Source organism: Camellia sinensis, chromosome 10 (assembly GCF_055761805.1).
Source record: "Camellia sinensis isolate YWXY chromosome 10, ASM5576180v1, whole genome shotgun sequence".
Lineage (NCBI taxonomy): Eukaryota > Viridiplantae > Streptophyta > Magnoliopsida > Ericales > Theaceae > Camellia > Camellia sinensis.
This window is the reverse complement of record NC_138970.1, coordinates 37125519-37197607: the sequence shown is the minus strand read 5'-3', so window position 1 is coordinate 37197607 and position 72089 is coordinate 37125519. Positions and strand designations below refer to the sequence as shown.

Here is a 72089-nt window from a genome sequence, read left to right as displayed (position 1 = left end):
TTAGGCAAACTGGAACAAAAAACACGGATGAGGCCATCGTGCCCCTCATTCTCCATAGTTTCAGCGTATGAACTTCGTATATAGGATGAACAGGACAAGTTCTGGGTAGAACCGAACAAAATCCCACGTTTAGATCCAAAAATGCCATTGGGCTGAGCTAAACGAGTTTGTGGTTCTACCAAAGGGCGATGACCGCACTAGAAACTTGTAGGATCATTTAGCCGAAATGAGCGTCCAGAGATTAGGATGAAGGCCCAAAACCGACCTAACATCTTAGGCTCCAACACTAAGCTGAAATTTGAACCGAGTTGAGACTAGAATGTGGCAAAACTTTTGCAGTCGAGTTAGGTGCATTTTGATAGCCACGCACTTGATACCGTGCTAATACTTGCATTCATTTTTTTAATAATGCAGAATTAGGACAGACCAGGCACACATCGACATCACCATCAGTGAGGCTCAAAGACTGAGCAAATAATCACTTAAGCCGTTTAATTTTGACCGAGCTACTATCAAATTGACTATATAAAATAAAATCGAGATAAATGGGAAAATACCGCTTTATGGTCAGCTCGCCTGGGACAATGGCTGAGTTCTATAGAGAATACAACATTCTAGACGACATCCATCTGGCGCTAGCCAAGAAATAAGACACTCCCTGGGCCGAATTGGACAAATGCCCCTTCACGGTCATGTCTATTGTGGAAGGTGACTTGCGCTTCTCGGTCCAACCCCTGGTTTGCGAATTTTTGAGGTAGAGTAGGCTATGCCCCACCCAAGACTCCAATAACACATACAAAATAATAAACGGCGTAGCTGCGCTGAATCAGATATTCGATCTGAATCTCGGCCTTGCTGAGATATTCCATCAATACACACTTAGTAAGAATAAATGTGGTTTTTACTGGTACCTGAAGGTTAGAAAGGACCGAGCAAAGCTTGTAGAGGGTAACCCAGATAAAGAGATGAACGATGACAACTTTTTGTGGGTGTCTAGAAATTACGAAGACACCGAAGCTCCCATACCAAGCTGGTACATAAGTAAAAATTTTGGGAGTGCAGAGCGTCATAGCACGGTTTAATTTTTTGAATTTGAGTTTTCTTTGCCGATCTAATCCTTTCTTCATTTTTGTAGATTACAAACTCTTGGTGGACGATTGCTCCAACGCTAACCAAAAGGCAATAAGGGTTGCTCTGCGTCACCCGGGCAAGGAACGTAAGGCGCAAAAACTACTCAGCTTCCAACCGAGTTACCGACATATTGCGCTACACAAGAGCAGGGTCACCGATTTCTTTCGTGCTCCCTCTTTAGAGCCAAATCCAAATCTCCCGCCGATCAGACTAGTTCCCTTAACCGCCGAGTAGGAGATGGCCAAGATCCGCGCTATCAAATAAATGACTATTGGCGACCTGAACGACTCTCAGCCGGTAGAAACAGCTGGGACATAATCCTTTATGCTAGCCATGCAAGACAAAAGACCAGTGCTGGCTTTCGCCAGCGAGCAAGCTGCTAGTCAGTTGAAGAAGAGGTCGAGAAGAAATCAGACCAAACAACATTTGGTAGATGAAGACTCCATTGAGCTCCCATCCGCTGACTAGGGGAAGCAGACAACCACTTGTCGAGCAATCCGCCCGCTTCACTGCCCTTCTAGTCTGGTCGCCTGAGATGAAGTACAAAGGCTGAGCAGTGACCACCGCTGACTCGCTCTATGGTGACAAGGATTATTCACTTGGCTTTAACATGACCAAGGGATTATTCCTCCCAGCGGACATAAAGAAATACGAAGAATTGTCCGATCTGAAAGTCCTTCGCTCGGCAACAAAGTCAATTATTTTGGTAAGTAAACAAGCCCCTCTGTTGTCAACCTATTGCTCGATTTTGATGTGCTGACGTCTACTTTGTTGTAGGCCGTGCAGAAGAACTATTTGGCCCACGAACGTATGATCGCCGTGCGGCAAAGTCTACGGGAGGCCATCACTGACAATAAGGCCAAGACCTTCGAGCTGGAGAAACTCAAGTCCTCTCAGGAGGCAATGCTGGCCGAGAGGTTGGCCACGGAAGATAAAGACAAACAAAAAGCCTTGTAAGCAACCAAGGCCAGATACATTGCCGAGTTGCGTAAACTCCATGAAGCCCACAAAGCCGAGCTGGAGAAGAAAATCGATGATGTTGAGGATTGAGGCTACACCAAGGGCGAAAAAACATATGAACGGCAGGTCGAAGCGACGAATGACACATTTTTCTAGTGCGGTTAGAAAGCTGTTGCGGAAAAACTTGGCCTCGTGCAAGACTCTGATTTGTTCAATAGTCTGCCAGTTGCATTAATCCCAGCCTATATGCAAGCTTATGCCAACGTCGTGCAGCAGGAGCTCATTTAAGATGTAAAACTCACAGCGGTGGCCAACCCATTTGCCGCTCAACTAGCTGACCAGAGTCTGTTGCCGGTGGGGTCCGAAGAGAGAATCAACCCAATTGCGGAGGATCCTTATGTAGACGTCCCCCGAACGCCCCGGGAGAGGAACGAGTCCACCCGTTCCGTTCGATATTGGGGTCACTACAGCTCAGGACTCTCAAATTGTCACGATTCTAAGTCTGAACCAAAGAGTCCAAATCCGGCAAATCGTTTTGAGAAAACAGATTTTTTTAGAAAAGAAGTGCCAAACATGGACTGCTTTGCCAGATACAGAGTCGCCACCTAAATGTTTTATTTTGGGAAATTTAGGAAACCCTGACTCGTTACCTAAGGCCACGTGTCCGTCATCACCAAAGTTGCCTCGGTTCGGGAACTTGGGTACGATTGGGGAAGGTCACTTCGTGAGCACCCCCGCTCGCCCGATCAAAGATCGGCCTCTACTAACCATGATATCTAGTTTTGAAAACATTGCGTGTTCTTATTCCGGTTATTAGCCTAGATTTACTATGTGATGCGCACAGCATACAAGTATAGACCGGGTCGCCTGAATTGGAACAAAACATTTCGTGTTTGTCTTTGAAAGATGGTTTGCTACTCGCAAGTAGGCTTAAAATGCAGATTTTGCCACCCTCGGGTGGGCTTAGAAAAGATGATTTTGCCACTATCTAGTGGGCTTAAAACTCACAGTTTGATGATTTGTTCCAATCCAAGTAACCCAACCTTCACCTACAAGTATTCAGGCAGTTATATCACATAAGCATTTAGCCTCATGGTAAGCATGCTATTCATGGCAGTCACTCACACGCATGCAAGGATGCTAAAGCATAAAACTCACCGAGTACTCCAAGCCAAAACAAAAGCTAATTAGAAATCCATGCATGATCCTAATTATGCAGAAATACCTAATGCAACACATGCAAAATGCAACTATAGCAGGCTCGGCTATTCTAAACATGGCATATGAGATGCAACAGCTAACAAGTATTCAACTTTGAAATTGGAATACAAGTGCAGTTAGTATGATGCGCCGAGCCCGGTGCATGCAAAACAGATGAATGATGCAAACATGCTGTCATACTGTATGCTAATTGAAATATGCCCTAATCTAACCATCATAAGCGGGTAAATAAAAGGGAGAAAGACGTGGGGTTGGAAGACATACATCATACGCACGCACACTTATTACAATTACGCCCTCGCGCAGAGGGTCCGAATAAATAATATACAGTCCAAATAATACAGTCCAAATATATACAAATTCCTAATTAATTTACAAATTAACTAAGAAAAATAATAAACTGGCATGCAAGCCAGGGACTGCCTTGACTCTTCTTCAGATGATGAATGATGCATGTCTGGGCTGCCTTGCACGGAAATCCATTGGGATGCCCCAATTAGCCTCTGTTTTACAATTATTCTTGGAAAGCGCGCCAAGCTCCGGAAGGTTGCTAATTCTTGATTTGCTGTAACAGAGAGCAGGAAAGGGGCATAGCAATGTATTTTCACAAATGTATGCATGCCTCGATCCTCGTGCCACCAATCACGTATATCGATGCATGATGGCCGAGGAATCGATTTGTATTACTCAATATAGAATGAATGCACATGAAAACTCAACTAAAACCTAACTCCATCATGGATAATCCGGAGTGTCGGTGACTGGGGAATTGAGACACGTTCCGTCACTCGGAGTACGAAACGTACCTCGTTTCCCGTGTTCGGGCTAACTCCTATCCCAAACACAATGCAATATGCATGACATGCATGAATGCAACTAATATACAACCTAGCATACACAATGCTATGAAATGGCATACACGATGCACGAGATAACATGGCATACACAATGCGCTAACATACAACCTAGCAAACGCAATGCTATGAAATGAAATGGCATACACAATGCAATATGGGCTTACACCAACATGAGTGGACCTCAGCCACACTCACATAGGAGGCCATGAGATGAAAATGAGACAACTCGAAATGCGTGCACACATGCACGCAAACCGAGGACCGATCTTAAGGCACAAAATGCCACTCTAACGAGACATGGCAAGGCATGGAATATGGCATACAAGCATGCAAATTTCAGTGCTAAAATATGACCCGAAATAGTCTCGAATCATGGAAACATGGCTCCCGATGCATGAAATGAAACCGAAATACAAAACTAGGCCTATGTATTGGCCTATAGCTATACAAAGCATGCGCTATTTGAACATGGAATATAAAGACAGAGTCAAGACAGCCCAAAAATAAGCACATTCACAGTTCTAAGCAAGGTCAAACAATAAACACAAATAGGGAAAAACTAGCATGCAAAAATGGCCCTAAATGTGAGATAAAGAAGCAAGTCACAGCTTCTGGCCTCAAACATGAGAGGGCCCTTCAACAATGTTGAAGAGGGACCCAAAACATGGCATTTTACAGTTGGTGGCCAGACCCAAAACAGTGTACAAGAATGCTCAAAATGCTATGTAAAATAAGGCCAAAAAGAGAGTTATAACACAAAATCTAGAAAGGATGCCTCAAACAGTGAAAGACCCTTAATGAAACATGAAGAGGGGTTCAAAATAAGGTCATTTATAGTTCGGACCAGAGCCCAAAAACAGAAGCATAAGAGGCTAACAAATCATGCAAAAATGGAGCCAAAAGAGAGATATAAAGGCAAGTGGAAGATAGAAGCCTCAAACAGTGATGAGCCCTTCAACAATATTGAATAAGGGCTCAAAATAAGAAACTTTAAAGTTTATGACATGCCTCAAAACAATTTATACATAGGCCAAAAATACTGCACAAGAAAATGGCATACAAGAGAGGCAATGAAGCAAGTGCAACAAGGAGGCCTCAAACAGTGAGAGACCCTTAAACAAACATGAAAAATAGCTCAAAATAAGCATAGTTCCAGTTAGGGTCGGAGCCCAAGACAGCAAGCAAGTGTGGCTAATGTATTGAACAAAATAAAGCACAAAAAAGGATAATAGAGACTCACCCTTGAAGACTAGTCTTTGGCACCCTTTTGGACCAAGATGCAGCACTCCTAGGCTCTGAAGAACAACCTCCAGCTGCTAGAATGGAGGATGGAAGGGTGGGGGTATGGGTTGGTGAAGAAATGGGTGTAGGACTTGAGAGTTTGGAGGGTTGAAGTGTAGAGAGAGGGAGATGCAATGCAAGGGGCTTAAGGCAAAATTTTGTAACCCTAATAACAGAACTGGAGCTGCTGTTATATAGACAAAAGAGAGGGGAAAAATGGGGGAAAAAATGGAGGGAAAACAATCCAAGTTTCCCTCCAAAAATGCACTCCCCGGATACACAATCTGGGGGGAAAAGAGATGCACATTTGGAATGTGCCTGCAGCAAGGAGCATGGCCGGCCGGTTATTGAGGTTGCAGGTGGCCGGCCGGCTACCTCCCATGGCCGGCCGGCCAAGGGTCAAAAGGTTCAAGTATGATTAGTGGCCAGCCACCACAGAAAGAGGGCCTCCCATGTGTGCACAACACAACCCTGTGGTAAAAAACTGGAGATAGTGAACCAGGAGAGAGAACAACCCACTTTTCAAAAGGGTTCAAAAGGTTCAAAAGCAATTACTGGCCGGCCACCAAATATTGGTGGCCTCCCAGATGTGTACATCACAAATATGGGGTTTAGGGTGCAAGAAAATGGCCCAATGGTGGTCAACATTGGCTTTGAAGTAAGGAAAAACGGGCGACGGAGGGCGATGAAGGGATAAAGTTGGCTGTCTGAACAATTACTGGCCTCCCGCCTTTCTACGACCTTCTTACCAATGAAACAGAGGTCCCTGCCAAAAATGAACCCAAACCGATGCAGAATGAAGGTTCGGGGGCCGAAACGCGCAGCCCGAGGCCCCGAAAACCGGCTGTTAGGCACCGGGAGTGGTGTTCGACCACGAAGTTGGTCTCTCAGACCCCAGTGTCCCTCAAAAGGGAGCAAATGAGATGCGTGCCGAAAAACCGGAGCAAACGGAGAAGGTTAAGCGGTCCCGAACCGAGGCACACGGCCAACGGCTCCGAAAAATCAGAAACTGGACTCCAAACGGGCAAAATGGCCTACGACCACGAAACGTAGCCTACGGCCACTGAGAGATGGTCTACGAGACCTCTCCCTCCCTTCGGGAAGAGAAACAGAGAAAATCGAGCCTGGTTCGCAAACCGAGGCAAGGTATGAAAGAGTCCGGAAGTCCGGAGGCAAGGCTCGCAGCCGAGACTCTGAAACTTCTGAACGAGCACAATATGCAACATCACCGAGCGCTCAATCGGTGACGTCTGAGTCTTAAGGACGGTCAAAAATGGGGTGTCTACACCTTAGGGGGAAGGTAATGTCGCGCTCGGCACTAGAGAGGAGGCCGAGGAAGAATTTACCGAGGAAACCAACACTATGCACTTGGACTAAGCTCCGTTTTGTTTGTGTTTTTTTTTTTTTTTGGATGTAACCGAGCTACGAACCCCATTTTTGTAACTGAACTTCTGCAGTAGTGAAAATCACCATCTTTTTGCTCGTCAAGTGCATGTCTCTTCATTTTGTTCGAATGATTGTAATTGTTGCTTTCAATGCGGACAAGATAAGTATTGCTCGGTTTAACCTGATCAAGCTAAATTTCTATGCAGCAAAGATGAAAATCTACTCACAGTGCTCCAAGATGTAATGATCTTTGTTACGCCGAGTTGATTTCTTTTCAAATGCGCATAAAGGTAAAGTTCCTTTTCAAAATTGTAGAAGCCCCGATCAAAAATTCAGCTCGATCTAAGGTAAAATTAATCCATCAGTTGCTCAAAGTGCAAACTATCTAGAAGGCGAGCAAAAACCAACTCGGAATAACGAGCGAATTCGGCTCGGTATCACCTCAAAAGTCATTCACAATACCAATTTTCTCCCAGGCGAGCAAAATCCACTCGGGGTAACGAGCAATGTCAGCTCGGTTTCCAATCTTAAGTTGGACAAAACACCAACTGTTTGAGCGGGTGAGCAAAGTCAGCTCAGAACAAGCAGTTACAGTTGAGGAAAACACCAACTGTTTGAACGGCTGCCAAAACTAGCCTGGATTGAACTAAGTCAGTTCGGTCTCAAATTGTGAATTAGCCAAAGCACCGACTGACATTGAAGCGAGCAAAATCAGCTCGTTTCACATGGAGAAACTGGGGATATCACCAGTTTTTCGTCACAGCGAGCAAAAATCAGCTCGACTGGGGTAGAGCTAAGTTAGGTTAGTCTCATGCCTCAGGCATTCTTCTATATAGCGAGCCGTTGAAATTGAAGGTGAAATGCCCTTAGTATCTAGTAGCTCAAATACAACACTAATCTATGGAGAAAAATGATACACAGACATAGACAAATCACAAGATTCTTTCCATTGCGCATTAAACATTACTTACAATGCCAATAGCCAAATTTGAATACACAGGAATAAATATTACATGTCAGAAGTAAAATAGCTTGAGATTGGCCGCATTCCATGGTCTTGAGATAACTTTGTCGTCCACGTCCTCTAGATGATATGCCCCTTTACCGGCAAGGCCGGTTATCTTATATGGCCCTTCCCAATTTACTCCCAACTTGCCTTTTCCAGGAACCAGTATGTTGCCCATCACCTTCCTCAAGACCCAGTCCCCAACTTTGAACAGTTGTAGATACACGGTCTTGTTGTATTTCTTGGAGAGCTCCTGTTAGTATGTCGCAATGTGGATTACTGCTCACTCCCTTCTTTCTTCAGCTAGGTCCAACTCCAAGGCAATAGCTTTACCATTCAAATCAGGCTCAAAGTTGGTATGCTGATCTCCAAGGGTATGACTGCCTCTATGCCATATACTGAGCGAACAGAGTCTCCTCGGTCGAGCGTCTCGGGGTAGTTCGGTATGCCCATAGCACGTTGGGGAGCTCTTCAACCCACCTCCCTTTGGCCTTCTCCAGCCGTTTCTTCAACTCATCCAAGATAGTCTTGTTTGAAGCCTCGGCTTGACCATTCGACTGAGGGTAGGCCGGCGTGGAATTGTAGAACTCAATCTTCAACTCTTTGCAAAATCTGCGAAAGATCTTTCCATCAAATTACATGTTGTTATCCGAGATACGGGCCTTTGGGACGCCAAACCGAATGATGACATTCTGCCAAACGAACTTCTTTACATCTTTCTCCTTGATGGTGGCTAACGGTTCAACTTCCACTCATTTGGTGAAGTAATCAGTAGCGGTGATGAAGAACTTGTAGTTGCCCGGAGTCATTGGGAGCGGTACCACAATGTCCAGACCCCAAAACGCAAATAGCCATGGGCTAGTCAGGGGGAGCAACTCTTTGGCCAGGTGGTGTATCTGGTGAGCGAACTTTTGGCATTCTCGCATTTGCGAACATATTTCTGAGCGTTAACCTGCATGCACGGCCACCAATAGCCTTGAGAAATGGCTCGGTATGCCAGCGATCTGCCCCCAATGTGGCTACCGCATATTCCTTCATGAATTTCAAAGAGGAAACCTTCAACCTTACTGGGGTGGACACATTTTAGGTATGGTCTAGTGAAGGACTTCTTGTACAAGGCGCCGGATGGAGAGAGCCAGAACCGCTCAAATTTGGCCCTTATCTTGTTGGATTCCTTCTTCTCAGTGGGCAGGACTCGATCTTTCAGGAAGGTGATGATTAGATCCATCCAAGATGGTCCCAAGTCGGTGCAGAGTACCTCGAGCTCCTCTGGTTCTTCAATGCTCAGTCGGGGCAAGAAATCCATCATCAAAGGGTTTGGAAAGGTGGTTTGTATAGACACCAGGCCAGCCAATTCGTCGGCCTGACTGTTCTCTTCGCGGTTGATTTGTTCCATTCTTATAGCGATAAATTTTTTGACCTCAGCGCGTACCAACGCTTGATACTTGGCCATCCTTTCATCCTTAGCCTCGTACTCCCCAAAGACCTGATTGATGACCAGTTTGGAGTTACTAAATACCATGAGCTGTGATGCGTTAATCCATAGAGCGCTTTTTAGGCCGGCAATGAGGGCTTCATATTCTGCCTCATTGTTAGATGCTAGAAATCCGAGCATGATAGCATGCTCAATGGTTAGACCATCTGGCAAGGTTAACACCACTCTCATCTCGGTGCCATGTCTATTGGAGGCCTTATCGACAAATAGTTTCCATATCTTACCGATGAACAATTTTTAGTAGTCGGAGGGGTTTTGGGAGTTTCTCAAATCCAAGGCATTGGTCGATTTTGTGCGCAGCTTACCTACATGGGCGTTCGTTTGGTCGGTTGGTAAATCGGTCTTCTTTTGCTCTGCTAACCCGATTGATAGGTCAGTTGGTAAGTCGGCATTCTCTTGCTCTACTAGCTTGATTAGTAGATCGGTTGGTAAGCCGGCCTGTTCTTGCTCTGCTAGCTCGATGTTGTTGTGTCGTTCTATTGCTTATTTCTTACTCCTTTCTTGTGTAAACGAAATTATGGCTTGTGCCAAGTCTGCGCTAGCCAAATCAACAAGATAAGCAGGGTGAGTGCCAGGGGCAAACTCCGTCACAAAGTCAGCGAGGGCTTGAGCTTTGATAGCTGTGCGCGACTGGAACTTGATGTCGTACTGCCCCAGCTCTACAGCCCACTTCAAAATTCTGCCAGTAAAATTCCCCTTCTCAAAGAGCATGTAACGCCCCAAAAATTTCGGCAGGGTATATTTATTTATGCTACAAAACCCACCTAATAGACAAATACATATGTATAGCTAACTATTCCATACATCCATTTCCATTAAATCTCAAATGCCGAATACATGCTATTCACATCTCAATGCCCCAGTTCCAATCCCAAGCATACATTTTACAACAAGTATAAAATGGAAGCCAACCAGATAATAAGTGCCCTACATGCTTACAAATTTATCCAAGAACATTCTTGGTTACACAAAATGGAGTTTCAACTCAACGCAATTACAGCCCTGAGCTTACATTCAACAAATAACAATAAAACAAAAATAAAGCCTCAGCTCCGAGTCCTCCCAAGTCAATGCCTTAGCGGAGGCATAGCACTTGTACCTAAAATGATTTCCCTTATAGGGTGAGCCACAGCCTAGTAGAGATATACTACACAACTTATGAACCATGACAAGACTAAAGAGGAGTATGCTCATGATAAAACAATTTATCTCTCTTTTTATAAAGCATGCAATGCTGAAATGCAACAACAGATATAAAACCATTTCCATTTTAAACCATATCTGTTACATGAATATAGGCTCTGTGAATCTCTAGGTAAGTGTCTGCAAGTAGGCCCTAATGCACTACCACTGTCATTTTTACCAGTAAACTAGAAGGCTCGACACCTAACCGTGCGGTTCTACACCCCCTACCCAGATTCACCAAGTATTCATCTTTTCACAAACAAATACATTTCCAAACATTTCTAAAAAACAGACACATTTCCAATGAAATGAATGTAATGCAATATCCAATGCAACAAATGAGGAATGTGGTTCAATTTACCTAAGTCTCATGCATTTCTACAACAATCCTGGTTATCCTTCACCGATAGCCCAAAACAGATATTTCTAAACGGGTATTTAAACAATTAAATTTCAAAAAAATTTCGATAAATACAATCTATTCCACATCTCATCAAATATGAACAACTATACTAGTTTTCATATCACAATCACGTCCGATAACCTCTCAAGGTCCATTTCTAACCGTGTTGGTTTTATTCCAATAGATACATTAAACAAAATAATACCGTTAATGCCTAAGAAAACATCATTTTCTTTCCAAACTCCTCCTCCAAGCATTATTCAACCATGACATCCTATTTTGATCAAAAGCCCCAAAAGTAAAATGTAATTCCTTTGTTTTATTTAAAAATGCTCTTTTGGTCACAAACCGGTAAAAATTTCAAAACCAATTGAGTCGAAGTCCTTTTTTGTTCAAATTTAAAACATTGCTCTTTCATAACCTTACAAACATATTCCAAGTTTACACTTTCACAATTTGGGCATCAACTCTTTATTTTTCTCAAAATTTCCCTTTTAAGCAAATAAATCACAAATTTTTCAAAAATTCTAATTAAATTATATACAACTCTAAACTCCATATAATCAAGTAAAAGTGCGTGAAGAAGTGTAGGAAAAATCCCTACCTCGATCCAAGAGCTTCCAAGAAAATAAAAATTTCCGGCAACAAAATTTCAATTCGTTTAGATTAAATCGGAGCCCTTGAAACCCTCTACAATTTGATCTATGGAACTAGGGTCTAAAACCTGACCCTAACTTCTCCTTTAAACTGCCCTGAACATAGCAGAACCTCAGCACACAGATTGAGATTGAGAAGCAGCCATCCAACGACTGTAGCTATTGGTAGCAGCCTCAGCACTTCCATCCAGGCTGGATGGGAATAGGTGATCGTCTACCATAACTATGATGGTTGTTGTATACCTATTCTTAATATCGTGGATCGCTCTTACCAATGCTTCCTTTAACATTTTAATGTAGGAACCATCAAAATTATCACCCTCCAGCCTATCAAATAGAAAATACATGTGTAGGAAGAAGTATTCCTCAATGTACTTCCAAGCTGTCTCATTCGCTTCATTGCTATAATAGCCATAAAAAATAGCTACAATACCCAATGTAGCTTCTTTCTAGAGATGGTGGAGAGGAACCTAATATCAACGTCGCAAAAGAAGTGATTGTGAGTGAATCTCGCCCAAGAGCATCGAGAATAGCCTCTGAGCAGTAGATGTGTCAGTCAAACGTCCCCGTGAGAGTGAGTGACCCCAACGAGGACATTCTAGAGAACGAATTACCGCCATTGCACTGCCTTCGCGATAAACCTTGCGACAAGCCTCGGTCTCTGCGGCTGATCTTAGTAGTGAACAGACACAAAAGACTAACACCACAACAGAAATCCAGAACAATCTCATCATCGAGTCCATCTTTATCATCTTCTTGAGGAATGATATCACTAATTTCACCTCCTCTTTTCTTTTAGTAGACCACACCACCTTTTCTCTACAAACTCTCTCTCTCTCTCTCTCTCTCTCTCTCTCTCTCTCTCTCTCTCTCTCTCTCTCTTTTATTTTTTATTATGGACCACCCGTCCCTTTTTTTTTTTATAATCATTTTCCCACCGAAAGTAAGCAAGCCCCAACTGGAATGTAACCACTCTCCTAATGTGAGAGAGAGAGAGATATTATAAAAACCCTTCCCACTCAAATTTTTCTTAGCCTCTCTCTTAAATAATTTTTCACTACCCCAAAAACATTATCCTCATGCTGACCATACACGCCAAACAATCACCACCATATTTTTTTTTTCTCTTTCGGGTCATTATAACCTTAAGCGGGAATTTAGTTAGCACTATTATTGTGTGAACGTGGAAATAGTGCGCCAATTTTCAAGAGGCAATCATGATAGCGAGGGCCAAATTTTCAAGTAACAGATATCTTGCTTCGACTGGGAACAGTGTCTTGCTGACGTAAAAGATAGGGAGGTGCTAAATCCTCTCAGCTCGGATGAGGACCGCACTTACCGCATGCTGAGAAACTGCCAAATATAGATAGTGCTCTTCACCTTGTCGTGGGGTAACCAAGATTGGGGCGGAAGAGAGATATGTCTTTAGGTCTGCCAAAGCGCGGTCACACTCTGCATCCCAGAAAAACTTGGCTTTCAAAGTCTTGAAAAAGGGCCTGCTACGATCTGATGACCGCCTGATAAATCTATTTAGTGCAGCTGCCATTCTGGCGAGATGTTACACGTCCTTTGTGGAGTTTGGTCATTCCAGCTCTTGGATTGCCCCGATCTGTGAAGGGTCGGCCTCAATTCCTCGGTTGGTAACCAGAAAACCCAAAAATTTTCCAATTCCTACTCCGAAAGCACATTTAGATGCATTCAGTCGCAACTTGTGGCATTTGAGGATGACAAACATTTCAGCTAGGTCGGTGAGGTGTTGAGACTTGTCTTTGCTCTTCACCTCCATATCATCAATATAGGCCTCCATAGTGCAGCCAAGAAGAGGAGCGAACATTTTTGTCATCATCCTTTGGAAAGTTGCCCGGCATTTTTAAGACCAAATGGCATGACCTTATAGCAGTACAAGCCTCTTGGAGTGGTGAATAAAGTGATCTCTCTGTCCGGCTCATGCTTGGCTATTTGGTGGTAGCTGCGGTATGCATCTAAAAAGCTGAACCTTTGGTGACTAGCGTTAAGGTCCACTAGTTGGTTGATTCTTGGGAGCAGAATGCTATCCTTTGGATAGGCACGGTTGACTGTCTTGTAATCGACGCATACCCGCCACTTCCCATTTTTCTTCGGCACTATAACCGTATTAGAGATTCATCTAGGGTATTGCACTTCTTCTATTGCCCCAGCTTCCAATAAATTTTTGACCTCCTCGGCTACCACCTTGGTATGGTGCAGGGCCAAGCGCCGTGCCCTCTGTATGACTAGCCGTGCGTTAGGAAAAACATTTAACTGGCAACAGATGAAGCTAAGGTCGATGCTAGGCATATCGTAAGGCGTCCACACAAAGACTTCAATGTTGGTGACCAGGAAGTTGACATAGTCCATCCACTCGGCGCTGGACAATGATGAGCCCAAGAGAAAGAATTTGCTCTGATCGTTCTCATCAATCCGAACCTCCACCAAGTCTTCAACTGATTTCTCTTCGGCTTTTCTTCCCACATCTTCCAGGACTTCCCTTCCTTCTGGCCCTTCTATCATTTGGACAAAGCCTTTGGCAGCCTGGTTGCCATTTACTGCGACGAAACATTGCTTTGCCATCACTTGGTCCCCCCAAACCTCTTCGATTTGCCTGGCCGGAGCAGGAAAACGCATGACTTGGTGGTAAGTCGACGATACTGCTTGCATGGCGTACACCAGCCCCTCCTCAAGATTAGGTTATAGGTCAATGAGACTTTCAGCACCCAAAACTCCACTTGTTTTGTGACTCACTCAGCTTTGACCGGCAATATGATCTTTCCGATCGGCCATTCCGGTTGAAAGTTGAAGTCGACCAAAGGAGGTGTCGCTGGAGCCAGGTTTTTGTCCTCCAACTTCATTTGCTTGAATACATCGTAGTACATGATCGCATCGTAGTACATGATCTTGACCGAACTCCCCTGGTAAGAGAAGTCCTTGGCGCGAAGAGTCACAACTAAGGCGTCATTGTGAGACATTTGAATTCTTTCCAAGTCCTTGCTTGAAAATGTCAAGATGTTTTTTATCTCGGTCTTCCCCTTCCTCACGGTGGGCCGAACAGAGAGCACTTCCCTCATGTACTCGGCTTTCTTGATCATCTCTTTCAGCTCGCAAACTTGCACTGGCTCGATGATGCCGTGAATAATATTGATTACTCCTTAGGGTGCTGCATCTAGGATGACAAGGGCATTTGGCTTAACTTGTCCTTGTAGAGCGGCCCTCATATCCCCGTCTATGTATTGATCCAAGTGCCCAGCCATAACCAGCTCCTCCAAGTGTTATTTTAGTGGTATGCAGTTCTCAATTCGGTGCCCCTTTTCTTCATGGAAGGTGCAACGGTACCTTGAGTTAAAGCCCCTCTATGTATCTCCTAATTTTGCCGACCAACGGACGTATGGCTCACCTCGAATTTCACTAAGGATGCGATAGATTGAGATCTTAAAGACTGTGGTGATATCAGTTCATGCCTTCAATTTTCTCTTGGCATCTTCCTCTTCGTTGTGAGGAGCGTTAGCTCGGTCATTCCCGTGGTATTTGTTTTTGTCGTTGTGGTTTGAACCGTGATGTTGTCCTCTAGCTCGGTTATTAGGGCGGTTATCCTTCTATCCCACAGAGTGAACCTTCCCAGCCACACGTCTGTCTGCCGTAACCGGATTTGCCTTCTCGGTTGTGGTGGCGGTGGCGACATCATCTTCAACTCGGATGTACTCATTGATCCTCTACATTAAAGACTCCATGTTTGTGGGCTGATGCATCGTGAGTGAGTCTCACATCCTATGCCCGACTAGTAGACCTCGCTTGTATTGGGCAAACGCCAAATTGGTGGGGCAATTGAGGATCTCATTGTAGGTCTCTCAATACTTGGCATTGTATGCCTTCAAAGAACTGCCCGCCTCCATCTTGATACTCAGGAGGTGGTCGACCTCTTTCGGTGTTCGAGTATTGGTCTTGAACCTGGTGACAAAGGCCTCCGCTAGTTGTTGCCACCCCTTGATACTTCCCTTCGGGAGCCTTTCGAACCACTTCAAGCCCAGTTCTCCCAAACTTGCTAGGAATATGAGACACATGGCGTCATTGTGCCGGTGGTCAGCCATTACTTGCTTATAATGACTAACGTGCATGTACAGATCCATCTTGCCATCATACAGCGTGAACTTAGGTTGGTGGAATCCGACAGGGAGTGGTGTGCTCTCTATTTCTGGAGGTAATGGGGTAGCGGTAAGTCTTGCCAGCTCTCTATCCATCGGTGCTGGAACCATCACTCTAGGTGTCGGCATGGTCACCTCCTCGCTGCAACGGATTCGAGGGCTCAGCCTTTGTAATGTTGGCACTCTTTGGGCCTCCCTGTGGCATGCCCGCTCCTCCAACACATCCCTCAGGTCCCCTGAATGGGTAGAGTATCAGCATCTCGACGTCGTCAATGGACGTGAGGGACAGTAGCTGCTGTCACGCGTGTAAGACCTCTCCACTAGCGGGTTGGAATCGCCAACTCCGTAGCTTCTGGTGATGGAGAGCGAGGGTGTCCCCCATTGGTGACGACTGTCGGAGCGACAGGACTGGGTGTGCTCACTATGGTCGCCCACTCCAGCAACACCTTTCCCTTTGATTTGTCGCTTCAACGTCTACATCTCAACCGCAATCTTCTGAATGAGGGCATCATGGTCCCTGAGTTTGTGCTCCAAGCGCTGAGTATGTGATTCTTCTCATCGTCGGTGGCCTTCAGGACTCCTCGAATGGTCAGTGCTCCACGCGCATTTGTCCCGCGTGTTTCTAGGCTGCCCTCTAAAGGAGGTCTTCAGGCTCGCCATGGTCGGAATAGCAGGAGGGCCATCTCTCCTTCAGACCGACTCTGGTGTGACGCCGTCAACGACGAACAACGGTGTTTCGTCGTTGTTTAGAAAAAAGTTGAAAAAGCTTAGAGAGCAAACGGTGCCAATTGTGCGGAGGAAAAATATTCGCCTCACTCCGTACCTCTTTGCTACCAAGCTCGCTTTACTCCGTCGGAACTCCGTAACACTGTGAACAGAACAAAAATGAGCTACCCGACAGGTGGGTTTACCGGAAAACCCCTCCGACGGTCAAGTTAGCTTTTTGGGAGAAGAGAGGAGGCAGAAAGCACTGTAAGGAAAGAGAAAGTTCGAAAATCTTTCTAGTTGTTTACCTCTAACATCTGCACGTTCCTCATTTTCAAGGTTGGCCATGCAGCCTCAGAGATTGTGGACGCACTACCTCTGTTGTCCTTCACTAGGTAGGTGGCGGTGCTCCCTTCTATATTTCTTACATGTGTAGAGACCAAAACCTCCAAATAGTGTTTGTCGCACCGCCAAACGGTATTGACGCATACCAGGAGTGGATTTCCCTCTTCTCGTCATTGGACCACGTGGAATGTCGAATCGAGCTATTACTTGGTGAGCCAGAGACTACGTTGGACAACTCAATGCTAAGCTTAACCAGACCGGTCTATCAGAACCGACTGAAGGTGAGCATGCCGCACTGCAACTCGGCTACCGACCGTGATCTTATGTATCATCTCTAGCCCCACTATTGGGGACCGAACTATATATAGCTCGGTCGTCAGTGGTTCAGCTACCTAGAATCCCAATGCCGAGGCAGCTCTGTCCATCAACACCAACTCGGCTAGGTCTGGCAAGGCGTATCATTCAGTATGGGTCCAGCTCGGCCCAATACCAGATACCGCGGGGATCTAGCTCGGCTCAATGCATCTCAAGTAACCTCAGTCCGGTTTGGCAATACATTCAGTGCAAACCTGGTTCGACCAAACAGTGCGCTCCAGGTTCCCCTTACGCGGCTCAACACCACATTCTGTGCCGGTGCAGCCCGACCCACTGTTCGGCGTAATCTCTCTCTCAATTATGTAAAACGATACTACCATTACATTTAATATTTAATAGTTATTTATTATTTTGATCATTATCACATCACTTTGAACCATTGTAATCTACTCTTTTTTTTTTCAACAAAAAAAAAAAAAAAAGAAGAAGAAAAGAAAAAAGAAATGAAACTACATTTTAGCCCCTTAACCAAAAATGGGAGCACAATTTAATCTCCAAGCATTAATTATTTTTTAGCTATGATCTTTCTTTTAAGAGTAGCCCTATCACAGGGTTTAGTGAAATGATAATACAAGCCTTTGATTAAAATTATTTAAGTTGTGTTTAAATTTTAAATTTATAAAAAAATTTGTGGAGAGTTAAAAAAATAATAGGAAAGGAGAAAATGTACAACATATAAGGTAAATATTTTTATTAATTCACGTAAAATTTGTTCCCTCAATAGGGCCACATTTCTTTTTAACTCCATGTGAATCCATAATTATTGATAAGCTATAGGAGTATTTTCTTTTTAATCAATGGAAGTTTGGGGAAGAAAAGTGTTAATTTTATGATAATGAAGTATGATTTATACCAAATTTTTAAAAGGTCAATAAGTAACCATCCATATTAAGAATTACGTAAAAATTTCAGTAATATTAAAAACATAAAACTTAAACATAGATGTTTCACAATGTGTGAGACTTACCCTTTATAAAGCATCGGTGTCTTATATGTATTTACCCTCTCTACACTTAGATTTGTGGTAAAAATTACATGTGCGTATATGATGGGTTTGAGACAATCAACCCAATGTTGGAAAAAATAGGCTTGTATATTATGGTATATATAAAAAGAGACGTGGTTGAGACCCCCTCAATCACCAATCCCCACCACTCCCCACATACACGTGGGGTTGGTGATTGGAGGAGGAGAAAAAAAAAACAAATCATCTGGCCAATCAATCCAAGAGGGAGTCGTGGGGTGGGGGAAAAGGGGGGTCTGGGTCATTTTTGTAGGAAAATGCTTTGGACCACCAGTGGGGGTGTTGGGGTCGGCTGTGATTGGCCCAAAAAAATTGTTTTTTTTTTTTTTGTTTTCAGCCAATGAGAGGCTGACACGTCACTGGGGGTGCCACTGGAGGTCAAAAGCATTGTTGATTTTTGTATATAAAAATCGGAGTAAATTATTTATGTTAGGTTGATGCCATGAAGTCAAATTGCTTACCTATTTGAATATATTATTAGTATTATCTCTCTCTAACATTAGATTAAGAAATTTCATCAGTCATGTTTAGGGCCAATGAGTCTAATCATTAAACCTAACTAATCATTAATCATCTAGTAAAAGTCATAAATCACCATTCAAAAAATAGCCTCTTCTATTTCTTCTTCTTTTATTTATTTATTATTTTATATATTTTTTAATTTTTTAATTTCTTTTGAGAATGACCATTGAGAAAATAGTTAGAGAAATCGAATACTTCCATTTTTTAGAATAGTAATTTTTTTATTTATAAATTTTCATATTTCAATTACATATGCTTCATGCATGAAAAAAGAAAAAGGGGTCCCAGAAAAAAAAAAAAAACAAAAAACAAAAAACAAAAAACAAAAACAAAAAAGTGAGGGAGAAAATTCTTCGATTTTAATTTGTAGTGGGGGATTTATGAAAAAGCAAATGCAGGGAAAGAAAAAGTTCTAACTCCAACTTTATTTAACTTTTGTTTATTTTTCTTTAAATTTAAAATCTCAACACAATCTTAACAAGTTTGTAAGAGGGGCTAATTTGAGCCCACTAAATTATTTAGGCCCAATAGCCCAAGATTAGTGGGCCCGAATTTATCGCAAGTCCAAGAATCGGTGGGCCCAGATTTATCGCCATCAAACGGATTGAATCGCTCTAAGCCTCGAAAGGGTTCGGATCCACGAACCTAGAGACTTACTCAAGTCCGGACTCGAAAGGGTATTAAGAACGCCTAGAGATCCGAGGCACTCGGACTCGAAAGGGTTCGGATCCACGAACCTAGAGGTCCGAAACACTTGGCTTCGAACGGATTCAGACGCAATCCAGAAGTCGCTCCGTTAATGAGTCCCAGAACACTTGCGGGCTCGGAGCTTTCCGGGATCTACGCACCAGAACCATGGGCGTAATGGAGTTCGAACAAAGGACCCGATCCCGAGGACGGTGAGTGGAGACAAATTCACTCTTCGGTTAAACTAGCCTATACCCGGGTCGAGGTGGCACGACCCCGGGGGGTCTATGAGACTCGGCAATATTTTGCGGCAGGCCGTCCTCTGGGACTACCCCTGACCCTTTGGGATGATTGGGGATCATTGGTTAGGTGTGGCTAAGAAGAAGGGTTCGCCGAGGGATTGATCTCCTCTTCGGGGTTTTCTCATCCTCGGAGAAGTCACCTCCTCGGAGAGGTCACCTCCTCGGAGAAGTCACTTCCTCGGAGAGGTCACCTCCTCGGAGAAGTCACCTCCTCGGAGAAGTCACCTCCTCGGAGAGGTCACCCCCTCGGACAAGGTGGTTAGAGAAAATATCCCCCATGTGCCTTGCACATGGGCTCCATCCTACATCATGAGGTGCCTATAAATAGCACCCACCCATAGCTTTACAAGGGATGGATTTTGGAGATTTTTTAACTCTTGGGAAAGAACTAATTTCCCTTCTCCATTATCAACCTTGAGAGTGAAAATGGGAGATCAATGGGAGAGCCTTGCCATTATTCTATTCTCTAACCATTTTGCCTTCTTCTTCACCCAATCTCTTATCTCCATCATCTCCTTTGTTGTTGTGTTCCTAAGTTGAGATTATTGAAGAATCTAAGCCTCTCATCATATTCTAGAGAATTTGAAGTTGTTCTTCAAGGATCTTTGAAGATCTTCGAATTTTCCAATTCCTTTCTTGAACCCTTGTGTTCCTAAGTTGAGATTATTGAAGAATCTAAGCCTCTCATCATATTCTAGAGAATTTGAAGTTGTTCTTCAAGGATCTTTGAAGATCTTCGAATTTTCCAATTCCTTTCTTGAACCCTCTCCTACATTTTGGCGACTCTGCTGGGGAGGCGGATTGGTTAATGGTCTCAACGAGATCTGGAATCCACACAACTCCAACAAGGATGGCGGGAGAAGATGAAGTTCACCAACAAGGATCCTCTAATGGTGGTGATGACAGAACCATGGCTCCAGATCAACCACTTTTGCTTGAAGCCATTCAAGGACTTCAGAATACTCAGCAAGAGATTCTTACCACTCTTCAGAATCTCACTCACACCATGTTGGTGATGAGTTCTAACTTTGCACTGGCGCCAAACGGAAATCAAACTGGTGGTGGAGTTATTCCCGCCGGAGCGCAAAATCAAATCCAAGGAGAAGTAGGCCCCAATCAGCCTATGGCTCATGGCAACACGGCCACAGTAACACATGCTCAAACCACAGTAGGCGGCAGTAGTTTGCCCATACCCGGGCTCCATGGCGTGCCAAGCCAAGATCCAATGGTGACTAGGGGAGTTTCTGGTGTAATGAATGGTGCTCCGGTGACTGTTGGTGTCCAGGAAAGCATAAGGAGCATGATGGCGCAAAAGGGAGCTCTGCCCGTACCTAATCTTGTCACGCCACCAGTAAATGTTACCCAAGCACCAAGCGGGCCTCCTGTGGTGGCGACAACAAATCTGCAAGCACAACCCGGTATAGCGGTGCCGTGCGGTGGACTCTATGGGCCTCAATTCAATATCCCATCACCAACTGGCTTGTCTATAGGCGCTGATGGCCAATATCGTCAAATGTCCTCACCAATGATGAATTCACAGCACCAGAATGGCCAAGACGCCCCTAGCTCAGTCTTCGGGTATATAAGCCAAGTCCCGGGAATACCACCATCAAACTCTCTCCCTCAACAGTTTCTCACTCTCGCCGATGTGCAGGCCATGTTCGATCTCGAACGGGGCAAGAGGACCTTACCCTCTTTGCCTGATCCAGACGTCAAGCCGCCTTACCCCATTGAGATGCTGAGTTATCCATACCCTGAGGGGTATACAGTGCCGAAGTTCATCAAGTTCGACGGCAAACAAGGAAATGCCCGAGAACATGTTGTGCGATTCATCGAGACTCTAGGTATTCATGGTTCAAACCACGTCCTCCGACTGAGAGAATTCTCTAAGTCCCTCACCGACCGAGCATATAGTTGGTATGTTAATTTGGCCCCAAACTCTGTCCGAAGTTGGGAAGAAATGGTTAACAAATTCCACTCCAAGTTCTTCCAAGTGGCGGAGAAGGTGACCACACTTACATTGTGTAAAGAGAAGCAACAAGAAAGTGAAGACATCATTGACTACGTTAAAAGGTTTCAGGACAAGGCCGTGGATTGTCATGAAGCAGTTGAGGAGAGTTATCTGGTTCAAATTTGTCTAGAAGGGGCATTGAGCAGGTACAAAATGTTTCTAGTTAATCACAAGCTACCCACCTTCTCGGCATTAATAGAAGCAGCTCGGAACATTAGCATTCCTCAGGCTCAAGAGTCCGGATTTAAGGCCAATTACAAGACTAGTTTCAAATCGTCTCGTGGACCTATTGTTGCTGCTGTCTCTGCCCCAGATACCCGAAATTCACAAAGAGGAGGTCATACAGGCCAGAAGAGAAAGCAATATAATGGTGAAAAGGGGAATGTTTCTTATCCATGTGGAATCGAGGAAGTGAAAGCTCTAGTTAAGGAGTGGGTGGCCGACGGAGAGCTAAAATTGCCTTATGTCGAAGAAATGCCATCAAAAAAGGACCGCGAGAGCCCTGAATTTTGTGTCTACCATCGTACATTGAAACATCCGACAGAGAAGTGTTGGACTCTCAGGAAAATCTTCAGAGATAAAGTCGAGGCAGACGAATTGAGGTTCAAAAAGCGAGGGACTCAAGACATCCGAGAACAACCATATCCTCAACACCGAGACAAGGGCAAGAATGTTGCTATGATAGCTTATGAAGGCCCAATGATCGAGGCTATCGCTAATCTCGATGACGATGACTGTTATCTGGACGACATCCTCGAGCCAGAGGGTGAGCAAGTTTACTATGGAAGTGCTCTCGATCCAGAGGGCAGAACATTTATGACTCATGGCGAAGATCCCTTTGATCCAGAAGGAGGAGCAGAGTACTACGGAAGAGGAGGACACCATGTTTATGTGGCATCTTATTTTGAAAAGACCGAGGAGATGGTTAACTACGAGCCTCCAAGAGTGGAAAAAGATCCGGATCACTATGCCAAAACCTTGCAAGACTGTGTAAAGTTCAAGCAGTTCTTTGACCAGCTTGGACTTTCCAAGGTGGCAAGAATAGAAATCACCAAGTCTATCATTAATATAGCCGAGGCACACCATGAGGAATGCATGTCGACTGAGGGATCTATCCCGAGGAAGGCAAAAGAGCAATCTAGTGCCATTACTTTCTTCGAGGTTGATCGAAAGTATCCTTTTTCTCACAATCGCCCGCTTTATGTGACTGCTTTTATTAACGGGGTTGAGTTCAAAAGGGCCTTTCTAGATAGTGGAGCCTCTATCAACATTATGACTCGCGCTACTCTAGAAAAGGCCGGAATCTCTGAAGAACGCATTGTGAAGCAGCCGATAGTCATCACTGGCTTCGGTGGAGAAAGGAGAGTTACTATCGGATGCGTAACAGTTGATTTAGCCGTTGGAGAGATTCGCTCGGCCACCAAGTTCCATATTATCGATTCTGAGACAAATTATCACATCATTCTAGGGAGGACCTGGATGCATAGATATGGGGCTGTACCATCGAGTTATCATCAGTGTGTTAAGGTAAAATGGGGAAAGAAGACGGTGACAATTCAGGCTACAGAAAGGCCTTTCGAGATCCATGAAGCTCATTATTCTGATGCCATCTACTTCACCGAACTGGCTGTCGAAGAAGTTCCCACCACCTCTAAGCCTCGAGGGGTCAAAATTCCTCGTTGGGAGGATATCAAAGAAGACAAGGAGCTGATGGCAGAGTCAAGTAAGCGGGCAATGTCTAGACCAGAAAGTCCGCCTATTCCTCGGAAGGTGATGAAAGTTCGAGAAGGAGGCAAGATGGTGTACTATTTATGATGGTGCATGATGGCCACAACCCGAGCAGCTGGTGAAAGCTTTCCAAATGATCTTGCAACTCTAGGGGCAAATTTCAACATCCCGTAGAAGAAGTCTATCTATGACATTTACAGTTTGCATTTACTACATTGTCCAAGAAGTTCTATCTTTCTTATGTCATGAAGAAATTTATTTCCTCCATATTATGTATCTCCATTAGAAGTTATTTTCTCTACATTGTATATCTTCATTGTGTTATGTTGCTTGAAACAGTTTTCAATTTTTGTTGCCCCTCAAAGAAGAAAGAGAAATAGTAGACTCAGTTACCAACCTGAAGGGAGTTTTCTTGACATAATAGAAGTATACTTCCACTCGGACTTCCGAGAGATAGACTTGTTTCTGCTCGGACTTCTGAGGGAGAGCCTTCCGAGGGACAACTCTTGCTCTCATTAGTGCGGGTCCGAAGAACAGCCCTTGATTTCATCAATACGAGCTCCGAGGATCTTTCTTTTCAAAGTAGAGTGGACTCTTACTCGAACTCCCGAGGGATAGCCTTTGCTTCCATTAGCTGCCGAAGTAGAAGTGCACATCCACTCGGACTTCCGAGGGACAGCCTCGTTTCTGCTTGGACTTCTAAAGGAGAGCCTTGTCTCCTGCTCGAACTCCCGAGGGATAGCCTTTGCTTCCATTAGCTGCCGAAGTAGAAGTGCGCATCCACTCGGACTCCCGAGGGACAGCCTCGTTTCTGCTCGGACTTCTAAAGGAGAGCCTTGTCTCCTGCTCGAACTCCCGAGGGATAGCCTTTGCTTCCATTAGCTGCCGAAGTAGAAGTGCGCATCCACTCGGACTCCCGAGGGACAGCCTTGTTTCTGCTCGGACTTCCGAGGGACAGCCTTGTTTCTGCTCGGACTTCCGAGGGACAGCCTTGTTTCTGCTCGGACTTCTGAGAGACAGTCTTTACTTCTGTTGGTAGAAGCTTGGTAGACTCGGTTATCTTCCAGAGGAATCTTTCTTGCCAAAGTAGGGTGTGTGCTACTTTCGGACTCCCGAGGGACAGTCTTGCTTCTGTTCGGACTTCCGAGGGACAGTCTTGCTTCTGTTCGGACTTCCGAGGAACAGCCCTTGCTCTCATTAGTGTGGGTTCTAAGGGCCCCGAGGTCGTGGATCTCAATCAAGAATTTATTTGCCTGAAATAGTAAAACCGACAAATGAGATGAGCAATATCAATTTCATATCCTGATTCAGGCATTATCAGAATGAGGCAATATCAACAAATAATAATGATCTATTTAAGTTACAACAATTTTATTACTCTGAGCAAGTTTATGAAAATGCAACAATCAAGTTTTTGTCTCTCCGAGCCGATTCCTCTCAAGCCAACATAAAGCTACAACGGTCACACAAAATTTTGGCATCAGCTATGTATTTCCCAAGCATCCACAAGTTAAACAAACAACAATATATCATCTTTATTATTCAACGAAGTATTTCATCATATCAACAAGTCCTACGATGAATTCTACATCAGGAGGTCGAGCATGATATCTAATATTCTCGGGGTTGCAACAATCAGTCATTTTTTTATAATTAGATTTACATGATGGGTTTATCAACAGATTCAACCCCAGAAGTCATCAACAATTCTTTTTCTCGGGTATTCTTCAGGTTCAACAAATAGCAATATCAATGTGGATATCATCAACAACAACGGCACATTTGTTCCTTTCTCTTCAACAGAGCAAAGTGTCATTTTGTCTACATTCAAACCAAGCTTCTCAGCAAAGTTTCAATTTCCGGAATTACAATATTCAAACATGCAATATTGTGATTTTAGCAACATCAGATTTTGAGTCAACCAAAAGTGCTTCAAGCCTTGTTTCTATTTTAGAACAAGTTCAACAATAGGAGTTCAGAATCCAGATCTGGGATCGAAATATAAAATTAAAATTATACAAATCCTGTATTATCTACCTCAAGCTGAAATTGCAAATTCTCAGTGTATAAATCAAGTTCTGCAAGCGTCAAAAAAAAAAAAAAAAAAAAAAATCAAGAGAAGAAGATTTTGAGCTTATATTTACAAACCTGAGGCAGAGGAATTTCAGAAGCTTACCCACAGATCCAAAAATATAAGAAGAATGAGAAGAGGGTTTCAGCGAGCACTTGTCAATCTGAAATAGCAACACAAAGAGGATGGGCCGATGACCGATGCCGCGTTGAGAGGGCGGCATGATCGGCATTGGCTAGAGGCAGTGGCAAGGCCGCAAGTGTGAGACGCACAAGCACGGGCTGTAGATATGAAACAAGCACACTCGAGGCCAACGACAAGCTGTGCAGTGCTAGGCAAGACCACACACGTCGCGTTGAGTGGGCGGACGTGTGTGGTCAATGTCGGACAATCCGAAGCCGGAGGCAACAGTGGTGTCGCAGAGGAGTTGGCAACCACACGCGTCACGTTGAATGGGCAACGGTGTGGTCGGCTCTGGGCAGTCGGGATCAATGGCGAAGTTGCAGCAGAGAGGCCAACAGTGGTTGAGCTCGGCTGTCGAAGGCCAGAGTTGTCACCACAACTTTACTCCCTGGGGCTCCATCATTGAAAAGGCTCTTCAGAACATTCCAATCACTGTATTTTTTGTTCCAAACATCATCTAAAACAATTAAGAACTTCTTTCTAGCCAAAATCTGCTTTAGTTGAACTTGAACATCATCTAAGTTCTTAAAATTACATGTCTGGGAAGTCACTGACTTGATAATTGCTTTTATTATCATCACAACATCGAACTCATCGGACACACAAACCAAGGCTTTCAGATCAAAATGTTCATTCACGGTTTTATCATTGTATATCATCTGAACAAGGGTGGTCTTACCAATCCCACCCATACCCACAATGGGAATTACATCAACATTGTTGCGAATTGATTCATTCCCCCTTACAAGCAACTCAATTATCTTACTCTGATCATGTTCTCGGCCATAAACGCAAGGTTCATATAACAAAGATGTAGAGTGTGGTCTTTGCCAAGTGTTAACAGATGTGGTTCCAACAATCTTTACCAAACCAAGTTTTGAACATTGTTCTAAACTATTGTGCAATCTGATAGTGATCTCGTCAATATAGGACCTCATTTTGAAATTAAACTTAACATCTTTTGGCTTGAAATTAGGGACGGGATTCCATACCTTGCTGGAACTAGCTTGGGGCAGCTTTGACTTGAGACTCTGTGGCCAAGCTTCGGTAGCGAACTCATCCACGACATCATCCAAATCATATATCAGATCCTGGAGATCGTCAAGCCATAGGCGCACGGCTCGATCTGTCAGTTGCTTCTCCTCCGCGTCAATCAGAACAGCTTGAATTTCGCCCATCATTTCGGTCCAATTGGTAATAATATCTTCAAAGGCGGGTAATTTGGAGGACGCAAGAGAGGACAGCTTCTCAAACAGCACCTGGACGAAGGCAGCGAGAAAGATCTCTAGAACCATTGTTTCCGATTACAACAGTGGGTAGTGAACAAACAGCGATGGTCCTCCGGAATTGCAGAAGCAGAACTTTGTTGAAGAAGATGCCGATCTGGGTCTGGTCTCTTAGTTTAGAGAGGAAGAGCGCCGCAACAGCTGCACAACAAAAAATAAAATAATAAGAAGCTATGCATTAGGGTTTTTGAGCCTTTCTTTAATTAAAAAAAAAAAGGGAGCATTATCTTTGAATATTCTATTAGTATATTCTAATAATGTATATATAGGTAATTGATCTGCTGTGTTGTTTGCAAACAACGAAAAAAAAAAAAAAATGCTTCTTTATTCTTTGGTTAAAAAATATATACATCAAAAAAAAAAAAAAAAAAAAAAAAAAAAAAAAAAATTTTTGCTTGTCAATTTTTTCTGTAAATTGAAGTGCGTCATCAACTTTATCCATAGGCTCTGTCGTGACAAAACATTTTTTTTTTGGGGAACGTGATGCGAAACAGGGTCGAAGAAATGACAGTATGCATGTCTGAGAAATTTAAAATTTCTCATACACGCAAGGGGCAAATGTAAGAGGGGCTAATTTGAGCCCACTAAATTATTTAGGCCCAATAGCCCAAGATTAGTGGGCCCGAATTTATCGCAAGTCCAAGAATCGGTGGGCCCAGATTTATCGCCATCAAACGGATTGAATCGCTCTAAGCCTCGAAAGGGTTCGGATCCACGAACCTAGAGACTTACTCAAGTCCGGACTCGAAAGGGTATTAAGAACGCCTAGAGATCCGAGGCACTCGGACTCGAAAGGGTTCGGATCCACGAACCTAGAGGTCCGAAACACTTGGCTTCGAACGGATTCAGACGCAATCCAGAAGTCGCTCCGTTAATGAGTCCCAGAACACTTGCGGGCTCGGAGCTTTCCGGGATCTACGCACCAGAACCATGGGCGTAATGGAGTTCGAACAAAGGACCCGATCCCGAGGACGGTGAGTGGAGACAAATTCACTCTTCGGTTAAACTAGCCTATACCCGGGTCGAGGTGGCACGACCCCGGGGGGTCTATGAGACTCGGCAATATTTTGCGGCAGGCCGTCCTCTGGGACTACCCCTGACCCTTTGGGATGATTGGGGATCATTGGTTAGGTGTGGCTAAGAAGAAGGGTTCGCCGAGGGATTGATCTCCTCTTCGGGGTTTTCTCATCCTCGGAGAAGTCACCTCCTCGGAGAGGTCACCTCCTCGGAGAAGTCACTTCCTCGGAGAGGTCACCTCCTCGGAGAAGTCACCTCCTCGGAGAAGTCACCTCCTCGGAGAGGTCACCCCCTCGGACAAGGTGGTTAGAGAAAATATCCCCCATGTGCCTTGCACATGGGCTCCATCCTACATCATGAGGTGCCTATAAATAGCACCCACCCATAGCTTTACAAGGGATGGATTTTGGAGATTTTTTAACTCTTGGGAAAGAACTAATTTCCCTTCTCCATTATCAACCTTGAGAGTGAAAATGGGAGATCAATGGGAGAGCCTTGCCATTATTCTATTCTCTAACCATTTTGCCTTCTTCTTCACCCAATCTCTTATCTCCATCATCTCCTTTGTTGTTGTGTTCCTAAGTTGAGATTATTGAAGAATCTAAGCCTCTCATCATATTCTAGAGAATTTGAAGTTGTTCTTCAAGGATCTTTGAAGATCTTCGAATTTTCCAATTCCTTTCTTGAACCCTTGTGTTCCTAAGTTGAGATTATTGAAGAATCTAAGCCTCTCATCATATTCTAGAGAATTTGAAGTTGTTCTTCAAGGATCTTTGAAGATCTTCGAATTTTCCAATTCCTTTCTTGAACCCTCTCCTACAAAGTTTAAAATGAATATTGTTATATTCTTTTAACAAGTTTAAAATGAATATTGTTATATTCTTTCACGCCCGCACAACTTCTGATTTGTCTTGACCTAATCTTGACCTTTAATTAGCTTATAATGATTATTGTAATGACAAATTTGGTTCTTATGGATAAGCCTATTATTACAACTTGATCAAAGTAAATTATACTTTAACCATAGTCTTGTTTTTAGTCTCTACTTTAATAATATTACATTGTCCCTTGCTTAAAATAATCAATGGGGATCTAGTACTCATACCTATGTAGTCATGTGGTTTAGATTATGCTTAAAAAAATAAAAAATAAAAATCTTGTTCGATGAGGATTTTCTTGTTGGAATTCAAACATTCAGTTGATGAAAAATGTTATGAACATAAAATTTCAACTTCAATCATCCCAATCTAATATATTTAGCCAACTTAATGTCCTATAGTTTGGTTTATTTCTAAATTGTTAAAATTATAGGGACTAGCTTATTTTAGAACCAAATCAAATCGGTCCGTAAATACACTAGAGGTGTTTGTTCAAATTTTATTTATTTTTTTTTCCTAAAGAAGATTTAAAAAATAAAAGATAAAACGATGGAGAAATAGAGGGCTTATACTCAAAGACAACAGCAAGGTTACCTCCTTAATCCACTAAAAAATAAGAAAAAAAGATTCAATAATCAAAAAGACTTTAAATAAATGATTGGTTACCATATGATAATGACGTGCCAACCTCTTGAAACCAACCTCAATTAAAATAAAAATGAAACATTTGGCATCATTTTAAAAGTGGGACGCTACCATTTGCTTAAGCGTGTGTTAAACAAAGATGCCAAAGTCTCTATTTTTACATTTTATAATCAAAGGAGGATGAATTTGGGGTGCAATTAGGGCGTAAAAATGGTCTGAGCCACGCTTGAGGCTTGGCTCATTTTGGCTCGGGCCCTGAGCCCAACTCGTTTTGGGCCGAGCCCTGAGCCCAGCCCAATACCATGGGCCTGGATTTGGGCCTTCCATTTAAAGTCAAGCTCGGCCCAAAAAAAAAATTGAGCCCTATCAGCGGCTTGGCTCGGCCCACCCAGCCCTCTTTGCCAACGGTCAAATTTCAAAAATAAAAAATAAAAAATAAAACAAAGACAACTTGCAATGATTAAATAATTAAAAAAATAAAATAAAACTTGATCTTGCAAAAAAAAAAAAAAAACACACACAACACAACATAACACAACAGTCATTTTCTTACGATGAATTAAAAAAAAAATAATAATAATAATTCTAGACTGGTGCCCCCACCCACCTATCCCCCACCCTGCTTACCTCCCTTGCATGCATCATCACATCACTAGGGGTGTAAATTTGGCTTGGCCCATGTCGGGTCTCGCGAGCTCCGGCCAAAATTCGAGCCGGCCCAGCCCAACCCAACCCACAAGCTAGAAAATTAGGCCCATGCCCATGCCCATGCCCATGCCCAAGGGGTATTCGGGCCTTGGGCGGGCCGGGACTTAGGGCGAACCTGAACATTTTTTTTTTGTTTTATTTATTTATTTATTTATTTTTCTATTAAAATTTTATTATTTTTCATTAAAAAAGATACTGGGCCTCGATCGAGTCGAGTCTTGAGTCGAGCCTTGAGTGAACCTTAAATGGGCCGATGGGCTAAGCCATGGGTTGGGCCAAGCGGGCCGAACCAGGCTTCAAAATGATGATCTAGGTCCAAGCCCAGGGTCTCGGGCTCGGGCCCGAGCTTAAATGAGCCTAAACGAGCCGAGCCCACCTTAGACCACGGGCCATTTTTATACTCCTACACATCACTCACTCTTTCACTCACATCAACTTCAAGTTGCAATTGAATGGGAAAAAAAAACAAAAACAAAAACAAAAATTCTACATCTTTGTCTGTTAGACTGCTCTGCTGTGCCCCTCGCCTACCCACTATGCTATGCATCACTCACTTTTCACTCACATCAAGTTGCAATGAATATATATATATATATATATATGCACCTCTGCAGACTTTAAAAAAATAATAAAAAAAAAATATTTGAATGGTCATATTACTGTTGAATACAACAGTACCTCTGCAAACTTTATAATAATAATAAAAAAAAATATTTGAATGGTTATATTACCGTTGAATACAACAGTAATATATATATATATATATATATCATAAATTTACTTCAACCTTTCAAACTATTATAAATATCCTCCCCTTTTTCAAAATAAATTTCACAAATAATTCTCTCTCTTAAACTTTCTCAATCTCTTTCAACTCTCAATTAATTTTGAAGTGTCATCCCTAAATGGCAATTGCAATTGTACAACAAGAAACTTTTATCAGAAGAAGCTAATTTTTGTATCGCATTTACTAGTCGGTAACATTAATTAGTTTAATTAAATTTATTAGCTACTTATTTTTTTCATTAATTATTATTTTTTATTCATTGTATTTACACATTATTTAAATTAATTGTTAGTTCTTATATATTATTTTACTCATTACTATGCATCATAATATTCCTAATATTTATGTCGATGTTGATACACATAGTACACAACATGAATCTGTTGATGATTCTTCTAATATCCCTCTTCCAACAGTTAGATCATTATCTAAGGGCACAACTAGTAATGTTTGGGAACATTTTGAAAAAAATATATATGTAAATAATCCTGATGGTACAATTACATTTAAAGCAAAATGTAAATATTGTGCACATTTACTTAGTGCTGCATTTGCAGGGAGTACTAGTCATCTAAAAAGGTGTGTTAACAAATATTTACAAAGTCAACAATCTGATATTAGAAGTCAAATGCAATTAGGGGCTTCATCAACTGGTAATTTATAAACATTTTCATATGATCCTATACGTGCACAAAATTCTATAGTTAATTATATTATTAAAAAAGAGCAACATTTTATTACAAGTGAATGTTTTGATTTTACCAAAAATGATTTACGAAAGTTTTGCACCGCAATATCAAAGTTTTTTCAAGAAATACTATTAGAAACAGGATTTTAAAGAAATTTGAGGACGTTAAAAGTGAATTATTTGATGTCTTTAAAAAATTGAATGGAAGAATTTGTTTAACATTTGATCTGTGGTCAAATAATGATTTAGAATACTAATGTATCAGTACATATTTTATTGATAATGATTGGAAATTAAATAAAAGAATTGTTTCATTTAAATTAGTTGAACTTCTATACACTAGTCATTCGCTTGGTGTAGAAATAAGAAATGTATTACATGAGTGGGCTTTATAAAATAAAATATTTACGATTAGTTTAGATAATGCAGCATATTATAATCAAACTGTAGCCCATTTAAAATCAACTTTATAATTACTTGCTGATGATGGTTTATTTCATGTTCGTTGTTGTGCCCATATTTTAAACTTTATTGTTGAAGAAGCTATGTATATATACGAGACTTCTGTACTTGTAATAAAAAATGCAGTTGTTACTATTATGTCTTCTACTAATCGAATTTCAGAATATAGAAAAAATTGTCAACGAGATAATATGTCATTTAAAAAATTCAACGTATAATATGTTAAAAAGAGTTTGTAAACAAAGAAGAGCAATGGATTTATTTTTTGCAACAACATCAATAGGAGGAGTGCTGACTCTCACAGAATTTAATTGTCGCCAAGTAGCCTTATATAAAGATTTTTTTTAAAGTTTTTGATAGTTCAACAAATTTATATTCTTATATATATATATATATACTCTTACTTTACCATTTGTTTGACATATGATAACAGAAATAATTAAAGTTTTCATAAAATATATGAGTAATGAATATTATGTAACAATTATTATTTCAATGAAAGAAAAATTTAATAAATATTTTGATCATTTGCCTCATCTTTTAGATTTAGCCATAATAATTGATCTTAGGTGTAAAGAAATTGGTTTATAAGAATTTTTAGAATGTATTTTTGTTGATCAAACACAATTTATCCCTATTATGCAAACATGCAACAAATTATTTGAAGAATATAGTGCAACTGCATCTAGAAATACACCTACATACACTACACTAGCAGTCTCATCTCAAGGCAGGAGATTAAATGTCTTTTTAGCAATAAAAAGTAGACGAATGTCTCAATATACAAGCGTAAGTAATTCTGAACTACAACGTTATTTGGAAAGTTCGTCAGTGGATGATTTCGATGATTTTGACATTTTGGAATGGTGGAAACAAAATAAAAATATGTAACATGTGATTTCACAGATGGCTCGTGATATACTAACCGTTTCTATTTTTACAATTGATTCAAAAATAGCTTTTAGTGCAAGTGGACGGTTGTTGAGCGATTATCACAGCAGGCGTTCACCCTAAATGGTTGAGGCACTTATGATATCCAGAAATCATATTCATACGCTTACGATAAGATAAAATTATAGTGAAAATGAGCAAATTCAAAATGATTTAGACGACATATCCTTGGACAACGTGATTGAAATGTCTGTCTCCTCCAATGATTGATCAACAATTTATTTTTTACTTTTTTTTTTTTGTATTAGATTATTGAGGTGGAGTATAATGCAAATGATTAGTAGACTAGTAAGTGCCAACCTAGTTGGGGTGTACTTGACCTATAGTTATGCAATTACTTTACCATCATCAATAATCTACACCTATTTTATTTAATGATATAAATTTTTGTAATATTTTATTTCATTTTGAAATAAAAATTATTCATTTAATAAATGTTATATAATTAATTTAATATTGTAATATTGAAAGTTTCATTTTTATATATATAAAATTATTCATTTCGAAAGAAAAAAATTGCATAATTACATACTTTTTTAGTTATAAGTTCATAAATAAAAAAACATAAATCATATATAATTAAATTTAAATATCACCATGAAACATAACCAAACAAAATATTTCATTAATCTTAACTAAAATACTCTAGTATAATTTTTCTTTCATTTTTTTTATCCCAAATAAATAATCTACATAGATAATATATTTATCGTTCATTTTTTCAATAAAAAAAAGCCCGACTAGGCCCAGCTTGAGCCCAGGCCCTACTATGATTGGGCCTGGGCCCCACTTTTTGGACCATGGGTCGGCCCAGACCGACTTGCTAAAAAAGCAGGAGCCCGCAAGGCCCGCTTGGGCCAGTCTGAGCTTGAGCTCGGATCGGATGGGCTGGGCTGGGCCATTATTACATCCCTAGGTGCAAGTCATTGTGAGCCTTTCTATGGGACCTACCCCGGATTTAGTGAAATGATTCGATCATTTTGTAAGACATGTTAAGCATGCCATTTATGTAAATTATTAAATTAATTAAACATCGATAATTATATAATCGGATCACATTTATAATCTGAAGATGTGGCGGATGATATTTGATCAATTTGATTTTTTTATAAATGATTTGCTCGGTTATATTCTAAAAGATGAACAATTCAAATCATTTTGGTGGGCTTGAAATTAGCCCAACTAACGATCACAATTGACACTCCAAACCCTAGAAAGAGGGAAGGAGCAGATCAAAATCATGTATAAACTGAAAAAGTTTAGAACACAAAAAAAAAAAAAAAAAAAAAACACACACAAGAGGTTGTGGGTCTTACATCCCGTGTGTCTTTTATTTACACTTTCTACATATGTAGCAAAAGTAGTGTTGGTGATAATTACAAATAAAACATCAGAAAATACAAATAATAAAAATTACAATAACTATTGTAAGAGCTGAGGCGCGGGAAATTCGCTCTCTTTAAGGAGATTCAAGCCCTCTGCGGTTAGGCAAAGCCTCACACCGGTGTAGCAGAAAAAACCTTGACTTGTCCCCCCGAGGATACAACAGCCCAACTAAGTCGTATGGTTAACCAATATTGCACAATTGGTTGAACCTAAAACTTTATCACATACACCATTTTTTATTTGCCTGATAATCTCACACAAAACATAACAAAGCAACAAAAACTTCTTCTCTACTCCAAGATAAGAAGTTAGATCAATTTATAGGAGATGAAAGCTTGGTGGACAAGTTTCTTGGAAGAGGATTCTTGGAAGTTGCTTGGAGGCTCATTGGAAGTAGCTTGGAGGATAAGACTTGACTCTTGGAAGACTTAGAAGAAGACTTGACTAGGCAAAGACTTGGAAGACTTGGTGGATAAGAATAGGAAATGAAATTAGTGGGCAATTTCCTTGGAAGACTTGAGAAGAAGACTTGAAGGATTCTTGGTCACCAAGAAAATGATTAACTTTGAAGAAAAGAAAACAAATCAAACCAATAACACATTATAATATTAAAATATCTGCTAATATTCTCCCACCTATTTTAATATTATAGGTAACAAAATCTGAGATTATTAGGCAAATAAGGATATTATGCATCATGGTAGGTGTGCTCTGTATTGAACATCCATTAGTGAAACAATAATATCTATTCTACAGCCAATAGTATGCTCAGCATTGAACTATGACTACTTAAGGAAAATAAATAATTATTGCACACACATAATATTCCAGGTGTTCACATAAGCTTTAAAAGCCAGCACGTTACGGCCTTGTGCGATCCCAAGATTCATGAGTGTATTTGAGAATTAGCCCAAATCTCATAGGTAACGACCCCACTACCACACTCATATAGGTAAATTCTGTCAAGGGTACTCCTGTACCTATGACACCCCACTCAATAAGAGCTATAGAAATTCATTAAGAATTTTTTAATAATTCAACCTCTACAACGTTACAAGATAAAGGCACTTACATTATAGGGATGGATAACAAGTAATTTAGTGCATTTCTCACGGCCATCATATGATCGTTTTTCTCATTGAACCCAGTTATAGGATCTCTGGTCCCTAGGTTGAGTATCCTCATACATAGCTCCTGCTATATTCAATGGGCTTCAACGCCATTCCCCTCGATGTATTCCAGATCTCTTGCTAAGGCCTTAGTTAATGGATCTGTAAGATTATCACCAGATTTAATATAATCCACATTTATGATGTCATTATTCATATAAGATCTCACAGTACTGTGTTTTTTTCTGATAGGTCTGGATTTACCGTTATAATAACGGTTATTAACTTGACCAATTGCTGCAGTGTTATCACAATGAATCAATATAGGTGGAATTGGTTTTTCCCAACAAGAAATTTCATTTAACAAATCTCTCAAGCAATTTGCTTCTTCACTAGCTATAGCTCAAGCAATAAGCTCAGCCGCCATTGTTGAATTAGCAATAATGGTTTGTTTTTTCGATTTCCAACTTATAGCACCACCTCCCAATGTAAATAAGTAACCAGTGGTTGATAATGAATCACCTGACAAGATATTCCAATCGGCATCACTGTAGCCTTCAAGTATTGTAGGATACTTATTATAAAACAAGCCATATTTTATGGTACTAGATAAATATTTCATAATCCGCTCAATGGCTAGCCAGTGATCATTGCTAGGCTTGCTAGTAAACCTGCTAAGTACTCCAACTGTATAGGCAATGTCAGGTCTGGTACAGTTAGTCGTATAACGCAAGCTACCAATCATACTAGCATATTCCTTTTGATCAATTACATCCTCATCATTTTCAATAGGAAATAAATGCACATGAGGATCAAAAGGAGTAAGAACATGCTTGTACTTATAAAAATTATATTTTCTCAAAATTTTCTCAACATAATGCGACTGATCAAGAAATATATCATCACAAGTTTTGGTAATTTTTATTCCCAAAATATATTTAGCCTCACGAAGATCTTTCATATCAAAATGGCTACTAAGCATATTTTTAGTTTCCACGATGATATGCAAATTATAGCCAAATATAAGTAAATCATCCACATAGAGGCTAATAATGACATGTGAATTTTCTTCAGATTTATAGTAGATGCATTTATCACATTCATTCGTTTTATAGCCATTCTTAATCATGCATGAATCAAATTTCTCATGCTACTGTTTAAGGGGCCTATTTTAAGCCATATAGGGATTTAACTAGCTTGCACACTTTGCTTTCTTGACCGGGTTCCACAAAACCCTCAGGTTGATTCATATAGATTTCTTCACTCAAGTCTCCATTTAAAAAGGCTGTTTTAACATCCATTTGATGAATTTTTAGATCATGAATTGCAGCCACTACAATTAATAATCTAATGGATGTGACTCTAGTAATCGGAGAAAATGTATCAAAAAAGTCAAAACTGCTTGTTGTTTAAAACCTTTTGCAACAAGCCTTGCTTTATATTTATCAATAGTTTCATCCGGTTTAAGTTTTTTTCTCAAAACCAATTTACAGCCAATAGTTTTACAACTTGGTGGTAAATCTACTAATACCCAGGTTTTATTGAATAATAATGATTCCATCTCATTATTTACAGTCTCGTTCCAAAAAAAGAGTCAGGAGATGCCAACGCTTCTTGTAAAGTTAATGGAGTTTCCTCCACATTAAAAACATGATAATCAAGGGCAAAATCTTTTTCTAATCTGGCTCTTTTACTCCTTCTAGGTTCAAAAACTACAGTATCTTGGTTTTGTAAAGGAAGAGTAGAGGAACCGGTTTCAAATAAAATATTTTCTTGATAATTTTGACCCCCACCATTTTTAGATTTAAAAGGAAATTTTTCTTCATGAAAAATTGCATCACCCGATTCAAAAATTATTTTGTTTTCCATATCAAAAAATCTATAGACTGTACTATTCATTGCATATCCAAGAAAAGCACAATTGGCAGCTTTCACACTTAATTTAGGTATTTTAGGATCCACAAGTCTAACAAGAGCTAGACAACCCCAAACCCTCAAATATCTCAAATTTGGCTTATGCCCTTTCCACAACTCAAAATGTGTAACTTTTGTTTTTTTATGTGGCACTCTATTCATAACATAACATGCAGTTAAAATTGCTTCTCCCCACAAATTTGAAAGAGCACCTGCTTCAATTAGCATAGCATTTGTTAAATCAGTTAAAGTTCTATTTTTCCTTTCTGTTACACTATTAGATGCAGGTGAATATGGTGGAGTAGTTTCATGGATTATTCCCAAACACTGAGCAAACGAGTTGAATCTAAAAGATTCATACTCCCGGCTTCTATCACTTCTATATCTTTTAATCTTTTTACCGAATTGATTTTCGACTTCAAGAATGAATTCTTTAAATTTTTCAAAAGCATCACCTTTATTTTTCAACAAGTATACATAAGTATATTTTGAAAAATCATCAATAAAAGTGATAAAATATCTATTTCCACCACGTGTTAAAATTCCTTCAAATTCACATAAATTAGTGCGAATTAATTCTAACAATTCAGTATTTCTCACCATACTTTTATGAGGCCTTTTAGTTATTTTTGCTTGACTGCAAACTTCACATTTCTCAAACTTATTTGTTAGTCTGGAAATTAATCCTAAACTACTCATGACTCCCACATATCGGCTATTAATATGACACAGACGAGCATGTAAACAGAAACATGTACTTTCTTATTCTCAACATTTAATTTAAACATTCCATCACAGGCATACCCTTTCTCTACAAATATGCCTTTTTTAGTGATTATATATTGGTCAGATTCAATAGTCTGCTTGAAACTAGCTTTGTTGAGCAAATAACTCGACATCAAATTTTTCCTCATGGACGGTGCGTACAACACATCTTTTAAAACAAGCATAAGTCTAAAGGTAAAATTCAGCTCAACATCCCCACACCCGAGCACCTTGGTCAAACTGGAGTCACCAAGCATATCAGTCCTTTCATTAAAATGAGTGAAATTTTTGAACCAATCTTTATCATAGCAGACATGCCTATTAGCACCAGAGTCTGCCCACCACCCTTCCACAGATTGAACCATAAAAAAATATGTGATCATAGCCACAAATGGTTACTCGGTAACATTAGCATGTGGTCGAGATTGTTGTTTTCAAAATTTGCAAGTTCGAGCAATATGCCCACTTTTGCCACACACAAAACACGTCACATTTGTCAGATCTTGTGAAGGGGGTTCTTGGTTCCATTTCTTTTGCCTCGAGTAATTTTTATTTTGTAGCCTTCTAGTATTTTTTCAAATTTTCTTAACTGGCTTCAACTGACTATTTTTATGAAATCGACGTTTAAGTAAAGTATTTTCAAAAGTTAATTTTACCTTTGCAGTGGAATGCTCTTGTGTCATAAGCGCATCTTGTCCTCGTGCTTTCTCCTCTACCTGAATCCATGTGATCAGAGTCTTCAAGGATGTCTCCTTTTGCTTGTGACGCATTGACTTCTAGAACTCCTTCCAAGATGATGGAAGTTTGTCAACAATACCCGCTACAACAAGATTGTCTCCAATTTTGATGCCTTCGGATCTAACTTTAGCCACTAGCATCTGAAAATCTTGAACTTGCTCCACCACTGATTTTCCATCTATCATTTGATAGCGGAAAAAACGGCTTGCAGCATATTTTTTAGCGTCTGCCTCTTCAGTGTTATATTTGTTCTGCAAGGCTTTCCAAATTTTCTTAGCAGTGGCGTAAGTAATATCATAATAATCATAAAATTGATCTGAAAGGCAATTCAAAAGATAATACCGACATTCATACTCATCTGCGTTGTATTTCTCGATTTTTTCAAGATGAGCGGCATACTCCTCGTCGGTCATCTCTTCAGTGGGGACTTTGTTCAGATTTTTCTCGGTCAAGATATAGGCCACCTTGAGAAGACTGAGTTAGAAAAGCACATTGCCTTTCCATCTCTTGAAATGGGCTCCCTTGAACTGGAAGGGCTTGCTGAGATCGCTGGTATTCTCGTTGGGCTTCTCCAGTACTGGCTCCATGAATTTTTGCTATTTGAATCTCCTTAAAATTGTTGGTGATAATTACAAATAAAACACCAGAAAATACAAATAATAAAAATTACAATAACCATTGTAAGGGCTGAGGCGCAGGAAATTCGCTATTTTTAAGGAGATTCAAGTCCTCTGCAGTTAGGCAAAGCCTCACACCGGTGCAGCAGAAAAAATCTTGACTTGTCCCCCCCAGGATACAACAGCCCAACTTAGTCATATGGTTAACCAACACTGCACAATTGGTTGAACCCAAAACTTTATCACATATACCCTTTTTTATTTGCCTGATAATCTCACACAAAGCATAACAAAGCAACAAAAACTTCTTCTCTACTCCAAAATAAGAAGTTAGATCAATTTATAGGAGATGAAAGCTTAGTGGACAAGTTTCTTGTAGGAGGATTCTTGGAAGTTGCTTGGAAGCTCCTTGGAAGTAGCTTGGAGGATAAGACTTGACTCTTGGAAGACTTAGAAGAAGACTGGACTAGGCAAAGACTTGGAAGACTTGGTGGATAAGAATAGGAAAGGAAATTAGTGGGCAATTTTCTTGGAAGATTTGAGAAGACGACTTGAAGGATTCTTTGTTACCAAGAAAAGGATTAACTTTGAGGAAAAGAAAACAAATCAAACCAATAACATATTATATTATTAAAATATCTGCTAACAAGTAGCAAAAGAAAGTGTTAGGGTGATATTTAGAAGAATTGTTGGTCTATTATGGGGTTCCAACACAGTGACTGCTAATCTTTATATTGTGATTGAATGTGAGAGGAGTCAATGTTGTAGTCTATACCCATTGGAAAGAAGTCCAGTGCTATTGGGAATTGTTTCAAGAAGCTGGTCAGCCTATAAACTTGGGTAAAACTACTGCCAAGTCAAAATGGAGATGAAATGGGTGCAATAAAAAAAAAATCCCATTCCGATACAACAAAATGTTTCTCGAAAATAATTAAAGGAAGAGAAAAAAATAGAAAGAATTTACTCTTTCCATAAATTGTTCAATTTATATGAAAGTTTATGAACAAAAATAATTTGAACATTTTTATGGACAATTTTGTACTTTTTACCGAATAAGATTTGAGAAAAAGCGCTTACACTTTTGGTGGGATTTCTATTTTCTACAACAAATGAAAACACGTCAAGAAAAAGAAAACAGTTTCTATTTTCATTTTCCTTTGCTAACCTGTCAATTGAACACAGAGACAACCTTGAAGTCCTTGTCAACTCAACTTTGCATCCACCCTGATGCTGAGTAATTCCCAGACCCCATATCTTTCAATAATGTTCCGATGGCTGTTTCAATAATCTTTCAATAGACATGTTCTTTTCTCTATTTTCTGTCTGTAGATAGAACATTCCTTAAAACGGGTAAAAAAACACACACAAACACGCAGAGAATGAATTCAAAAAAAAAAAAGTTATATTAGAAATTTGTGGAAAATACATGAAGCTTAATGGAATGTAGTTTCAAAAAGTTCTATTAGAGTTAAGCCAACAATTCAAATGTAGTTTCTTTGAAATGACTAATCAAATCCACTTTTCAACAGTGTACCTCCCTCCACCAGCAATGGTCAGCCACCGGTGTGGACCACTGGCATATGGAACAGCTCACCTTCCAATCTCAGAAGCATCCATAATGCCCAGTGAACTGCATTGTTTTGCTTCATAGTACACTATTCTTGAGTCACAAGAAGGCTGTATGAGATCATAACAACCACAAATTTCAATCAGACATCAATCAGACGGCACCAATTTCTTCAATGGAAAGTTCCTTGGGGACCTTCAGGCTTATTTGATCTGTATCCCACCCTGCTCCTTCCAACTGTTCCATGAAATTCTGAAACCTATCTTCCAATTCCATTAAGCTGTGCTCAAGCTGATTGCAGAAATCAGTGTCGCTATGCCAATTCTGATGGAGCCAGTAAGTCTGCCATATGCTTCGCAAAACCGATAGATTTGTAGCTCCCACCTGTGGTGTGTTTTAAGGTTTGAGTACAAAGATACTAGTATTCAATTTGGTATGTCCTCAAGTTCTGAGTGCATACCTTGAAAGTAACAAAGACCTCGAAATCTATTTGTTGCTGTTTATTCACCATGAGTATGTATTTTTCCTTTGCATATAGTCTCAGAAGCATCTTTGCCTGCTCAAATTAGATAAAAATTAAGAGCCCATTTCCTGTTGGCCTAAAAGGTACTTCACTTCATAAGACTAGCTCTCAAGAAATTGATAAATGAGATATAGCACACAAACAACACTCTCAAAAGCTTTTATATCTATACTAAGCACAGTCACAGACGTGGGATATTGATATGACATAATGTAGACACACCAACATGACAATTTTCACAAAATTAGGACATGAACATGGCAGCTTATCCATGAAAATAGTAACTTCAATTCAAATTTATGAATATATTTGTATCTTATTATATGAAAATGATAAGAAATTAGATTTTACTTTCTATTTATTAGAAAAGAAGTGTGAACAGAAAATCCAAATATCTATTTAAAAAATTCTATTCCCAAATGAAATTCCATGTTTTTGGATTCCCAAAATAAAATAATAAAAAAAACCATAAATGAGGGAATAATAGCTATAAAATTCTCATTATTTTGATTATAATCAATGGCTCCCAAGTTATTTTATTCGAACTTGTTATTGTTAAAATGTGTTTAAGAGATGGGCACGTATCGCCCAAGTGTCCGAAGTGTGTCTAGTTCTCACAAAATCGAAAAATAATTGGACATATTTGCATGTGTATTCAACACGTGTCATGTTATGTCCAACACAAATATGATATGGCACCTTCAAAGAAATGTCAGCCTTCTAGTATCTATACAAAGGTTCATCATCCTTCAATTAATTGGCATATATATTATGCGTGTACGCATAAAAGGTGTAGATATATCCTAGAATGTAAGCTATATGCTACACAACAAAATGTAAACCTCTAGACCTATATACAACAGGTATTTTATTCGTGGAGTTCCATGACTATGTTAATTTGTGGTTAAGCAAGCTCCGAATGCTCTTTTGGAAGAATTTCAGATTTTAATACATGACTCAAAACGAACTTCTTAAAAACATAGTTCTTTCTAATGTTGTAAGCACAAACCTTTATTCATCAAATAGAGGTTAATATACAACCTTTAAATAAGATGACAATTAAAAAAATGAAATAAAAGACCTAGGAACAAGCAAGGACAATTTTTAGCCCCCAACACCACGTTTGATGGGATTAATTTGTAATGTATCTAATGAACGCAATGATAATTTCAAATTTAAATGGCCCTAAACATCAATCAGTGAGTCCAGATCAAGTTTAAGCGGAAATTTTAATTGAAGAAACAAAACCACTTACAAACTTCAGAAGGCTATATCACATTTTTTTAGAAAACAACAGCAAAAAAGAGAGAGGAAATACCATGGAAACAGATATCTCTCCACCAAACATCTCTTCCAAGGACACCGCAAAGACGATCCGCGGTTTTAAAAATCTTTCCCATAAAAATATATTTTCCATTTTATTGCAATCAACACATCCTGATTCAGCACAATAAGAAATTTCCTCATTGTCATTAAATAGATTACTAAATGACATGGGGACAATAGTAATACATACCAGGTACAGTGGTGTGTAAGACATGCTCTTTTGCCAGTATACGAGCACGCTTGAGATTTATCTGTCAGAAAAGTTGCAAGTTAAAATATGGCCACGTGACAAGTCAGAGTTTACAAAAGTTGTTGTTTTCCCTTTATCTGATATTTTCTTCACCAGCTTGGCTCCGTAGAGAAGATTGATTCCAGGGGATTGAAAGCAATTAATGAAGAGCACCAAAGGTCCAAAACCAATCCTGTGTGCTCTAAATATAAAGAGTAGCCTCCTAGCACCCCCAACTTAAATATGATTTAAAGCTGGAGGCCAATAAGATAAAATAAATAAATAAAGAGGGAGGGGGAGGATGCCGTATCAGACGTCTTACACTGTTAAACTGAAGAACTGAAAGAGATTGATAACGAAACCAAAGGTGCAGAAGCCGCATGGTCATCCATGTCAATTCTAACAGTAGATATGACGTTGAGAGGCCAGGTGTAGACTGCATTTATATTTCCAAAGTTATATTTATCCTCTGAATTAATTTGATTTCAGGTAGAATTCTTTGTGGAGACGAGAGAATATTGAAACCATCTTGACAAAATAGATAACATACCAGGACCAATATGCCCAGAGCAAGACCAACCATCTGAGCAGCCACTTCCCACACCTCCTCCTAAACCATTTGACCAAATAGATTTAGGAAAGCAAGCATTTAAGACAAAGCTCTTATATACTTTACCTACAAAGGGACAAAGCCAGGGTTTTTCTTCTGTAAGCCAGTCAATGAGTAATTAAAAATATTGAATTTTTAATTTTTTATTACAAAAAAACTACAAAGATCATAACATCAATTCCTATAAAGTTGATATATGTTGTTATCTATTTCCAACAAAACTGAAAGAAAGAACCAACATGCTACTCTGTAGAAAGCTAAGTAATGGTACTATTTTGGGGGTTTGTGTTATTAGACCAAAGTTTTCTAATTGAGAGCAACCACTCCACAAAGGGGATCTACAGAGCTGTGTATAATATACACTGCTATCAGATTTACTAACTTGCATGTTGAAATTAACAATTGGTAATGTTTCTTGCTTCTTAATTCACTCAAGTAGTGAAATTCCTTGAATTAAAAGAACAAAGGTCATATCCAATGGACAAGGCTCCCACTTACAACAAGACCTAGGATAGGTAGTAGGTAGGTAATAGGCAGCTTACACCCACTTTTTTGTGGAGAGGTTGATTTCTCTAACTCAAATCCAGGCCACAGGCTGGAGCTTGGAGACAAATAACACTTGCCACTCCACACCATATCACGACATTTCAAATTCCTAGAATTATTATACTACAAAAATATAAAAGCATGGTAGAAATAAGTATAATAATTTACCTTTGCTGATACTTCTCCCAGATTTCCTGAGATTGCAAAATGGTTTTGAATCACACGAAGTGATGGATCTCTTAGTCCCCGTCCCACGGCCTGTTCAAATTATCAATGAGTAGTAAAACACTGAAGAGTTTGATACATCAGCTAATATCCACTTAGAGACACACACACACAAAAAAAAAAAGAAGCTACAAACCTATACTAAATTCTAGTCAAATATTGTAAAAGAATAAGAAAATGTTCTATTCCCACCACACACAACAAACAAACAAACAAACAAAAAAAAAAAAAAAAAGAAGAAGAAGAAGAAGAAGAAGAAGAGCAAGAGGCATAAATGGATATATAGCAGATACACCTCCAATCAATCCATTTAAGCAATGAGAAAGTACGTAGTATGGGTAAAACGATATATATATGGAGCACCTTAAACTAATAAATTCTTAAATCAGGAATGATGAATGGAGGTATAGCCAAAAACTTATAATAAATACCTTGGTAAGATTTCCAAGAGATGCCAGTGGCAGGAAATAGGCAGGATAAAACAGTGTACTGAGATCAAAGATGCTGCATAATAGATTGACAAAATTAATAGCTTCAATTAATAGCAATTCAAATAACTTGGTTCACCCCAAACCAAAAGCTTATTAGAGCAACCTTGCTGCACTGCCAATGAAGTCTGCATACATGCGCCATTGTTTTGGGTCATCATCAAAAAGATTGCCAAATCGCCCACCTGAAAAAGATAGCCATGGTTACTGGAAACAGTTGCCATACCCATTTCTTTCCCTTAGCTTAATTGACAATTGCCAGACCAATGAATAAGCGCCCAACAGCACCAATGCCATCCTTCGATACCCATCTGCATAACGTGCAATAGCCAATGCTTCAATCCAATTTCAGACTACTTTCGAAGATTAACACAGTGGCTCCCTTTCCTTCTAAATATACAGCATATGTGCATGTGACGATTAGAACAAGGAAGATAACTCATCAAGATCTTTTCTTCGTATAATTTTACGGCCAAACCACATGCTTTCTCTTCAATTTCCTTATATAAAGAATAAATTGCAAGGGAACATTCAAAGGGAACATAGAACAAACTATACAGCCAAGAAAATTCAAAATACCTGATGGCAGCAGCAGAAGCAGCAGCAGTAGTTCCGGAGAAAGAACCCACACCAACAGCCTGCAGTGTTAGTGCATTATACTTAGTTCAAGATATACCAGGAGTACAACTCATCTCTAGAAGTTAACAGCAGGAAAATAAAAAACCATTAAAAAAAAAGAAAAGAGTCCAATTTGATAAACTTGCATGACATGGACATGAAGTGGCTGACTATACTAATGTAAGAAATATCAAGCAAAGAAAAGTTAAAATAGCTCCTCAGCTTTGAATGTTTGACCACAGCATGATTCATAGAACAAAGAGAAAAACAACAAAAAAAATTCGACACATAATTTTTTTTTTTTTTTTGATAAATAACAAAAAAAATTCGACACATAATTTCTCATCAAGTTATCACATATGTTAGTAGTGGCAAATCAAAGATGTTGAAACTTGGGGATGTCAATGGTCAATACATAGAAAAAGCAAACATAATGTTTCTAAATGTTTGAATGAACATATGAATATGATATCTCATAAAATAAAAAAATACTGTAGAAGTGACTAGTATTCATAACTATACAAAATTATGGTGAACAAAATCTTCTACAAGATAAAATTTGGACCGGTTGGCAAATTTAACAACAGTTAAGAGGTTATTAATTCCAAATTCACATACCCAATTGGAATTAACGGCCTGGGTTAGATTGACATGCCTTTAAGAGACTTGAAGTGACCAAAGTATGACAGATCCATCCAGTAACATTGGTAGGGAACTGCAACAACATGTATTCCAAGTAATCATCTGAAACTGACCCTGCATCAGATTTGAAAAAGGATTGAGAAGAATGTATCACCCTGAAAATAAACAAAACTATCACAAAAGTCACAACATAACAAACAAAATGACCTCAACAATCAAATCCTCTGACCAGACTTGGTTCCTACTTCCTACAAACCCTTGTCATCCATGAAAACATCCCCTCAGCATAGGGAGGTCTATGGGTAGAAAAGAGTGCTGGAAATTAATTTGTCCAAAATTTCAAATTCAGGACAACTCTATGAGGTCAGCAATCAGTCTTAGTCACCATACTCCAATCCAAATGTGGTACGATATGTTTACCATCCTCCATTATATTTGAATTTGCTAGATGGAAAGTACATTAAATTTGATAGCATAGTTTTTATTATTATTATTTATTATTATTATAACCTAAGAGTGAACATTTTCATATTTAGGATCGATTATCACAACGGCTAGGGAGATTGGAGCGGATGTGATTCATAGAATTAAGGCGGGGTGGCTTAAGTGGAGGAGCGTCTGGGGTACTATGTGATAAACGAGTACCCACTAGACTAAAAGAGAAGTTTTATAGAACAGTTATTAGACCAACGATGTTTCATTAGTTGAAATGTTACACACCTAAGAAACAATATGTAAATAAGATGAGTGTTGCTGAGATGAGGATGTTAAGGTGGATGTGTGGTAAGACTAGAAAGGATAGAGTCAGGAATGAGTATATTCGAGAATGGGTAGGAGTAGTATCAATAGAAGATAAGTTAAAGAGAGAATAGATTGAGATGATTTGGTCATATACAATGCAGGCCAACAAAGGCTGTAGCGAAGAGATGCGATACAGTGATGGTAAATGAAAAGATTAGGAGAAGGGACAGACTTATATTGACGTGGGTTAGTGTAGTAAATAGAGATATAAACATCCTGAATTTGACTAATGAAATAGTGTTCGATAAAGTCGAGTGGAGAAGAAGAATTCGTGTAGCCGATTCCATTTGACGAGACTTAAAGTTTGGCTTGGCTTGGCTTGGTTTGGTTTGGTTTGGTTTGGTTATTATTATTTTTATATGTTGGATATAACTCGGAATAGGCATTTGAGTATCGAGCTTAAAAACTTCTGTATATGTTGTCCCTGTGCCACGAATTACAAATTAATCCACTTCACTGAAAAAACAAGAAAAATAAAGTTATCTTTTTGTCACCTGGGAACCCTGTAGGTAGGATAAAATCTTTGATAGCATCTGGCAGCCAAGACAGTTGCACATTGGAAAATTTTGAGCCTTGTAACCCTTTGGTTTCTATTTTTTCGAACCCATGTTCATTAAGAAAAGTTCTTACTTGCAAGTCATTGTCTAAGACATACCTGTCAGCACAAATCAAAAGAAACAACTCAAAAAATAAAAAATAAACACAGGAGTATGGATAGTGCTTCATGGAAGCTGAAATGATTAGAAACTTCAGTGAAGTACCATATGGATAGCATTTCACAAGTATCTATTGTTGCTTTCAATGTGAAATATAGATTTGACTTTTTTAAGACAGAATGAGCAACAAAGGAAGAGAAAAATGCAAACTAACTACCTCTTTGAAGTGCCATTCCCATGTCTTTCCAATAATATCAAATTTGGTTCAACCTGCCCTCTACAAATAGAAATAATTATATGAGAATAATTAATTAAAATAAAAGGGGATAATAGGAAATGCAAAATAAAATTTTGAGCTTTATGGAGTTCCCTTTGCTTTAATTAGAGTCATGTACATACAAATGAAATTGTTATGACTTGAATTAGATTTCTCTTTCGTTTTCCTACATTTTCTGAGCAACCAAACAGAACTTTTCAATACAGACAGATAAGATACCTTCTATTTCCAGAATCTTCCGAGTCTCCATTGGATGGCTCAGTAGAGCAGAGAAGCTGAAGACGCCCAACTTTGGATCTCCTCAACTTTCTCGAGAATTCAAGAGAAAATGCGGGGTAGCTAAATTGCAGAGTACGTGACATACTTTCGATTTCTGTTTTTGGTAGAAACTACGTAACCACCATTGCTAATTTTCCTAATGATACGAAAGAGAAAAAGATCGATCTATCTTTGGATTTGTTTGAAGAAGAATGGAACACGTACTGAGCCTACGGTGAGGCTGTTTTGGCTCCGTTTGGATATTCATTTGGGCTAAAATAATCGTAGAGGATAAAATTAACTATTTTAATTAAGGGTAAATTGTAAATATATTTTTTGAGATTTGTTTAAAGTATAAATTTGTTTATTGTGATTTGAAAAATTATAAAATCTCATTGTTAGTATTTTTTTTTAATAGAATTAACCAAAAAAATAAAATTCATAATTGATTTCTTATACAATAATAAAATTACTTAAATTATTAATTGAAATATATTTCTAACATAATTAAAAACTGTTATGAAATTGATAATTTATTAATAAAAGAGACGATTTATTATGAAATTAGAAACCTCATGATGGAATGTAATCTCCAAAATCACAGGGGGCGATTCGTATTTTATTCAAATCTCAGAAAGTGTATTTGTAATTTACCCTTATTAAATAAAATAAAATATTACATTCAACTCATAATTATTCCACTTTTTCTCTGATAAAAGTTCAAAAAATATAAAAAAAAATTATCCTAAACAAAATATTTTAATCCCAAATTAAAATAACCAAAAACTTAAAAACCCAAAAACCCAACCCACATCCCCAACCAACTCTTTATCTGAATCCAAAATCCAAATGCTTCCAAGCCTTTGAAACTGTACGGTTGTTAATTCCACGCGCCAAATATGTTTGGCCGGCTTGTTACTATTTTTAAGAACAACAATGATTCATCCCACTAAAAACATCAACACTAATAGTACTAATGCATTAAAAAAGTAAAAAAAAAAAAAAAAAAAACACAACTCTAAGACCAAAATATCACATCATTAATGGCGGGACCTACTGCCACCTAATTAGTGGGAGCACTAATTAGTGCTCCCAAGCATTTTTCTTTTAAGAATAATTATAATTTATTTTGATTTAAAAATTTGTGTCAAATTATTTGATATAATTTTTATTTATAACTTATTAAGTAGGAATAATTTAAATAAGCTAAAAAAATTGATTATTTAAAAACTGAGATAAAAACATTTTTATTTTTTATTTTTTAATTATTAATTTTTAATTTTAAAAAAACTCCACCAAACAGAGCCCTTGTTGCTCCTTGGTTTGAGAAAAAAAATTTAACTCAAACTTTAAAAAAAGTAATAATAAAAAAAAAAAATTGTCAAACTTTTGTTACTTTCTTTTTTTTTTCTTTCTAAAATACATAGTCCTACAAAATTTTAAAATCAGATTATATTTGAAAAATACTTATTAAAGACTAAAAATTTAAAATTTGAATCTCTTAGTGGACTTTTTAAAAAAAAAAAATTATGAAATTGGTCCATTTTAAAAAAAAAATTAAAACTATACCACATTTGAAAGAAATTAACTAAAGATTAAAAAATAATTTAAAAAATTTAAAAAATGGCCATTGTAGTATACTTCTTTTAGTTAAAAAAATTTATTTTAAGATTTTCTAACTTAGTAGCAATTAAAAAAATAACATTTTAAGAAATACTTTTTTAAATATTCATTAAAGATTAAAAAAATCAATACATTTTTTTTTCCCAAAAACCCATGAGTATCTTGGACTTTCTATATTTTTGCAAAGAAAAACATTTGATGCATAACAGTATCATTTCTTGTTGAATCACAATTATGATAAAATATCCCAAAGTGTTTTCTATTATCATGATTTTTTTTTAATAAAATATTTCATTTTCTTCTTGTTATATCCGTGGGAGATTTTGAAATTGCAAAATTGGAGGAACTAGAATAGTGTAATAACAAATGTCAAACGTCTAGACCTCTCAAGAATACAGACAACGCTTATTTCAGTGATCAACAATTGAAGAACAACATGAACATACCAACATGAGCATCAACTTAATATTAAAATTATGTGAAATTTCAATATCAAGCATTACTTTTCATAATTCAGAAATATTACAAATGACAAATATTTATATAAACTACTCTGCAGAAATTCTAGTCTAGCATATATGATTTGTCAAACAAAACCACAGCCCAAGGAAAATGAATTCCCAGTAGCTCAACAAGTTCAGACCTACTGCAAATGCATTTAGCAGAGCATCATTCCCCCCAAAAAGCGGATATTCCTTACCGAACATGAACTCTAAAAAAAAATGGCGAAAAAAATTCAGTAACAGTATAATAGCAACAAAACCCTAGTCGGTTGAATCACCAGTGCTTTGCTTGTGTTTCTCGCGATTTTCCTCCACAATTCTTTGGAACTCCTCCTCACTGGCCGCTATTAGATGTTTAACAGTGTCAAAGCTGGTAAGCCTAATGCTGCAAAAGAGAGGGGGAGAAAATAGCAAAGGTGAATAAGTACTAGATTGAGAATAACGCAATTGAAAGTAAAAAATAAAGACCAGAAAGCAACTCTTTCATGGTGCAAGTCAACTCAGCTTCTAGGATCAGTGAAAACAAATTTGATAAGTTCAAGCACACACATATGAATTGAATGTCCAATAGAAATTATCCCACTCATCATCAGAATACCAAGTCACAAATCTGTTTGATGTTTTTTTAACTTGTTTTCTGAATTTTTGTAGGAAAAAAAAAAAACTAGAAATTAGTTTGACAAAAATAAATAACAAAAGGATATAACGCCTTAAAAAAGAGAATCATATGAAAATAATAAATATTTTTTTCATTTTTTCATTTTTTTATAGGTTCTGAAAACTCAACCAAATAGAGGCCATTGCCATATATGAAATGAAAGTGGAACACATCACAATTGTTTGTCAATCATGAAAATGATTCCCAAAAAGTATAGGACCATCATTGGACAAACAATGCAATAGCTTCAGTTAGAGTAAAGCCCATATTCCTTTCCTGATAGCTCTCTTTTCTTACTATCAATACAAGATAGCATATTAAAAACTTGAACAATATATTATAAAATAAGTATTTGACGAACAGTAGAGCGGATGCAACAGAAACCTGCTGTTTGGTAGAGTTTTCAGTGCATTGGGAACAAAACCCCTGTACAAACCAATTAAACCATCACGTGCCACTATACCTGCATAGAAGATCAAAACAGAGAATTAGCAATCGGCTAATCTTAACTAGGAGTTCAGAAACTCAACCTTTCCCATCTATAATGATGAATGGATTTCATGGTACACGGTAAGTTAAATTAGTTAATGGAAATCATTGCAGATATCAACTTTAGAAACCTCACTAAAACCTCATAACTTGAAAAGGGTCGTTTCATTTTATAATATCTGGCAATACTATGTAAGCGTTAGCTAAATGCATGGTCAAAAATTTTGAAAGACTTGAAACAAAATTTTTAGAGAGCATGATCTAACTGAAGATATAGAACAAAGCAAGCTATTATGCTCAGTTTATTGATAGTAGCTAACTGAATGTGTGTGCATGGTACATAAATACTTTCTTTACGCAAAGAAATGACTTGATTTTTATATAAGTCCATTCCCAATGTTGAGAATAAAGGCTTCCTCTGCTTTAATAAAGACATAGAATGCAAAAATGAAATGCTTACAACTTCAGATATGTTATAGATAGAATTAACCAAGATTTATTATGATACAATTTGCATTAATTTCTGTTGGTTTACAACAGTTGATAATTAAAAGAATTGAGTTACCTGAAAAAGCATCCAAAACTGTCTTGTAAGGTGTACCCTTCATTTGCATTTGCCTTCTCATTGTATCCAAAGGAAAGCACATAACCGTGGAAAGAGTAGCTGACAGCAAAGCTGTTACCATAGATGTTTCAGTCCTCTTTCGATACTTCTCAGGCAAAGACTTCTTCATCCTAATATATAGAACCAAATTTAAGATATACAAATATTTAATAAACAATAGAGAAAAATATATTGCTGAAAGAGTAAGCTCACAAGTCAAAAATGCAAAAGTTCACAGCAATATAAGGTGCTATTGCAATAAGAGAAGGTCCAAGGCCAGTATAAAATGACCCAACTCCCTCCTCTCTTAGCATGTTCAAGGCAACCTGAAAACAATCCAATAAAACCCATGATATGTAGAGAAACTCCTTCAGAAATACAATTCAAATTGGTCAGTCTTACCTCAGACATTGTTTTATACCCAGGCTCAACAGCTAATCTTAACCTCAAGACATCAAGAGGGTATGTTACCTATAAAGAAACAAATAGCAAGGATTATAGGCGTTAATATTTGTTAATAGACATACATATAGGGAACAGATATAGAAAATACAAGATCCAATACAGATAATCACCCATAAAGTTGAGTTCAGAAGCGATCTCATTTGCTATATTACTCACAAAAGTTGAAGTCATGCCAGCAAAAGCACCAGCAGTGAGTCTTTCGATAACAGAGAGCTCACCATCCTTCCCCCTAAGAAGTTTCTAGAAATTCATAGGTAAAATACTAATCAAATGTTTGAAACAGTAGAGACCATAGATACATATAAGATGGAGTGTTAGGATTTTTTATTAAATAGTTTCGCTATTACCTTGTAGGTTTCATATGCAAACAGCTGGACTGCACTATAAGGTATGACGCGTATCACCTGGAATTGAAAAGGAAAGGTTTAGAAACTGAAACTCAACAAAAACCTCATCGGAAATTGTACAGGAATACTTTAGTATAAGAAAAAACCTTATCCATGGGAAAGTAAATGTGATTGGCTAATTTCTTTTCCCCTCTTTTGGGGCTCATGATTTCTGTAATTCTTTAGCATCACCTTGATGCTCTTTCTTTAATAAATTTTATTTATCAAAAAAAGAAAAAAAGAAAAAAAAAAAGGAGAAGGATGCAAGGGACCTGAGGAAGGTTGCCTTTCCAGTACCCTTTAATCCCTTCTTGCTTTCCTATCATTGTGAAGGCCTGTAATTTGTGTCCAGATAAGCACCGTCACTAAATTAAATAAGTTATTGGATAAGATTACTAAACGAAATAAGATACTTGTAAAGACAATAACTGCAGCAATTCAATGCAGGTAGATGTAAAACAATGGACTATAGTTTCGAGAAGCTAACAGGAGCCAGAACAAATTCTTTATTGAAATCACAATAAAAGCAAAGTAGTATTCTAGTACCTAGAGGTGGACATCCGTATTTACTTCCCTAAACCTCAACTATCTTTTCGATTTGTCTTGCTACCAGTATGTAATCAGGAATCAAATCTAAAATGTTCATCCTTACTACAATCTGAAAATGAGACAGAATACCAAAGCATTGCAACAAAAACAATTATCCTCTAAACTAACCTCATCTTTAGTGGGCCCAAAATGAAACCCAGAAAAAAGAAGTGGCTGGGAAATAAAGACATGAAACTTAGTAAGGAATACAAGTCTGCAGTATATGCTGTACTGGTTATATTATAGATCAAATGGGCGAAGTCTTTATAGTACCAAATAAATGATCACACATTCATGGAATTGAAATAGAAGACAATTACACTCAACAATCACCTTCAATTGACAAACTCGTAGCAAACCCCTCTACAGGGGATAACTGAAGTCACAGACTAGAAACAGAAAAGTTGATGAAATCCTTAAAGGGTATTAGGCTAGCTCTTATAGGTGTCAAAACTTAAAGCCAAGAGAAGCTTAAGAAGCAGAGTGAGAATATAATTTAGAAGTGGAACACACGTATGGGGGAACCCCCAGAAGAGGATTTGTGAGAAAAAGATGGATACCATACCATAAACTCAATGGCAGTGATCCCATTACATTTATGATTAATGATATATATTAATTATCAGTCTACCAACTTGTCTCATCGCATCAATGAAATTGCTTGACCAAACATTACAACACAAGAAACATGAACATGAATGAGACCCTAACTTAGCATCGAGAAATGCCGTAACAAGGAAAATTAAGTCAACCAAGTCATGAATTTTTCAGTATTGATAAAAGTGAAACGATAATACAATCTATTAACTGACAAAAAATTGAAAGGAATTTACTACATATGTAACAATTAAGTGGCAAGTGGAACCATAAGATACCTCAATGAACCCAATTCCTTTCTTAGCAGCTTCTTGCCCAGCTCGTAATCCATGAGTCTGCAAACAGATCACATTGACTGAGACTATATAGCAACAATCCAATCAAAGTAGCAGAAACCTTGTTGATAAGACAAGTTTCTCTCCAACCAAAAGGAAAATAAAAGAAAAGAAAAAAAAACAAAACAAAACAAAAGTGGACTATTACCTGTTAGGAAAACCAACAATTCCTAACCAGGATCTATGAGACATAAAATAGTAAACAATAAGGCTAAAAATGAATTGAAACAATCACACACACAAGAAACACAAAAAATTACATAGTTCACCTCAAAATAGGATTACGTCCATGGCTACCGCAGTTTTCACTATAATCAGAAAACAATTACAACTCTCTTAACAATACAAGAGGCGCCCTCCCACATCTATTTTTAAGGATAAAAATTAAGGCAATGTGGAAGCAATAGGAAATTACCAAGGTATCCAAAAATTAAGGCCTCCCCTGGACCCTCCAACCCTCGGGGGAGGCCCCCAAAAACCCCATTGGATCCAGGCTAGGCTCGGTGTACAGTACTTATGAAGATCCATAATACCCAACACTATCCACCAATCCAAACACATGCATTGACTCTAAGCACAATTTTTTTTTTTTTTTTTTAAATTCAACAAGTTCTGTAACAAAAAATCTCTTTCAAGTGAAATACAACTTCACCCAAACAGCAAATGTGAACAAAAACAAGAGCTAAAACCCAAACAATACCAACTCATAATTAGATTAGATTAAAAAGCATAACCATAATCAAATCTATACAAGAGAATCTATAACAAGAACAGCACAAGCCAAGAGACCTCCCCTAACGAAACCCTAATCCAATAACGAAACATTCGCATAATAGAAAGAAAAAGGCAAAAGCTTTAGAACAACACCTGCATAAGAAGCTTGATACGGTCAAGGGGGGCAGTGATGGTCTTGGAGGCGGCGCCGGAAACAGCGCCGGCGGCGAAGAGAGCGGCGTCTCGGGGAAGCAGCGCAGGCATTGCCAAAGGGTGCTTCAAGAGCTGGGCAGTCGTAGGAAAAAACTCTGGCTCCTCTCTCTTCTCCACCATCGAAACACATGCAAAACTGCTACCTCCGAGCCATCTGTTTGGCCATTGATGTTGGTGTTCGTGTGTAGCTTGAAAGAAACTAGTGTGAGAATAAGGTTCGAGACCCGGAATGTCGCGAAAAACAAGCGTGGGTGTGTTGGATCGATTCTTATTGGGTTGAATTGGAACAGAGGAAAGCTCCATAGCTGAGCTTCCTCTGTGAAACGTGAACAGTGGTGGCCCAAGAAGAAGAAGAAGAAGAAGAAGATAAGGTAATGAAGCCAAGAGTCGCAGAGAGAGAAATGGAAAGAAGAGGTGGGGGGTTTATTCCATTTTGTTGAATTTTGATTCGCTTTCTGGTACTGTGTGTTTGGGGCTACGTGTGCAATTCAAAAGAATAAGGGTAAATTACACCACCAAGGATCCTCTATAGTGAAATTTCTCTAAAGTTTCTTAGAGTGCTATATTGTGTGGTTGAGATTTATTGGCAAGTCACATCAAAAAAATTGATGTGACTTACCAGTAAATCTCAACCATACACTGTAGCACTTTAGGAAACTTTAGGAAAAAATCACTCTAGAGGATCCTGGCTCAAATTACACCTACAACCCTGTGATTTCAAACTACCACCCGGGCTACGTACGAACGAGATTGAGGTATTGTTTGACATAATCTAAAAAATTTTAAAATTTAAAAAGTTAAAAAGTTATTATTTTATTTAAGTTATATTGTTTTATTTAAGTTACATTATCTCTTTAATACATCATTTTAAATCTAACCTATACTCAGTATACTTATTTAAATCATTCCAAACTACCCCTGAATTTAAAAAAATTATTTATGATTATATCAAACATATTTTTAAATTATTTGCATAAAATATATGTATTTTTTTAAAAAAATATTGACATTGCATAATTAAAATAATAAAAATACTAATTTATTACATTTGTTTGAAATTTATTGAATAAATAAAACAAAGTATAACTAAAATTTAAATTGTTATGAGCCTTCCATCAGTATTCTAGCATTGTTAACATAATAGTTAGTGTATAATTAATGAACAACACATATATTATATATTTATAAAATGTTATAAAGTAAAAATGTTATACTTACATATTATATATGTATATATATATTTTTTTTCCTTCTGAAAGGTATAAACATTCTTCAAACCAATCTTTATTTAAAACATTGGTCACGCACGGTGCACAATTTAATTGACGTGTCATTGTTGGTATAGGTATGATAAATGCATAGGTACGATCTTGGCATGATACAATATAATCTTTAATCATTCTAACGCCATTATGCAATAAAATTTTAGAATTATAACTTTGTGTTTGAAAATGTAAGAATAAATTATTTATAATAAATTTTATAATTTCCTATCTTTGATCTCATATCTTCAAATATGATGGTTGTGTTGACTACATATTTTGTACAAGCCAGTTACAATTCGACACGTGGCAAAGTAAGGGTAATACGGAAAGACTATTCAAATCTTTGATCCTGATCGTACACGTGACAGTTAGTATCGGTTGTTACGAGCTCTGAGTACCAGTGGATCAACAAAGAGATACAAGGTAATGTGGCATCAACGGTTACTCACATTTAAATTCAAATTTAAGAGGGAAGCCTAACTGCAAGTGATGGCGTAATGGAGCTAATCTTGAGGCAACATGATCAGCAATCATGGAGGAGCAGTTCGACGGTTGGAAATACAGTTCGATAGTCATCCTTGAGCATTATAAATAGTAGAGAAGGCCCCAGAAAAAGCCTTCACACTCAGGTCCAAAAAACCAGTCTTATTCTACTTTACTTAGTTTCTTTCCTCAATTTTACATTTCCTGTTCTTTACATTCCTGTTCTTTACATTCTAGTATTTTAAATTCCAACACTGCACTTCATTCATAGGAGTAGTTTCAAGTAGATTGTCGTTGTAAATCTCTACGAGGCTGAGTTTGAATCATTGTAAATTTTTCATTCTAATGAAATGCTTCAGTTGTTTTTTATTTAATTGATATTTTGCTTAATTCTCCTAAATCAAGCTACCAGTAAAAGTCCTCTTCATTGAGGCTGAGAGAATTAAAACACAATCGTCTGATAATTGGTTGGCAATTAAGTTTCTGTAAGGACTGATTGATCCCTGCTGGCACGCTCGCAATTACAAAAATAACCTTCGAAAGTCAAAAAGCCAACATATATTTTTGGCACACCCAGTGGGACTAATTGAAATGGCTAGACGTAGGAGATAAGGAGAAAATGAACGCCTGGAAGAAGGCATAGAAGGAGAGGTAGAAGTGCCTAATCCAGAGGATAATGTGATAACACGTCCTGTGGAGGCATCCAATTCATCAGAACCTATGGTCGAACAGACCAGCACTTCAGAACAAGTACCACATGTTCATAATATTGGACGAGACCAAGGAATTGGACCATTCACTATTCCATCTACTCAGCCAATAAATCCATGGGGTGGCCTAGTAGATGCTATGGGACAGTAATTAATGAACACAATGGAAAGGTGGGCAATATCCTTTTTGGATTGAATGAATAACCACCAACTAACAAACGTAAGACACATGGAGGAAATTTCGAATGTCCCTCAGCAAAGATTGGCTAGAGATAAACAGCCTATGCAAGTTAATGGACATTCTAATGGTCAAACTAGTAATCAGAACTATGAAAGACCATCACCTCAGTCTTGGTACGAACCTAGTTCGAGGCTTGTAGCAGGTCAAAATGTCTCAGTACTTAACAGTGAAGCCATGCAATTTGGTAGATTTGGCCCAGTACAAGAAAATGGCGTAAGAATGGTTCCAAATCCCATGTTCGAAGCCATACCTGGCACAAGGGGGTTCACTAATCCCTTATTCAAATTTATACCCGGGAGGTTGGAAGGTTTTCCTACAAATGAAAGAGACACAACACCAGTTCCAGCACCTTTCACAGATCCTTTCGCAGGATAGATTCAAAGGGGTTACCCACACCCCCAACAGCAACCTGCACCACAGGGATAACCAGCCCCAAACATACCACCTTATGGACCAAGAAGACCACAAGCACAAGTTTGTCCACCAAATCTTGTGTTTGTTCCTCCAATAGTGGTTCAGCAGGCACAAAATATGGTCTCTAGGGACCAAATTACTGACATTGTTAGGGAGATGTATGGACCGATGGCTCGGGGGGTCCAGACTCATGTGTACAGAAAACCATACCCAGAATGGGTAGATAGGGTACATGAATACCCAAGAGGTTTCAGGATACCATATTTCGCCCTTTTTTATGGGAATGGAAACCAATCAACAGTAGAGCATATTGCTAGGTTTGCTGCTCAATGCGGTGAATTTACTAATAATGACTATATGAAGCTGAGACTGTTCTCAAACTCTCTAACTGGGGGAGCATTTGTATGGTACATTAACCTTACACTTGGCTCAATCCAAACTTGGCAACAAATGGAAGAAGCATTTCATACCCAATTCTTTCAATCGGAGCTAGAGGTTTCCATGGCAGACCTGGCAAGGTTGAGTCAAAGGCCTGAAGAGAAGGCTACTCAGTTTATTGCCAGATTTAAAAGGGCTCGAAATAAATGTAGAGTCATCTTGCTAGAGCCAGAATTCGTAAGATTGGCTCAAAATGGCTTAGAGTTTAGGCTTCGAAAGAAGTTTGACTCAACTGAGTTCAGGGACTTAATGGAACTGACTTATAAGGTATCTAGGTATGAAGCATTACTAGAAAAGGAACAAGATCGAAATAATGCATCATACAAGACATACTACAAAGATTCTAACTATGAGATTGATGCAGCAGAGATTGTGGGGAAAGAACCTGTGATCTGTGAAGCATTAATTCATAAGGATACAACAATTGACCAGCAATTTAAAAAGAAATACCTTCACAAGAAATACTCTTTCGATTTAACTAAGGCAGATGACATTTTTGATCATTTGCTTGCGGCCAACTTCCTTAAATTACCAAAAGGAGTCAAAATTCAATCTCTTCATGAACTTAAAGGAAAAGTATATTGTAAATGGCATAATTCTTGGTCTCATTCCACTAAGAACTGTATTGTTTTTCGAGACAGGATCCAAGAACAAATTCGGAAAGGAAGTTTGAAATTCCCAGCCAAAGCTGAAAAGGCCATGGGAATCGACAGTAATCCATTTCTAGAAATTGAAGAGGTGACAGCCAATGTCATTATGCCGGACTTTCAGAACCTGTCTTTGAAAAAATTGGAAGAAGTCAATGTGCAGATGCATGTGGCTAACCAGACAACTATCAAGAAAAACACTGGAAATCTACCAGCTATTGGACACGATTTCTCACACCAGAGGGAAGACTCGGATGAAGAAGCACTGGATGACGATTCCTTAGAAGCAGCTGTGATGCAAAGGATGTGTCCCAGGTGCAGACTAAGCTACAAATAGTTGAAAAGGCTTCCAATTGATGAGAAGCAATATTACAGGGATGTGCAGAGACGTCCTAAACCAATCAATGCTTACAATAAAAGGCCATATCCATCTGGTGTTAGGCAGCAGCCATTGATGGTTGAACCAACAGCTAATAGGATGCATTCCAAAGGCAAGAGGCCTTTATATGAATCCAGGCCACCTAATTATTACAGAATGGAGAGCAGTCATTCTGAGAGGATACTGAAAAGAGGTTCAGTTTATGGGATCAAAGCCAGAGATTGGCCCCCTAGACCAGCCTTATGCAGGACAGAAAGTGGATACCTTCACCAAAGGCCTGAGTTAGGCCCAAAGCATGTTTCTGTGGACACCTTCACCAAAGGCCTGAGTTAGGCCCAAAGCATGAAATTAGGGCCAAACAGTGGCCTTCACAGCCAGCTTCGAAGGTGACTTCGAATGAAGAAAGGAGCAGTTCACCAGCCGAGTCAGTAAGTTCGTGGGTACCTGGGGTCCCAGATTGGTTTGTGATGCAGAACAAACCTAGGGAAGTGTTTACCCAAAGTGATGTAATTAGAAACCAAAGCAGGATGGTCAAGCCTCCTTTGGTGGCTTCAAATAATTGGGTATTATTTAAGCACCCAAAAACAAAGGAACCAGATATGGTTCCCGTAATTTCCAGATCACAAAGGAGAAAAATTCAACGTAGGTACACTCAGTACCAGCAAGACCTGTGTAACAACCCTCGTCACTGTTTACCGATTAACCACTGATTACTGCTAAACCGAGACTGATTGTGATTGATAACTAAAGTAATTGAACTGAATAAACTACTGAACTGACTGACTGAAATTGAAACTGAATCGACTGAGTATACCTGTTTAATTGTAATTCTATCTGTTTGGTTATTTGATTATCTGTTCGTGTCTTTGTGTTTAAACTGCTAACTGAAGGCCTTATCGGCGGCCGAACCGGGAACCGATTAGTGTTTTATGATCATCGTGATTTATGTGATTTTATGGTGTAATTATCTGAAAACTGATTTGGTATGATTAAATTAGATTAAATATTGATAAATTACATTGTTACACTTATTCACAATTTTGCCATCCTTAGTGGCCATTTCCTACATTGTCATTTGGACTTAATGGTGAGATCATGTCACCCACTTCCCCAAAACATAACCGAAAGAGAGGGAGAGCGTAATGACCCCAAAACATGTGTCATATGTATCAGTAATTAATTATGTGGTTATGCGAATTAATTGAAGAATATCTGTTTGAATTAGAAGAATATCTGTTGAGATGAGAACTTTGGGACTGAAATTGATGACCGTAATGGGTTCAGAAAACAAAATTGAGTGCGTCTATGAGATACCGGGAATTATTAGAACCATTTGGGAAAATAAATTGAGGACTGAATTCCGTCTGAATCGCTAAGTCATGTTTGGCTCAAGATTATGGCACAATTCTAGTTTTTTTTGTGTGATATATCTATACATAGATAAGGATGTTGACTCTTTGACTCAAAAAGAAGAAAAGAAAAATCTAGAAAGAGAGAGAGAGAGGAGAATTCGTGAGAAAGGGGAAGAAGGGGAAAAAAGGGGAATCAAGCTACAACTTCTCCAATTAAGTGCTTAAGGTAAGAATTTCTTCTCTACTTTCTTGAAATAAGGTTGAATCATCAATGATCTCGTGTTAAATAAGAGGATTGAAAGGAGAAATATGTTTAATTTGAGCATGTATGGCATGAATAGATGATTTATGTTTATATTTGGCATTCTTGAGGAAGAACCTCCATGGATATGAAGAAATAAAGCTTTTACATGAATAGTTATGATTTTTCACCTCAATTCATGGTTTGATCTTGTATATGATGCATTTGGGTTTGTTTAGAAGCTATAATGGGTAATTCAAGTTGTGTTTCAAGTGTTTTGAGACTTGGGTTTCATCGTGTGGAAGTGGTTTTGCAAAAAAGGAAAGATTCAAGCTTTGGAAGATTTCAGAATTTCGGATTTTTGCATGGTCCGCTCGAGCGGAGGGATTCCCGCTCGAGCGTGAAAATCAGCCTCCCAGCAGTTTTGGGACTTTTTACAGTACGCTCGAGCGGCCAAAGTGGCGCTCGAGCGGGAAGGCCTTTTTTAAGAAAATTTTGGGGAAGTTGCAGACTTGATTTTAACATGTTATTGCATCATTTATCATCTTATAAACATGAAATTTCATAAGGAAAGGATAGAATGGCATGAATTAAGTGATTTAATGATAATGTGTACTGAAGAAATGTGTTATAATGTTGATAATTGCAGGTCAAGATTTGAAGACCGTGCATTCGGTTTCGGAAACCCTCTATGAGTAACATTTCTGTAAAGATATGTTATTATGAACTATGTTTTAAATGTATTACGTTATGCTATGCTTTGAAATGAGAATGTTTTCCGTGAATGAATGTCCTGATTTGCGAATCTAGTATGGCATCCATAGATAGTTGGGTCATGGGGGCGGGAACATGCAGGCCCATGCGTCATGAGTCATGGGGAACGGCATGGAAGGACAAGCCCATGACTAGTCACGAGATCTCGTAGACTGTTGACTGATAGACTGTTATGAAAGGTTCTGTGGAGTATGCCATTACGTATGTTCTTATGATGACTGATGACTGATATATGTTTATGATTGATTTATTGTGGATTTATGAAAATGTCGAACTTCGTTCACTAACCTCTTTACTGTTATGTTACTTGCTGAGCTTTAGCTCATTGTTTGTATATATGTAATTATAGGTGAGCACTCTGGGAGTCAAGCCTAGGCGGAGTCCGAGCCGAGCCGCCGTTTTGAAGCCTACCCGGTGTTTTGGTGCCTCCGAGTTGGGGCTAGGCCTAGGAAGGCCGTTAGGAAGCTTAGTTTTGGTTGTGCTTATGGCGTGATATGTTTTGTACATTGAATTTTGATTATATGTGATGTAATGTAGTGGGTAAATTAACATTTTTGGCATGTAATGTGTGTTCATATAAATGCACAGCTCTTTGGACTATTAGTGTTTTGTTTTCGCTTCCGCAAGCCCCGGTTATATATGTTTGTACAGAAAGGCCTGTGGTAATCTAGGATTACTGGCCGGTCTCGATGCCAACCTTCTCGGGGCGGGTTTGGGTCGTGACAGAGAGTAAGGAGAAAGCTTGATTTCATCTTGAGTTTTGCTTGGTAATTGAAGTAATTGAAGAGTTCTTTGCAAAATTGAGCTTGTACATCTTGAACTACAAGACCTAAGGTAGATTCATTGCCTCTTGTGTATGTTTTGAATTGATTCTTGCATGGTTTTGAGCAAGTTGAAGTCTAGAGCCAAGTTATGGCTCTTAATTGTTGAATCATGGTTTTGAGCAAGTTGAAGTCCAGAATTTGGACTCACGCTCGAACGGGGTGACTGGCGCTCGAGCGTGGAAATCGTGCTCCCAGCATTTTGTTCTGTTTTGAAGTCCGCTCGAGCGAAATAATTGACGCTCGAGCGGGACATTGTGTCTCATGCTCGAGCGGGTGTCGAGCGCCCAATCGAGCGTGATTTTCACCTATCCAGCACTTTTAACTGTTTTGCAAAACGCTCGAGCGAGTAAGTCCACGCTCGAGCGGAAACCTTTGTCTGCATGTCCGCTCGAGCGGAGTAACCTACGCTCGAGCGTGACTCCTATTTTCTGAAAATTCTGAAAATGCTTTTAAATTGCATCTTTGCATCCTCATCTCATTCTAGGCATTCTTAGGCCTAGTTTAAGACACCTTATTGAGGATATAGATGTAGAACCACACCGAGGCAAATTAGGGATTAAGTTGTTATCTTTCCCAACTGTGTAGCTTAGTGTGTGTTCAATCTGTAACTGTGTAGGGTTGGCGACTGGGGACGCGCTCTAGCTTTACTGTAGCCCAGAACTCTGTGAGTAACAACTGTGTAAAGATATGTTCAAAATGATTATCTTCTGAACAATTAAATTGTACTACTTTCTGAACTGATTACTGTTAACTGAATGAATGTATGTCCTATATTCTGAACTGTATTGTGGCATCCTTAGCACCTACTGTTTACTGTTACTGTTACAGAGATCTCTGTCGGTTCCCTTGTTGGAACCACTACTGTTTACTGATTGATGGCCATCATTTACTGCTCGGTCTTTTAAGACCTACTGTTTACTGTACTGTTATGCTAATGGATGTACCACATATGACTGTACTGACTGAACGACTGAAATACTGATTTAATGAACTGTTTTCATTACTGTAAGGACATTCATTCTTAACCCCTTTACACATTGTGTTATTCACTGGGCTTTAGCTCACTGCTCATATATATATGTAGGTGTACAGGCACCAGACCGCAGCTAGAAGCGTCGGGGTAAACTCCAGTTTTGTCGAGCCAACCTATGTGCCTCAATACGAGGTTCCGAGCATGTCAAGTTATGGCTTAGGGGTGTTTTAGTTCCCCCTTCTGTCTCTGTAACTGTTTTGTTTACTGTACTGTACTGTTTAATAGGGATTAGGTCCCTGACTGAATGATTGTATATATGTACATACTGTTTTGTCTGACTGTATATATTTGAATGAAAAGTCTTTTTGCATACAGATTATCACAGCTCATTGGACATTGTTTATTTACTGTATTGGCTTCCGCCAGCCCCTGTACTCTGTATTACTGTATTACTGTTAAGCAGGCCTTCGGTAATCTCGGATTACTGGCCGGTTACGGTGCTAAACCCATAGGGGCGGGTTTGGGTCGTGACAACCTGAAAGAGAGTGGAGAGAGTTCTTCATTGGTACAGACAGAAGGGAAGAAAAATCCAAAGTCAGACCATACTTCAAAGCCAACTCTACAAGGCAAAATTGGTTGCAGTAGAGAACAGTTGGCCAAAGTTCACTCTGAATTAAAGACCAGAGAGAAGTCTAGTCTAGCAGGATTGGAGAAGGCGTTGATGGATAGTCTAGCAGGATTGGAGAAGGCGTTGATGGAGAGTGACAGCGAGGCAGAGACAGAAGTTGGCTTAGGCTAAAAGAAAGAAATAGTAGAGGAAGAAATGTTTGAAGCCTTCATGGCTGAACAAACATTTTTGGTTGAAAAGCCAGTAAGAAAATACCATTCGAAGGAGCTCGCTAGCAATGCTGTACCAGAATGCAACATAAAGGATGCTTCCGCAGTAACTGAACAAGGTGGCCAAGAGGAGAAACAAGCACAGCCAGCCATCCAATTTAGCTCGTTTCCTCCAGTATCAGTAAGTATGGTACATATACTACCTCATAAGTTCCAAGTTGGAAATGAGAACCAAGATGGTCAAGAAATTGATCCAATCTCAATCTCTAGTGAAGAATCACAAGTGAGTATGGTACAAGATGGTTTTGGAATGGCTACCCCAATGGAAATTGAATATGAGAGTGAAGAAGAGGTGAGCATTAACCTCTCATACCCTTTTGAGTATCCCTCGTACTCTATGACACAACATGTCAAGCCTTTGTATATCAAGGCCTTCTTCGATGGGATACAATTGAACCGAGTCTTGATAGATAATGGGACAGCAGTGAACTTACTACCGAAATATTCCTTGAAGAAACTAAGGAAAAGGAACCCCAGGTTAATTCCAACCAACACAACCATTGCTGGCTTTGTTGGAGACAAACAAATGGCTCGGGGAATTCTGCCCATCAACCTAAGTGTGGGAACGAGGGACTGCATGACAACATTCTTCGTCGTCGACAGCAATGCTAAGTACAATGCTTTACTTGGTAGAGATTGGATTCATACTAACAAGTGTGTGCCTTCCTCTTTGCATCAGAAAGTAATGATGGCCTTGGACAATAGGGAGACAGAGAAAATTGATACAGATCCTCAACCTTTCATAGCCTGTGCAGACTTCGCAGAGGCCAAATTGTATATTGAGGGAGTGACACCACTCAGTATACTGAGGAAATCTGATGGCTCAGCCGAAATGACGGCTGATGAGGAAATGACACACCTGAAGTGCTTAGTCCAGGAGAGTGCTGATGAAGAGGTTGTCGTTAAAGATGACAATGATGCCTGGTTGTAGGCAAATAAATGAAGTCCAAAAAGCTAAGTCTTTGGCTCTAATTAAGTTCTCAATGTTGGATGTAAAATCAATAGTCCAGAGAGTGTAAGAGAAAGAGAAAGAAGCCATGATAATTGGCTGCAAGCAGAAGCAGCAACGGGCCAGAGTTTTGGCCCTTGACAAATATTGTGCATTGGACATTGAAACAAAAGTCTAGGAGATACAGGAGGAAGAAGCCTTACGGACAGAATTTGTCTACGAGGAGGAGGGTAAAGATGTTGAATTAGAGAGCCTGGGAGTAGAACAAAGTAAGAAGATTGCTTCGAAGGCAGAAGGGATCAAGGAAGAAACTCCAGTAAGTTCTCAGGCACAAGACCCCTTAGAAGAAGTAAATTTAGGAGAAAGTTCTATACAACAGCCCACCTATATAAGTGCTTGTTTGAATGCTCTGGACAGGGACCAGTTGTTGGTTGTTCTGAAGAAATATAAAGATTGTTATGCATAGTCTTATAATGAACTACCAGGATTGGATAGGTCATTAGTAGAACATAGGCTCCCTATGAAGCCTAATTTCAAGCCTTACAAGCAAAAGCCAAGAAGAATGAGTCCCGAAGTGATTCAGAAGGTTAAGGAAGAAATTCTTAGACTACTCAAGGCAGGCTTTATTAGGACAACCAGGTATGTTTAGTGGTTATCCAATATTGTGCTTATAGTTAAGAAGAATGGTAAAATGAGAGTATGCATTGATTTCAGAAACTTGAATCTAGCAACTCCAAAAGATGAGTTTTTTATGCCTATAGTAGATTTGTTGGTAGACAGTTCAGCAGGGCATCAAATTTTATCAATGATGGATGGGCACTCTGGTTATAATCAAATCTACATTGCAGAGGAGGATGTTCACAAGACAGCATTCAGATGTCTTGGGAATACTGGCACCTTCGAATGGGTTAAAATGCCATTTGGTCTGAAGAATGTTGGGGCTACATATCAGAGGGCTATGAACACTATCTTTCATAACCTCATTGGAGGGTATTTAGAGTGTTATATTGATGACATTGTAGTTAAATCCCAATCCATAGAGGAGCACCTGTTTCACTTAGAAGCAGCCTTTGAAAGAATGAGAAAATTTAAGTTGAAACTCAATCCTCTTAAGTGTGCTTTTGGCGTATCATCTGGAAAATTCTTGGGCTATGTAGTACACAAGAAAGGAATACAGATTGACCAGAATAAAGCCAAAGCCATCATTGAAGCCAGACCTCCATCAAGTAAGAAAGAGTTACAAAAGTTCCTTGGACAGGTTAATTTTCTTTGAAGATTTATTTCTAACACTGCAGGGAAAACTAAAGTATTTTCTTCCTTATTAAGGTTAAAAGATGAAGAGGAATTTGTGTAGATAGCAGAGCATCAAATTACTTTCGAAGGTATCAAAGCCTACTTGGCCAATCCTCCAGTGCTAATGCCACCAAAAGGTGATAAGCCCTTGAAGTTGTATATAGCTGCAGCAGAAGATTTATTGGGAGCTTTCTTAGCCCAAGACAATGAAGAAGGCAAGGAGCAAGCTGTTTATTACCTTAGTAGGTTTTTAAATTCTTGTGAGTGTAAATACTCAGTTGTAGAAAAGTTGTGCCTTGCATTATATTTTGCTGCAATGAAATTAAGATACTATCTTTTGCCTACAAATGTCTTGGTAATTGCAACTACAGATTTGGTTAAGTACATGTTATCTAGACCTATGTTGAGGGGAAGAATTGGCAAATGGATACTAGTCTTATCAGAATTTCATTTAGAATATGTTCCCCAAAAGGTAGTAAAATGATAAGTTTTAGCCAATTTTTTGGCAAATCATCTATCTCAAACAGAAAGCTAAGAAATAATGGAACTTGGTATGGCTAGTGTTAAGCCATGACAAATGTGGTTCGATGGATCGAAAGCCAATGGCCTAACTGGAATTGGTATAGTGATTAAGTCACCACAAGGAATAGAAACCACACATGGTTTCAGAGTGGATGAAATTACTTGTTCTAATAATCAAGCTGAATATGAAGCCTTAATAGTAGGATTGGAAATTCTTATTGGACTACAAGTTCATGCAGTTGACATATTTGGAGATTCTCAATTGGTGGTTAACCAAGTAAAAGGATTTTCAAATGTCAAAGTATAAGCATGTTGTCATACTATGTTGTTGCATTACATCTGCTTTCTCAATTTCAAATAGCAAATGTAACTCATGTCCCAAGATTCTTGAATAATAGAGCTAATGATATGGCTTAGAAAGTTTTGAATTTCAAGAGAAGGGATAATACTCAAAGGGACATAAGCCAAACAACATATCAGAAATCAATACTACCTTTAAATAAAAGGAATGTGGTCTTGGAAGTCAATCATAATGACTTATAGGAACAGGATTGGAGGCATCCAATAATGTAGTACTTGGCTGGCCCGTCCTCGAAGGCCAGCAGAAAAATTAAATTACAATCTATGCAATACATCATATACGGTAATGCTCTCTACAGAAAGAGGAGAGATGGTTTATTGCTGGAATGTTTAGGCCCAAAAGAAACATTAACAGCTATCGCTGATTTTCATGAAGGCATTTGTAGTGCTCATCAGCCTGGTGTGAAGATGAAATGGTTGCTTCGAAAGCATTCCTACTATTGGCCAACTATCCTTAAAGATTGCATAGAATATGCAAAGGGTTGCTAGGCATGTCAAAAGCATGGCACCATAAGGCATGTGCCCATAACTGACCTACATGCAGTAGTGAAGCCTTGGCCATTCAGAGGATGGGCTATGGATATGATGGGAAAAATGCACCCACCTTCTTCGAAGCATCATTGTTTCATTCTAGTGGCCACTGATTACTTCACTACGTGGGTCGAAGCTAAGCCATACAAGGCTGTAGACCAGACTGAGGTTATTGGATTTATTAAGGATTTAATCTATAGATTTGGCATCCCACAAACTATAACTGTTGATAATGGGACTGTGTTCGATGGGAAAATGGTGAAGTCTTTTGTGGCAGAATTTGGAATTAGCCTTGTTAATTCCATCCCCTATTATGCATAAGCCAATGGTCAAGCTGAATCATCCAATAAGTCCTTAAAAAATGGAATACAAAAGGTTGTGGAAGACAATCCTAGGGATTGGCATAACTTATTGTTGGATGTGTTGTGGGCTTAGAGAACTTTCCCAAGGTCAAGCACAGGAGTCACTCATTATGCTTTAGTATATGGGCATGATGCAGTACTACCTGTGGAGATTAATATTAAGTCCTTGAGGGTAAGATGCCAAGACCAGTTAGATCCTGAGCAGTACCATCAGAGTATGTGCTTGGAGTTAGAAAGCATAGATGAAGCTAGAATTCTTGCATTAAATAGCATTCTTTTGCAAAAGAATAAAGCAGCCAAAAATTATAATAAGAAAGTCAAACACATTGGCTTTGATAAAGGTGATTTGGTATGGAAGACAATACTCCCAATAGGAAGTAAAAGCCATAAGTTTGGCAAATGGTCACCTAACTGGGAAGGACCATATCAAGTTCATAGAGTCTTGTCTTTTGGAGCATACCATTTGAGCAATTTGAATGGTTATGTACATCCCAAAAAGATTAACGGCAGATATTTGAAGCCTTATTTTCCAACCATTTGGGAAACATAAGGAATAAAATAAACACTAAGTACAAGAACACAAGAATACTCAAATGATAAATAAGAATTTATCCTTCATAAAGAGTTTAGTACATTTTTCCATAAATTGGCCCAAAAATCATTATAATGTCTTAATTGTTCTTTTACAACAGATTTCCTATTGTTAAATGATGAAAACGACTGAATAGCTGCAGTCATTTCTTCTTTTCAATCGGCCAATCCTTGATTGGTGATTTGCAGTTTGGTGTTAGTTCGGATTGAGGCCTGGTTCACTGCAGATAGCTCCTCCTCAAGTTGAGTTTTCCTCTCCAGTAATTGAGTTCCAAAATGAGAGACAGAGGAATGTTGTTCCTTTAGCCCTAAGACTTCAGCATGTACTGTGGAAACAAAGCTCTGGTCTCTCACTAATTTCTCCTCTGCAGCCTTGGCAGCATGGCAAATGTTGATGTAGAAGTCGATGGTAGCTGCTGCCTGAGATAGATGATTCAAGACATTCATGTCAGACTGCTCAGTAACTTTGCAGCACTGAAGGAACCCATTTCTTATTATAGACCTTTGTAAAGCCTCAAAAGGGATCCTCGAAAAAGAGATTAATAATTCCAGGCAGGTGTCTAAGTCCATTAGAGGTTCAGAAGGCTTGCTACTGGAGGAAGAGGAGCTTTCAAGAATTTATAGCAAGGAGTTAGCCAAGACTAATGGCTTAGCTTCATCATTGGCTATTGGAGAGGTAGAGAGTATGTTGAATAGACTGGCTAGTCTTGCTTCGAAGATATCTACCTCATCCGTAGACACGAGGGGCGCAGAGAGAGCTGTGGTGGAAGTCACAGAGGACTGCATAGGGATAGGAAAAATGAGTGGAGCATCTTCAGTAGTCTCTATGGTCCTAGCCACCAATAGGTCAAGGGAAGAGGAGCTGGAACAAGGCAGAGGTAATAAACCATGGGTTGGAGAGCTGCCAGTACCCTTTATAGGAGAATCAACTGCTATCAAAGATGGAGTAGCAGTTGGAATTTCTTTGGAAGAAGGAGGAAGAGCAAGGTTCGAAAGAGAACCGATTTGAGGTGGGCCAAAGGTCAGATGGGGAAGACATGGAGTCATACCAAAATAAAGGAATTTAGGAATGCTTGGTCTCAAGGAGGGTATATCAAATGCAGGCTTGGGAAGTGGAAGGATGATTTGAATAGTCCTCACATTCTGCAGTTGATCAACTGAAACTGAAACTGAGGGAGTCTTCATTGGAAGAATAGGCTCAGTAGTTGTTGCTGCAAAAGGAAGAAATGTAAAGTAATGTCAAGTTTCAATACCAAAATTTGACAAAGAAAAACAGCAGAAGCATAAAAGAAATTACTTGTTTCAGAAGTGTTGGCAATAATAGGAGAGCTACGAATGGAGTAATGCTCGGAAATTTGTTACCTTCTTGCAATTTCCTTTTGTAATGCATCTGCATCAGCAGCAGCAGCTTCATCTCTCAGAAATTTTTGCTGCCGTCTCTTCTCAGCTCTCTCGAAAATGATTATGACCTTAGAGTGTTCCTGCTCTACTGCCTTGGCAGCTGCCTTATATACAGGATCTTCGACGAAATCAGAAGGAGAGACAGTCATCTTTCTTTTGTTTTTTCTCTGTATTGTTGTCTCATCTTGAACTAAGTCAGAAGAAGGAACGGTCACTCTTTTCCTTATTTTCAGGGGTGACTCTTGCTCTTGAGTTTCTTCTTCTTCTTCTTCATCTTCTTCTGCTTGAACCTCAGGTACTTCCTTTTCAGGCTCAAGTAAAAGTCTCATTTTCTTTTGTTGCCATTTGCTTTTGAGAAGATTTAGAGCCTGGGTCTTCTGAAGAGAATCTCATTGTGAAGCATCCGCACCACCTTCGCAAAAGAAAAACTAAAGATAAGGCTAAAAGCATTATAAATAAGGCAAAAGGAAAAGAGACAATGGTATATACCTTTCTTCAAGGCGGCTTGGGTAACTCTAGAAGGAGTTGAGGCAGCAGGAGCAGACTATGTAGTAGCAGGCACAGGAATCGAAGTGGTAAGGACAGTGGAAGAAGTAACAATTCCAGCTCCTTTGGGCTTGGGCACATCCAACACCATCAGTAGGTCTTGAGGAAAAATGGCCTGGTATACTTCCATATTGGTCACCCACCAGTTGTGGTACCTCTTCAACATGTTACCTTAAGGAAGAAAAGGGGTATACTCAAAATCGATCAAGTCCTGTATAAACTTAGAAGTTGCCTCTTCTAGTCTGGACCGTCGAACTTTCAAATCCCTGGTGGTAAGACTTAGATTGGTGTTATTGCAGAGAGGTATTGGGACCCC

General features: G+C 39.0%; 4 protein-coding genes across 8 annotated transcripts; all 4 read right to left on the bottom strand.

Moving 5' to 3' along the window:
- Nucleotides 1-8704: 8704 nt before the first annotated feature.
- Nucleotides 8705-9508, bottom strand: LOC145800307 (uncharacterized). The gene has a single exon (XM_082889961.1). The coding sequence runs from the start codon at nt 9506-9508 to the stop codon at nt 8705-8707; it is 804 nt and encodes a 267-aa protein (XP_082746087.1).
- A 24908-nt stretch (nt 9509-34416) lies between these two features.
- LOC114274417 (retrovirus-related Pol polyprotein from transposon TNT 1-94) lies at nt 34417-39852 on the bottom strand. Of its 2 annotated transcripts, XR_014341929.1 has the most exons (3): nt 39369-39852; nt 38941-39273; nt 34417-35767 (listed from the first exon to the last, which is right to left on the bottom strand). XR_014341929.1 is itself a non-coding variant. In XM_082891255.1 (2 exons), the coding sequence occupies exon 2, from the start codon at nt 38216-38218 to the stop codon at nt 37175-37177; it is 1044 nt and encodes a 347-aa protein (XP_082747381.1). In that variant the 5' UTR covers nt 38219-39273; nt 39369-39852; the 3' UTR covers nt 37034-37174. The 2 variants fall into 2 exon arrangements, 1 of the variants encoding a protein (XP_082747381.1); XM_082891255.1 differs by lacking the exon at nt 34417-35767 and having other exon boundaries at nt 37034-39273.
- A 1167-nt stretch (nt 39853-41019) lies between these two features.
- Nucleotides 41020-48654, bottom strand: RUS5 (root UVB sensitive protein (Protein of unknown function, DUF647)). Of its 4 annotated transcripts, none has more exons than XM_028216335.2 (15): nt 48367-48654; nt 48088-48147; nt 47709-47869; nt 46427-46527; nt 45733-45791; nt 45418-45464; nt 45260-45338; nt 45097-45169; nt 44609-44698; nt 43835-43894; nt 43607-43720; nt 43246-43306; nt 43048-43166; nt 41667-41762; nt 41020-41590 (listed from the first exon to the last, which is right to left on the bottom strand). In XM_028216335.2, exons 1-15 carry the CDS (start codon nt 48507-48509, stop codon nt 41360-41362), a joined length of 1494 nt encoding a protein of 497 aa, XP_028072136.2. In that variant the 5' UTR covers nt 48510-48654; the 3' UTR covers nt 41020-41359. The 4 variants fall into 4 exon arrangements, with proteins under 4 accessions (XP_028072136.2, XP_082747380.1, XP_028072137.2 ...); XM_082891254.1 differs by having other exon boundaries at nt 41715-41762; XM_028216336.2 differs by having other exon boundaries at nt 47709-47747; nt 48367-48599.
- Nucleotides 48655-50479: 1825 nt separating this feature from the next.
- LOC114274420 (putative envelope ADP,ATP carrier protein, chloroplastic) lies at nt 50480-56080 on the bottom strand. The gene is made up of 10 exons (XM_082891253.1): nt 55521-56080; nt 54597-54653; nt 53406-53468; nt 53095-53151; nt 52904-52987; nt 52685-52753; nt 52496-52608; nt 52244-52413; nt 51574-51652; nt 50480-50916 (listed from the first exon to the last, which is right to left on the bottom strand). The coding sequence occupies exons 1-10, from the start codon at nt 55881-55883 to the stop codon at nt 50793-50795; spliced, it is 1179 nt and encodes a 392-aa protein (XP_082747379.1). The 5' UTR covers nt 55884-56080; the 3' UTR covers nt 50480-50792.
- Between the last annotated feature and the right edge of the window lie 16009 nt (nt 56081-72089).

Bases quoted from the DNA above. Each gene is read 5' to 3' on its own strand.
- LOC145800307 (XM_082889961.1), bottom strand. From the start codon at position 9,508: ATGAGAGTGGTGTTAACCTTGCCAGATGGTCTAACCATTGAGCATGCT.
- LOC114274417 (XM_082891255.1), bottom strand. From the start codon at position 38,218: ATGAGTAGTTTAGGATTAATTTCCAGACTAACAAATAAGTTTGAGAAA.
- RUS5 (XM_028216335.2), bottom strand. From the start codon at position 48,509: ATGTCACGTACTCTGCAATTTAGCTACCCCGCATTTTCTCTTGAATTC. The intron at 47,870-48,087 runs GTAGTTAGTTTG...TTGTGCTGACAG, and splicing joins GGGAATGGCACTTCAAAGAG to GTATGTCTTAGACAATGACT. The intron at 41,591-41,666 runs GTATGCACTCAG...AACACACCACAG, and splicing joins AGGTCTTTGTTACTTTCAAG to GTGGGAGCTACAAATCTATC.
- LOC114274420 (XM_082891253.1), bottom strand. From the start codon at position 55,883: ATGGAGCTTTCCTCTGTTCCAATTCAACCCAATAAGAATCGATCCAAC. The intron at 54,654-55,520 runs GTGTTGTTCTAA...ATCTGTTTGCAG, and splicing joins GTATCAAGCTTCTTATGCAG to ACTCATGGATTACGAGCTGG. The intron at 51,653-52,243 runs GTAACTCAATTC...TCTTCTATGCAG, and splicing joins AGTTTTGGATGCTTTTTCAG to GTATAGTGGCACGTGATGGT.